Source organism: Amphiura filiformis, chromosome 10 (genome assembly GCF_039555335.1).
Source record: "Amphiura filiformis chromosome 10, Afil_fr2py, whole genome shotgun sequence".
NCBI classification, from domain to species: Eukaryota; Metazoa; Echinodermata; class Ophiuroidea; order Amphilepidida; family Amphiuridae; genus Amphiura; species Amphiura filiformis.
In genome coordinates, this window is record NC_092637.1 from 60821511 (window position 1) to 60887997 (window position 66487).

Consider the following 66487-nt stretch of genomic DNA (forward strand, 5'->3'; position numbering starts at 1 on the left):
ATTCTTCAAATTGCAGATACGACATACTGGGCTTGCGCAGTATAGGTGATCGGCAAATACTTCCTTATGTACTACACACATTTCAAGGTTTTGTAAATACGACATAATTGAATGAATTAATCTCTTACTAATTTAGCCTCTTTAAGGCATGGTTTTGGTGAATATATAGAGTAGAACATAACAAACTGATACACCAAATTTATCAAAAATGTTAAAAATGTCGAATACGTCGCTATGTGATGCGGCCGACGAATTGGTTTAATTTTTATATCAATATAGGACCAGCCCCATGAAATTGTCGCATCGTTGAACAAATGTTTCAAATAGACAAATCATATATCAAAATGTTCAGAAGATTCTGGAGAATCTTTTCTGCCATGTTGGCAAATCAGTAACCCATGTATTCTACTCCGTTTCCATGACAACGGTCACGCTATTTTTGTAATTTTGTACCAAAAAATGTCACATTTTAGCAAAATGCAAGTTGGAGTAGATTTGGTATGCAGAATAAATGACACATGGATATTTAATCAATAGATTGATTTCCTTTATTAATGATATTTAAAGTGGAAAGTTCACAAAGAGAGACTTTTGTCCCACTTTTGCTGGAATTGACCACCTACATATTTACCCTTCGGTATATAATTTCCTGGATCAGGAGACTGGGTTTCCTAAGCGGTTACAATATTTCCTTACGCTGTTCCACTAGAACTACACGCAAATTGTCAATTGTAATAGGATGAGATCCAATCAGGCCAAAGTCTGCAATGGTGAAATTGAGATACAGACACAAATAGGGAGCAAAAAATAATGAAATAGATAAGAAAATTGACATCCTAAAAGATCATAACTTTGCAACCAAGCATGCCAGAGATGTAAGAATTTCTGCAAAAGCACACTTGGTTATTGCGTGAGTTGGTGAGGATAATAACTCAGTTTTCACAATTGCCTCCTTTTATCTGGTTGGGTCAGTTTGCGTCACATTAATATTTATTATAATTTTGTATAAATATAGCAGATCAGGCGATGAGCATTCACAGCTTTTTGTGGTTTTATTGCCAATATAGTAGGCTATAGATCTACGCCTTGTAATGATTTAACATGAGCATGATATAAGTATTTTGTATAGAGCGTGTATTAGGCCAACAAGACTCGACACCATTCATCGAAGACCTAATTGATGTGCTGTATGGTAGCTTGAGCCTACGGCAGAATGAATACATCCACTGGTAGCATCAGTTCATTTATACGCATCACCATAGTATGCTTCCTCTTAAACCAGGTTCAAGGTAAAACGTTGTTTGTTTATCTATAAAATTTTAAACACGTAAGGCAGGTTAGGTAAGTTATTGTGTATTGGTCGAATCGTGATCTCTGGTTAGGCCAAAAATAGAAACAAGTTAGTTTCCAGTAGCTTTCTGGCGGCCAGTTTTTGCGCGCTGCTTTCTTTTTGTAATAATTTGTGTTAAAATATTAATAAAATCAGAAAAAAGGAAAGAAAAGAAAAGAAAGAAGCTAGAAATTATACCGGGAACGACTCTGTTACAATTTGTAAATTTCTGTTTTATTTTCTCAATAATTGTTAAAAGAATACGACAAAAAAACCAAAAAAAAAAACAGAACTGCGCATTTACTTTTTAGACATGCTACTGGAAACAAACTTGTCTGTTTTGGCCTTATTTTGAATAAGGCGAATTCAAATATCACATTCAAATATCACAGTTACAAGTTTGTAGGTCTTGTGGATCTTGAGTAATGATGTAAAAAATGTCGAAAAGGAGACATCTTCATAAAACGTCAGATACCTCAAGAACCACAATACATAATTAAAAAAAGTAATTTTTGAACGGGAATATTTTTGCATTCCGTGGTAACGTTTCATTAATCACTTAAGGGATCTAGAATGAGCGTTTTGAGCGTTTCGACAGTATTTTTTATGGAACATGAGAGCACCTCAGACGTATCAATTGCATTCTGAATACGAAGCATGTCTTTCTGATATCAAATAATTTTCATTTTTGAAAATCACGATATAATACAAATTTTATGACAAATTATAAAAATTTGATATTTTCAAATTTTGATATATAACAGTCCTCGAAGTAAATTTGATAAATCTAATGATATATTCTTAAAGTGTATGTAGCTGGGAGGAAAAGCCGACGATCAATTGAAAATTTTGACCTTTCATATTGAAGATATGGATTTTTTCCCCAAAGACCTAATTTTTTTTGGTGTTTTGGGGAAAAAATCCATATCTTCAATACAAAAGGTCAAAATTTTCAATTGATCGTCGGCTTTTCATCCCACCTACATACACTTTAAGTATAAATCATCAGATTTATAAAGTTTACTTTGAGTACTGTTAAATATCAAAATATCAATTTTAATCATTTGCCATAAAATGTGTATTACATTGCGAATTTCAAAAATCAAAATTATTTGATATCAGAAAGACATTCTTCGTATTCAGAATGCAATTCGATATGTCTGATGTGCTCTAATGTCCCACAATAAATACTGTCCAAACGTTCATACCCCACCCCTTAATCTGAATTTTTTTTTTGGAGTTGAATGACCATGACAACTCCGACACGCCTTGAGAAACGTAAATTTTTATTGGTTTCTGATCATGGCAAGACGGCTGCAGCGCTCGTGTCTACGCGATGTCCGCCAATCGCCATATGGATGGACAAGACGCCTAACATTGGACCCAAGATGCAATTTTGAACGTTCTTTCGATTTATTTCAAGCTAATTGCTAAGTAATTCGAAGAAAAAAGTTTACCGGATACGTTTTCAAGCGATACACTTAGCTTATCAAAATTTTGGAAATAAGCTTTTTCCGTGGATATCTGTTAGGCTAAACTATACCATAAAAGAGGCTGCTAAATTCACGAAATACCCCTTTAAAAAACCAGCGATTAAGACTTAAGGGTAGACGCGGCATTGTTGGTCGAAGCAGCCAAAATATCGATTTTCATTATCTTAATCAATATATCATTGAAAAATAACACTTTGATGTTTTGCAAAAGTCCATTCTACAAATCATACACTTTGAAAACTTGCTTGATTTATTGTTGTTAATGAGTTATGTACGTTACAAAAGTGATGTTGTTTCAGCCCTCTTTACAACATAACTCAAGAACCACAGGACCTACAAAAGTATATCTGTGATATTTGAATTCCTCAACACACTCGCTATAAAATGATCAATGCAATTTTGCCAAAGCTCACTACCATTCACAATATGCTGTGAACTACAAAATCGCAACAGTTTAAAGTAGTTGCTAAACCTTAATCACACATTGATGGGTCGAGTAACAATTCATCGCTCATTGTATCCTTACCATCAATATTGACAAGCAAGATTATGGCTAAGTTACACGGGGGTGAGATGATAGCAATGTTCTCCAATCATATATCCAGATTTTTCAGTTTGAAGATCAATGATAATGTTGAGAGTGATTGGGTTTATCATTTTCGTAAAAATATTAAAGTATGGACTGCATTCAGGACATGGGCTATACATTAAAGTCATGTCTTCCGTAGTTTATAGCACCAGCTATGGAATACATGATCTTAATCTCTGATTTCAAACCCCACTTCCGTGCCAAAAGAGGATAGTTGTTGCTTTCTAACTTCCAATACCAACCACAGTACCAAAGAGGAAATATTGAAAAGGTCACTTTGATATAATGAGCCCATTAGGAACGGTAAACAAGTTTATTATTACTTATTATTACCGGTATATGGTTTGTAATGGTTTGACATTGCCAATGATCTACAGGCTGAGCCATAAGGCAGTAAACTCTTCCATGGCGGTTTTGTACAAAATCCGCTGTAAACTAAAATATAATTAGAAAGAGTACAGTCTGAACGTTATAAAAAGAGTTGTTGTATTTGCTTATGGGTATTACTCAATTGAATAAAACCACCACTTTTAGTAGGGATAACCATCAAAATTTCATGTTGCCCCTATTGCTATAAAAGATTGTTTTCTGGATAGAACTCATCAACAGAAGTAATTTGGTGGTTAAATGGTCAAAATCGGTCAAAAACGTTTCGAATTATGAATTTTCAAAGTTTCCCATTCCGACGGTCATTGGAACGAAATAAAATGACAAAGTCCAAAAATAGCAATTATTGGCATAAGCATATATTTACCTTTATATATTTCTTTATTTTAACATATGCAAACATGAAACAAGCATATTGTGAAAGTATCAAAGGGGTTTCTTATGAAATGGCACTTTACTAGTCAATGGCATAAATTATTTCTTCAAACCGAGGCACTGAAATCATGCTTTTAGAAAACATTTGCCAAAAAATCATCCAAGATGGCCGATATGGCACAAAATCAATATTGCACTAAGTCCAGGTGAACTCTTTTTCACAACCAAAAATTTCAATGTTATTGGGTTTAATATGACCAATTAGTAGGTGTATGCAAACAAAATCTTAAGTGCCATTGAAGCTCATTGACCCATTCACAACAATAGCATCCACTTCACTCATATGTGACTTCTAACAAAAGGCGCTGGTTCCCGTAGTATTCCTCATTCAAACCAATTTAATGCATGACCTCGGTGTTACCTGCATGACTTTCGCGGGCTATTTTGAAACAGTTATGGTTGCACATTCAGGTACTTCTTTTGAAAGTCCTACACTAGGTATAGGCAGCAGCAAGTTGTAGATGGTATAGGCCTAAATATAAGAAAACGTTTAGGGTTGAGATCAGGTGAAAAATACATCGAATGAGCACGAAACGTCACATTTATGTTTAGAAAGGTGTCTTTTGGTTTCTGACCATGGCAAGACGGCTGCAGCGCTCGTGTCTACGCGATGTCCGCCAATCGCCATATGGATGGACAAGACGCCTAACATTGGACCCAAGATGCAATTTTGAACGTTCTTTCGATTTATTTCAAGCTAATTGCTAAGTAATTCGAAGAAAAAAGTTTACCGGATACGTTTTCAAGCGATACACTTAGCTTATCAAAATTTTGGAAATAAGCTTTTTCCGTGGATATCTGTTAGGCTAAACTATACCATAAAAGAGGCTGCTAAATTCACGAAATACCCCTTTAAATAACCAGCGATTAAGACTTAAGGGTAGACGCGGCATTGTTGGTCGAAGCAGCCAAAATATCGATTTTCATTATCTTAATCAATATATCATTGAAAAATAACACTTTGATGTTTTGCAAAAGTCCATTCTACAAATCATACACTTTGAAAACTGCTTGATTTATTGTTGTTAATGAGTTATGTACGTTACAAAAGTGATGTTGTTTCAGCCCTCTTTACAACATAACTCAAGAACCACAGGACCTACAAAAGTATATCTGTGATATTTGAATTCCTCAACACACTCGCTATAAAATGATCAATGCAATTTTTGCCAAAGCTCACTACCATTCACAATATGCTGTGAACTACAAAATCGCAACAGTTTAAAGTAGTTGCTAAACCTTAATCACACATTGATGGGTCGAGTAACAATTCATCGCTCATTGTATCCTTACCATCAATATTGACAAGCAAGATTATGGCTAAGTTACACGGGGGTGAGATGATAGCAATGTTCTCCAATCATATATCCAGATTTTTCAGTTTGAAGATCAATGATAATGTTGAGAGTGATTGGGTTTATCATTTTCGTAAAAATATTAAAGTATGGACTGCATTCAGGACATGGGCTATACATTAAAGTCATGTCTTCCGTAGTTTATAGCACCAGCTATGGAATACATGATCTTAATCTCTGATTTCAAACCCCACTTCCGTGCCAAAAGAGGATAGTTGTTGCTTTCTAACTTCCAATACCAACCACAGTACCAAAGAGGAAATATTGAAAAGGTCACTTTGATATAATGAGCCCATTAGGAACGGTAAACAAGTTTATTATTACTTATTATTACCGGTATATGGTTTGTAATGGTTTGACATTGCCAATGATCTACAGGCTGAGCCATAAGGCAGTAAACTCTTCCATGGCGTTTTTGTACAAAATCCGCTGTAAACTAAAATATAATTAGAAAGAGTACAGTCTGAACGTTATAAAAAGAGTTGTTGTATTTGCTTATGGGTATTACTCAATTGAATAAAACCACCACTTTTAGTAGGGATAACCATCAAAATTTCATGTTGCCCCTATTGCTATAAAAGATTGTTTTCTGGATAGAACTCATCAACAGAAGTAATTTGGTGGTTAAATGGTCAAAATCGGTCAAAAACGTTTCGAATTATGAATTTTCAAAGTTTCCCATTCCGACGGTCATTGGAACGAAATAAAATGACAAAGTCCAAAAATAGCAATTATTGGCATAAGCATATATTTACCTTTATATATTTCTTTATTTTAACATATGCAAACATGAAACAAGCATATTGTGAAAGTATCAAAGGGGTTTCTTATGAAATGGCACTTTACTAGTCAATGGCATAAATTATTTCTTCAAACCGAGGCACTGAAATCATGCTTTTAGAAAACATTTGCCAAAAAATCATCCAAGATGGCCGATATGGCACAAAATCAATATTGCACTAAGTCCAGGTGAACTCTTTTTTCACAACCAAAAATTTCAATGTTATTGGGTTTAATATGACCAATTAGTAGGTGTATGCAAACAAAATCTTAAGTGCCATTGAAGCTCATTGACCCATTCACAACAATAGCATCCACTTCACTCATTTGTGACTTCTAACAAAAGGCGCTGGTTCCCGTAGTATTCCTCATTCAAACCAATTTAATGCATGACCTCGGTGTTACCTGCATGACTTTCGCGGGCTATTTTGAAACAGTTATGGTTGCACATTCAGGTACTTCTTTTGAAAGTCCTACACTAGGTATAGGCAGCAGCAAGTTGTAGATGGTATAGGCCTAAATATAAGAAAACGTTTAGGGTTGAGATCAGGTGAAAAATACATCGAATGAGCACGAAACGTCACATTTATGTTTAGAAAGGTGTCGTCTTAACATGATTTGAAAGGAGTATGGAAATTCCAAAGGGAAGCTGGTGATTTAATTTGTAACTCAAGATCTACTTGTTCAATTTTTTAACCTTTTTACAGAGGGTATGATAGAGGTATTACTGGCAACTCTGCCAAATTACAGCTCAGTAGGCCAAGGGTTTCACCTGATCTTATTGATTTGAATATTTTGTGCCATTCTTGAGCAGTGCTGAACTCAGCCACTGGCAATTTAGCGCACTGTGGCGATGGAGCAATTTTGACTCGCACTTACAGGAAAACAAAACAAGTTATGTTGCTGTAATTTGCAGGATAGTTACAAAATATAATTGGCATTAACTTCCCTAATTTTTTACAGAAAAATATTGAAAAATAAAAGAATGAGCTCAATTTAGAAATCTGTGCAAGATGTGCACAGCTGAGCTCCCTGCATATCTATGGGAGTGTTCTAATCAAGTTGATGGTTCATTGGTCATCCCTACTTGTAGCTGAACAAGGTTTCACTTCCGATACACGTAGTCATGATCATTGGAGTATATTGACGGGAATGGCGCGACATTGAAATGCAAAATATGTTATGTGGTGTGGTTTTGTTCTTCGGCCCTTTCGTCTTCAGTTTCCCACAACTGATCGTATTACATATTAGGAAGCGATATTAGAATGTGAGCTTAGAAAGTTTAGAATCATTGGACAAGTGAGCTTCACTCGATTAAGGCATGCGTTGAAAATGTACACAAAGATCAGCTGGTCAAGGGGCAACCCCCTTCGCAACATTTCCAAAGCACGCTTTAGCAGAAGGATGAGAGTTCATAAGGGCAATGTCGGATCGATTTGTCACAATAAAGCTGGACATAAGATACATATTACTAACGCATGCGTGTTCGTCAACTATAGATTGAGCTACAAAAATGAGCGATTTTATTCAAATGAGTATGAATATCTGCCCTTTAAGATTAATATCGACTTGTAGAATGTACACTATTTATGGTTGCTTTAGATGTATCTATTAACAATGTTCGTATAACACTTATATCAATATATGGTCCAAATGATGACAAGCCAAACTTTTATCACGACATCAAAAGGGTAATAGAAGCATTTGATAATGCCCATTGTGTGTTATGTGGTGACTGGAATTTAGTTCAAGATCCAAAATTAGATACCTCGAATTATATTCGCATAAATAATCCAAAAGCGAGAAAAACTGTTTTAGAAATGAAAGAAGAACTTGGATTGATAGACCCGTGGCGACTTCAAAACCCAAACTCTCGCAGATATACCTGGCGTCAACCAACTCCATTAAAACAGTCCAGATTATATTTTTGTTTCTGATATCGGAAGAGCTTACAACATATTTAGTGAAATCTAAAATAGACCCTGGATATCGATCAGACCACTCTCTTGTTAGTCTTTCGCTAGACATGTCTCCTATTAAACGTGGGAAGGGTTTTTGGAAATTCAATAATACGCTATTAAAAGATATTGGTTATATAGATAGGATTAAGAAAAAAATTAGTGATGTTAAGAAACAATATGCAGTATCACCATATAACTTAAACAATATAAATCAAATCCCTGCAAGTGAGCTCGAGTTTACGATAAATGAACAACTGTTTCTTGAAGTATTGCTCATGGAGATAAGGGGGGAAACGATCAAATATGCATCAGAAAAAAGCAAAAAAAATAAAAATAGAGAAAAAATACTTGAAAGAGATATAGAAACTTTAGAAAAAGAGCTAGATGATTCAAACAACACAGAAGTTTTAGAAAATGTTGAAATTAAAAAGTCTGAATTAGAGGAGACGAGGAAGGAAAAAATGGAAGGAGTAATGTTACGATCTAAAGCAAGATGGATAGAACACGGAGAAAAACCATCTAAATATTTTGTGAACTTGGAAAAAAGAAACTGTGTAAATAAAGCAATCGTTCATTTGCAAAATTCAAACGGGGATGATATAAAAGATCAATACCAAATAATGGAAGAAACTTTTAAGTTTTACTCGAAACTGTATGAATGTAAAGACAACAATTTATGTTTGGAAGAATTCGACCAAAATCTTTCAAGATCAGATTTACCTCAATTAACTCAAGATCAATAAGCTCGAAGGCCATTTGACTTACGATGAACTTTTAACTGCCTTAAAGAAAATGTCAAACAATAAAAGTCCTGGGTCTGATGGGTTTACCACTGAATTTTTTTTCAAGACTTGGGAGGTTTTCTCTTACGTTCCCTGAACTATTCATATGAATCAGGGGAATTGTCAGTTACGCAGAGATTAGGGATTATTACCCTCCTTCCTAAAGGAAACAAACCAAAACAATTCTTAAAGAATTGGCGTCCTATTACTTTGTTAAATATAACCTATAAACTAGCTTCATCGTGTATTGCTGAAAGAATGAAACAAATCTTACCAAGCCTAATAAATGATGATCAAAAAGGTTTTATGAAAGGAAGGTATATTGGAGAAAATATAAGATTACTTATGATTTAATTTTATACACAAAATTACATGACAAACCAGGTATGCTTTTGCTTATAGATTTTGAAAAAGCGTTTGATTCCGTTTCTCATAAATTCATTTTTAAAACATTAGATTTTCTAAATATCGGTCCATCTTTTACAAAATGGATCAAACTTTTTTAACAAAAGTAAATCCTCAGTTTTAGTAAATGGAAATTCCTCAAAACAATTCGATTTAGGTAGAGGTTGCAGACAGGGGACCCTTTGTCCCCTTACATCTTTCTAATTTGTGCTGAAATGTTGGGCTGTCTCATACGAAAAAATACTAATATACGTATGTGGTATTACAGTTGAAAATATTAATTGTAAAATCACCCAATACGCTGATGACTCGACTGTGATCTTAAATGGAAGTAATGAGAGTTTAATACACACGTTAAAAACATTGGATTTGTTTGAACGTTTGTCAGGGCTGAAAATAAACGAAGATAAAACAAATGCTATGTATATTGGGTCACTTAGAGGTAGAAAACCAAACCCTGGCATTACAAATAAAAATCTAAAATGGGTTGAAGATGGAAAATTCTCTGCATTGGGAGTACAATTTTCAACCAATTTGGTTGAAATGGTTAATTTGAACTATGATAAGGTTATGGAGTCGGTGACAAAGGTAATGCATCATTGGTCTAAAAGAAACTTAACAGTTTTTGGAAGAATAACTATAGTCAAATCCCTACTGATACAAAAGTTTAACCATCTTGTTCTTTCAATTCCTAACCCGTCTAAAGAGTTTATAAAAGATTTACAAAAGAAAATCTATAATTTTATTTGGAAAGGTACAAGAGATAAAATAAGTAGAGATCAATTGTCAAACGATTATTCTGAAGGTGGATTAAGATTGGTTAAAGTAGATTTATTCTTTGAAGCACTGAAATGTACATGGATAAGACGAATTGTAAATGGAAGTATTGATGCTAAAGGATTGATGTTTTTTGCTATTTTAACTGGTATTCATATTAATGATCTTGAAAAGGGCGCAAATTATACACTAAAAGTAGCAAATAATTCCCAAAATGTTTTTGGAAAGAAGTTCTTTTAGCTTGGTCTAAGGTAAAGAAAAAGCACAATCCTAATACAATTGATGATGTTTTAAGATCATGTTTATGGGAAAACGAATGGTTTAAGATTGGTGGTAAAGAAATAAATTATAAAAAATGGCGTACAGCAGGTATTGACTTTGTCTCTGACCTTGTCCATGTTAACCAAAACCGTTTTCTCTTTCTTCATGAAATTGAAACAAATTATGGATTAAGGCTAAATTTTTTGGAATACAACAGTGTAATTTGCGCAATTAAGAGTAATTTCAAGCATCTATTTCAGGAAAACGCTACATTTATTGCAATTCCTAAGCCGTTTATCCCATTTCATTTCAGTTTTATTTTAAAAGATAAAAAAGGTTGCAGATCAATCTGCAAACAACTTATGTCGTCAAAGATACCAAAAGCAAAACAAAAATGGGAAGTAAAATTGAATAGTAGCTTTTCAGATGATGAATGGAAGATATACTCTTTGTTGCCATTTAAATGTACAATGGATACGAAATTACGATGGTTTCAGTATAGAATTTTAAATGGAATTCTTACCACAAATACATTTATGTTTAAAATTGGCAAAAGAAATGACAATATATGTACTTTTTGCAACGAGGAACCCGAAACGATAATTCATCTTTTATAAGATTGTAAAAAGGTTAAACCCATTTGGTCTCAGCTCGAAACCTGGTGTTTACAAAAACTCGGTATTCCTATCACTTTCAACCGAAATCATATTCTTTTCGGGACAGATTTAGGAAAAATAAATAGTGCTCTAAATTTAATTCTGATTTTAACTAAGTTTTATATATACAGAAAAAGATGCCAAAATTCAACCCTTTCTTTTATCCCTCTTCAGAAGGAAATAGAATATTATCATAAATTGGAAAGGTTCATTCTTTTAAAAGATTCAAAATACCGAATTTATCAAAATAAATGGCAGGTTTGGAAGGGACTTTTCTACTAAACATTTTGTTCTTATTGTGAAAGCTAGACCATTCAAATACTATATAAATATGTATGTGAGAGTGTGTGTACGCGCTGGTATTGTTTATGTATTGTTTAATATTAAAAAAAAAACCTGGTGTATAAAAATGAAATTTCTGTATTTATCTGAGTAAACTATGATTGTAAAATGTACACCGGAAAAAAAAAGAAATTAAAAAAAAAAAAATTTATAGTGAAGTAGCCTTCGGAGTACATTTTACAAAAGTCTTGTTTGTCTTAAAACCAGTTTACTGTGGCTGTCCAGATGATTGGATCACGTACGATGGACATTGCTACTACTTATCAACGGCATCTAGTTCATTTTCTGCAGCAAAAGCATCATGTAAATCAAAGGGCGCCGAGTTGACAAGTATACACAGTGATGACGAAAATAACTTCCTGTTGCGTAAGTATTGTCTTCTATACCATTTTTCACCTTAGCGAAGAAGTGAATGATTTTGTGCAATAATAATATCGAAAATAATACTTGTTGTCCATAAGAAGAAGGAAATGCATGGTACGATACGATATCGATATACGAATCATTAAAAACCTTTGCCCACTGACCTGACCCGAGACGTATAAAAGTCATATCCTAATCCGTAGTACCGTCTCTCGAATATTCTCCTTGGTGAAAGTTAAAACAGTGCAGGAATTAAGATCTCACCATTGTTTTTTTCTACGGATCATAAACCAATATACCGGTATTTGCTAGACTATTGTTACGGCATTACGGTCAAATCAGTTTATCGATTCTACTGAATATCACATGGGATATTCCAGAAAATAGGTGTACGCCCCTATAGATGAGTAACTTTTCAATAAAAGAAACGTCTTAATTTCCAAGTTAGCTTTCCGGAATTCTAGTTGCCAATGCTACTAGAAAAAAGTTTTGAAATGTAATTAAATGAATGAAAAATTACGGAATTACCCAAAATGAGCCTCTTAAATTGAGGATTTCTGATTTGGAATTATCTGCCGTTGGGAGATGTACCATTTGGGCACTTTGCAACAATTATATAACTGAATAAAAAGTCCGGAAATCCGAAGCCCTCTGTAGGGGGTGTGCATCAATTTTCTGGAATAGACCAGTATACAGGCTGTATCAAAATTATTGGAACCAATTAGTGTTTATCACAAATTTTCTGTTGCGTTATAATTTGAAAATGAGATGGATCGTATTTTGTTGCATGTTGACAAAATGAAGCTGGTTATGTAACACACGACCATTTAATTTCGGTACCCAAGACGTTTAACCTCTTTTTTATCTGTCTTATATGAAGAACAAATGGAGGCAAATAGAATCACAGTCATGTGGATCGGACTTCATGATATTACTACTGAAGGCAATTTTGAATGGATCGACGGGACCCCTGTAAGTGTCAATCACTTTCATAACATAAGCTCATAATGTTCGCGGATCGTGAGTCTAAACGAATAACGAACAGAAAGAGTGCTTTCCAGTCACCATAGGCCAACAGGTTTTATCAAAATGATGTGGATCATGTGCACACATCAGTTTTCTTTGACTTATGATGCTGATTGAATGCCCTGGATTGTTTGACATATTATTCAACATTGGACTCGCATTGGACCCTCTTCTGATCAGAACTTAAAGTTTTACGACTCTTTATAACAATAATCAATTAGGTAAATCTCATTGGTATTCTAAAAGCGGCTCATCAACCGTCGATAATACCAAACTCTCATTGTCTTATTTTCACGACAGTACAACTTTACTGATTGGATACACCAATCGACCGGTACTTCTGAGCCAAACAGCTGGAGAGGTGGTGAAGAAGATTGCGTTGACATGAAGAAAGGAGGCCCTTACGATATTGCCAGTGGGTCGTGGAACGACGAACACTGCACCGGTCGCTTCAAATACATGTGCAAAGCAGGTACACTATTGTAGATATAAAAATATGCTCATTTGCAGTAGCGTACAGGGTAAGGATAATGGGAGGGGGGGTCCTCTTGCTCTGTTTGATGATGGTCGCCGTAATATTATATATTTGCAGGCAATTTATTTTCGTCAAATTTGCTCCCGTGAAAGACGTCTTGCTCCCTTTCCCCTGGAAATGACTTTGGTGATCAATAGGAAATAAGGCCATTCTGCACTGGTTCATCTAATAGTGATTTTAAATGGAAGTAATTTCTAAGCTGGTGCATTTAAATTAACTTGCATAACTCATGAACTTGTGTTCAAACGTTGAATCATATAGGGTCCTTGTTCTTAAAGGTGGAAGATATTTCTCATTCGTTTAAATTTGAACACGCGTCACTGCTTATGTTTTCATTGTGGGTCATTAACAATCTGCATAGTATGTAGCGCCCTCGTCGGTTTAATATAATGCACAGTAAATCGATATCGTATGTTTCGTTTAAACAATAAAGAATAAGGTGGTATTATGCTTTATCTTAGCAAGACAATGCGAGACACAATTAATAATATTATATGCGAAGAACGGAAATACATGATGACTTATAGTGATTATTTTAACAATAACTTTAAGGTCTGCGAAAACTGTGCCCCCTTGTACTCATTATTTTTTTCTCCAATGCAGATATTCCATCGCCATCGTGTCTTGTAGGATGGAGAGAGTTCAACAATACATGTTATTGGTTTCAGCACGACTACGTTTATTACGTGAGCGCTAAGAGAGAATGCAATCTCCTAGACGCTCAGCTGGCTGTCATACACAGCCAAGAAGAACAGGACTTTTTAGCAGGTATGTTTGCATTCAATTGTGCAGAGGCCTGGTGGGCTTGGCATTATATGGTAGAGCACTTTAATTATATCGGTTAGGAAGAATGGAGCGGCCTGATGAAACGTTCAAGAGAGGACTCGGGAAGAATTTCCCCTGGACTCAGCTAGATTTTAATATTTCCTCAATGCGCACCTCGTAGGTTAAATATTCAGGGAACTCATTTTGTGATATGAGAAAATAAGACATTTGTTTAAGGCTGGCTTAACGTAAGGAAAGGCGTTTATTTTATCTCCACAATACAGCCAACGTACAGGTAGACCCGTATGACCAACAGCATTACTACCATATTGGCTTACATGACACAGAAAATGAAGGACGATTTCAGTGGGTAGATGGTACACCGGTATGTAGGCTTTTATTTATCATGTCATATAATTATGTGATGTGATCAAGCAAAATCAGTCGGAAGTTGGATATATTGATTTTCAGACATAGCCAAACAAAGACAATAATTTCTTTTGTTGAAATTGTTTTGGAAACACTTCAACTGTTCATATCTTTGGAAATAAATGTTCAATTTCAGTGAAGTTTTCTGCAAAATGTAGCTTTACAAGTGATTGATGGTAACATATAGAAAAGTAAAAATCATATATGTCCGACTTCAGACTGATTTTGCTTGATCAAACCACATATTTCATAGTTGAAGTAAACAGAAGAACAAATTCCAATAAAATTCTATATAGTAAAACCAGGAATGAGTAGGATTTAGAAATGATTTTTTAAAATCGATAATGTAGTAAAAATTTAATTGCAGCTGGTATATTTCAAAACTACTATGTTTTGGAAATTAATAATTAAATCTTAAATATGTTTTGCTAAATTTTGAGAATAAAGGCTCAACACATGCATTTGTAACTTGTTAAAACTTTAATATCAGTCTACGCAGTAATTTTAGTTTAAGTATTTTCTATTCTTATTTTTAACAAACTATTTAAAACTAACATAAAAATTGTAACATTCTAAATGCTGATACCTGTGCCAAGTCTGTCTAATTTGTGACTGCAATTTGATGACTTTTTGATGGTTTTTATTGCCAGTAATATGAAAATACATGTATGGCTATAATAAAGAATGTGAAGAAGAAATGATGACATTTCAGAATTTCAGAGAAAAAAAGGGTCATTCGGAGAGAAAATCACTCAGGCAAATAAGTGAGTCATAACAAGTGACTTGAAATACTCGACACTTGGGGCAAGCCGAATGGGAAGTGTATCCCATTGTCTTTAGCACATCTATATGACTTTGGGATAAAGAGACAACAGTAGCCAGCAGGTTTCCATGTTGTAAGTTCTTTCCAATGGTATTCAAGAATTACAGAAGCAGTACAAAATAGGAACATTTGAGAAAGAAGAGAGTGATGCAGCCACACGGGCCCAAATCAAATAAATAAATATCCCACCAGCTCGTAAAGAAAACACACTTTCAAACAATATCCAAAACCGGGATCTAAAGTTAACTTGTGAGGTCGTGGTAAACGATCTTATGTTACACACTGAACTTTCAAAATTTGGTGTCTTTAACCGCAGTGCTGGCAATATTGTACCTTATTGTATAGCTTTTGATCTCGAATCGATCAAGATCTTAGTTTTAAAAATAGCTAAAACTTCATGTTCATACAAACCACACATTCAACGCATGAATGTCTAGAAACTGTCACCATGATTATATGACTTAAATCTAACAGACGTGCCTCGTAACCCAATTTTAGTCCGCTTTACCACCTGAGCTAATGGGGTTGCGACACACATTTGCAGGTTTACTTGTTCGTAATATATATAACTTTGTGTATCGATGATTTGCTCAAAACCTTTTACCCTTTTGTGGACGGGGCTCTTCATGTTTGCATGTTTTTGTAGCGCTCGATAGTAAGCACATATGCTAACTATCGAGTTTTTACGGTAGGCATGTCCTTAACTCATCTTGTGTTTTATTTTTCTGCAGATCGACTTTACTGCCTGGGCACCTGGTGAGCCTAACAATGTCAAAAATGGTAATATCGATGAAGACTGTGCAGGGTTATCGCCTTTTAGAGGTGGAATATGGAACGACTACCCTTGTACTAGATTATATTCCTACATATGTGAAAAACCCTTAGGTATGCTATTGCATAATGACCTCATAAGCATTGACACTCGTTTAATGTTATGAAACCATCTAATCAACAGTCATGACAGTGCTAGCTGGAAATTGACCTCGAGTTGTGAAGTATAAGTGATAGGTTTGTCAATTTTTCTCAAAAGTACCGGTAGTAGTTAACCAATCTCAAATTGTGCATAAATCAGTACTTCATCATGAGAGACATTTGCGGTAAAATACGACAAAAATCAAGACTCTAGGTGATGTAGGTGCAGTGACACGCATCAAAGGATATTGCCGTTAGACGACCGATGGAGTGACACGCATTGACGACATCGGCCTGGTAGTAAATTCCAATTTTCAGCTCAAAATTAAAGGGGACATATCTGACAATAAAAGCTCATACTGCAGTTACTGTCCGTTTTCCTATACACAATACACAGTGCTCTCACCCATTGACGCGTGGCCTCTACAAATAGTGTATGTTAGAAGTATAGGCAATTGCCTAGTTAACGTCACTGTGTGAAAAATAACCGGCCATGTCTTAAATTTTTAGCTAATTTAGATGTTTGAAAATATTCGCACTTTGGTGTTTTAGTGTATGTTATAGGTAATAGGACATTGCCTTGTTAACGTCACTGCGTGAAAAATAACCGGCCAATATTTAAAGTACTCTTCTGAAATTCTAGAAAATATAGTTTTGTAACATGTCCTAAATTTTTAGCTAATTTAGGCGTTTAAAAATATTCGCACTTTGGTGTTTTAGGAAGGAAATGTAAACGGTAGATAACACCAAAAAATATGAAGAAATTATTTCGAAACCGTGTTACGGACCACAGCCATTATGTTTCTATTGTCTCATTTCGTGAACAAAGGGCCACTCAGTATTGTTACCTTGCGTTCGCTTTATTATCGTTCACCCAACTGAAACTATAATACCAGCTCATTGCTAATTGCACAGGTAAAACAGAAACATGTGTAGTGTGGATTTAACCAGAGAAGATCTGATGTAACATAGTTGAGCTGTTTTCAATGAGTGTTATCTTGGTTTAATAGCTTTTAATGGGGGTTAAGTCCTGCAAAGGTCGTGGTGAATTCTACTGTAGACATGACTGCATCATGTAGCATTTTATGGAAAAGAAATACTAATCTATTTTGTTATGGAAAGCAGTTCTTTCCCATTTTTTCTCAAAATTAGTAAATATGACTTTTTAGTCGCAATATTGCTTAGTATGCACATTCCTACATGATTTTATTTACATGATGTCATACATTTGTTAGCAAGATAAAAACAATGTTTTCTTTTCATGTTTGAGTAGAAATTACTAGGATTACTGAGACAGATGAACCGGATGTTATTGATTCTTCAGGAGATGGACCGGACATCATTGATACCTCAGAAGAAGATGGTAAATCAAATTATATCTGCACCGGGAATAACAATAAACAGCCCTATTATAGCTAATACAAACCAGGGGCTATTTTGGGGGTGAAAAGAAACTGCACGTTGGCAAATGGAATTTTTTACTTACTTTTACCTCAGTCCTAAACAAGTTACGTGTGGGCACGCGGCGTAGTTTCTGAGATTTTGAAAGTTGGCCATTAAGAATGTTCTTGAACAAATTGCACTCGAAAATATCAACGTAATAATACTAATGATGGTAATAATCGCGCCTTAATTTTCTTCACGCGGGTGTCGACTGCAGACGACATGTTTCAATTTTTTTTTTTAAATTCAAAAATTTCAGAATTATAAATTTTCATGACCATATTTGGAATCAGCATGAAAATTGCACTAAAATGAGTACAAACAAGCCTAGTATTGGTTCAGTAGTTCTTAAGATAGCTTTGGATATTTTGAGAAAACATTTCAAAACTTGAACTTTTTCCGTTGAAGCGCATGGCTACCACGCAGAGCATTTAGATTTGATGAACTGAGACAGTATACCTCAATTTTTTTTTATACATTAACACAATCGAGACAAATTGATCATTTGTGAGAAGCAACTGAGCTGACAACATCACTATGGTTAATCACGTCGGTATTTGGAGTATCCCATGTAAACTTAGAATAAGAGTGACAATTTTAGTTACTTTACTATTATCATGTTTCATAGGTTTTTTTGTGTTCATATTTTATGAGTCTCTATAAGAAAACGTTTAGATCCACTGTACTGAATTTTTTGTCGATCTTGTCCTGATATTGAGCCACAGAGCAGGGGCGTACATTGCGAAACGATATTGGGAGAAACCAAGCATTATTATATTACAATAGAGTCACTGATCATCTCCATATTTTGCCTTTGGTGAATAATAAGCCTATTATTAGAATGTTTGAATCTCGCGCGATTGTGTATTATATAGTAGGAAATGAGAAAAAGTGGAAATTTAACAAAACAAATGTTCTTCTGTGGATCGGTGTTTTAATAATAGAGCATGCAAAGGTTATTATTCAAAAACGTTAAAAATCAAAAAAATTACAGAAAAGTGATTATTACTGAAAATAAAGTACTCTTTAATTTCATTTTCGATATTGTGAAAACTGTTCAAAGTTTTTTTGAAAATATTTTTGATAGTAGGCCTAATTATGTTCCAACTTACACCCCCCCCCCCCCGCTTTAAAGTAAAATAATGGGCGTTTAATTGCAAATACAAATTTCAAGCCGCTCATCCTCGGCAGACACTGTCTGGCGCGCGATTTCTTGTCTGAGCACCCAACATACTGAAAGATAACCTTACAATGGCATGTCGTGCAATGCGCTGTAGTTCCATATAAAACTTAAAATTTAGGCAAATTGTGTACGAATTGGATAACAAATCCCGGGAGCAAATCAGAATAACGTTTGAAACTTGAATTTTGCGCTTTAAAAACTCTAATTAGGAATGACTGACAGCATATAGGCCTAACAAAATATCTTTCCAAAATAATTGCATAATCTGCCCCCCCCCCATATCCTCCAATCAAATCACACAAAAAATGAAATACGTGTTTTTGACCAGTTTAATTTGATTCAAAAACACAAGCTGGGAAAACGTAGAAAAGAAAAGAAAAGAAAAACGTGAGAAAAAGGCTTGGACGGGGTTCGAACCAGGGATACCCGTGACTTAAAAAAACAACGTTACGGCGCGCTAACTGATTGCGCCATGAGTTCAAATATATATATATGAGGTAAAAAGACAAACTTAATGAAAAAGAAGTCGAAATCGTTTATAAAACTAATTGATATATCTCATCTGTATTTTATTTGCATGATTAAAAACAGAAATCAAACTTTATCCATATTTAAGCAAACAAAATACAAAACAATAAAAAATAAAAAAAAGAAACAAAAAGGGGGGGCGTTGAAGCCGCCGCCGCGAGTCATTCACAGTAACATTTGTTATTGAAACAATGCGCCAAGTTTATGCACGATATATCATGGCCGACTGCCTTAGGATATTTCAACTTTTATATACTATCCTAAATTGATGTAATACAAATATTTGAAAATGCACGCATATTATGCTCAAATTTTAGGTTTTTAAAGAGCTACAGTGGCATTACACTTCCGGCCATTTGCCTCCCTGTGAGTAGAAACGAGATCAGACGGTGTCTGACACGATTTCAATTTTGATTTTCCATTTTTTAAAGCAAATTTCTTTTGAAAGTATCTTTTCTTTGCTTCTATGGGGGGATACTTTAATATCTCTCTTCTGTCAATACTTCAAGTTTTAATAATCATCAAAACAACAACTTGCGCGAGGGAGTTCGATATAGGCCTAGCTACATCAACAAAATGCACGACATGGTCATAATATTTTGTACCAGGTGTTGTCCAAGTTTCATCTAGTAATGTATCTTTCTCTAGGGAGGCTTGGCCTATGCTGAATACTTTATGCCAAATTTGCCTGACAATGTCTCCTATTGAATATCTTTATCATGCGGACCACTATCCACCATTGTGTCCACATAAGAGATAAATAATGCGAGGTATTCTCCAATATTATTTCCTAACGTACACGTCTCGAAAGATGATTATAGTCTCAAATTTCGAAGAAAAATATGATTTTGATTTTCCCCCATTTTCCCCTATTGTCATTTCATTGAACAGGCTGTCAAACTACTGTCACACCGGATGCATATAGATACCAATACGTGTGGCCTGCTATACCAGTAGGAGCGACGAGCTTTACATTTAGTGTTCGTGGAACCAACGATGTACATATCGCCTTATCACCGATCAATGGAGATGCACAGACTATGTATGAAATCGGTACGTTAAAAATCATTGGACTGTTTCTGCTACTTCGGTACAAAGATTGTAAAAATAAAGTTCAACTGCTATAAAGGACTGTAAATAGAATTAGACCGACACATTGTTATGTAAAATTCACATATGTGACCATCCATCTCAAACCGCTCGTAAAGTCGGCAAATTGTATTTCGAGTTATAGTGCAAAATAAACATTTATAAAGGTTGTATTCATATTAACCTAATGTTCGTCCGACATGTTTCTTATTTTAGTGTGAGTCAAACGCCAATCTTTAATCCTATTGTTGAAGAGGATAATAAGCTTATACTTATGTATAGAGTTAGCAAATAGCTCTAGTCTTTGTTTGCTTTGGCCTAATCCTGTTCAAGTGGTGGATTAACTAACAATCAACAATGAGAGGACATTCCTGAACCTCGTTGACTTGGAGATGATTTGAAGTGACCGCCAATTATGACAATTTGATATGTAATACCAGCGATGTGGAAAAGGAGAAATAATATAGCACCAAAATAATGTACCCTTTTACTGAAGGAGCAAAGTTTAACAAGCAATAACTCCGCTTCTGGATATTGTTTGAAGTTAAATGATATATCATTGTAAAGCTTATGATATATATTTTCTAAACACGGAAGAAAACAAAATTGACCAGGGGCCGACTTTACGAGCGTTTCGACCTGGACGGTCACATATTTGACAGAGATTATTCCTTTATCATCTTATTGTTTACCGCTATTATCGTTTTTCTTTACGACTTAAACAGCTGAATACAATAATATGTCCTTATTTGTGTCTGCAGTTATTGGAGGTTGGGCAAATCAGAATTCAGCTATTCGTCTTTGCAAACAATGCACAGCACAAACATATATCTCTACTCCAGGATTTTTGACGGCCACAGAATACCGTGAGTTTCGTGTTTCGTTTGAAAACGACTTGGTGGAAGTCAGCCGAATTGGTGACGCACCTTTTATGAGCTTCCAAAACACCGACAGCATTGACGTCAAGTATGTTGGAATATCAACCGGCTGGGGAAGCGAAGGTAGCTGGAAGTTTTGTGGGGACTGGAGCTTTGAACAAGGTAAGTCGTGATAATACTTTGACTATGCATGTAGCTGGGATGGTCATATGAAAAGTGATTCATTTGTGGCCAGGATGTGTATGCATTTTCTCAGCACATACTAAATTTGCACGGAAAATGTATTCAGCAGTCATGATGTTCGTAAAACCAAATAATAATGATAAACAATCGCATGAGTTAGGGAGCAAACCCAAAAAACAGGCAAAAAAGAAGACACACAAGGCAATTCTGGTGAAATGCTTCCAAAATATGGAACGGGCTACCCCTGTAAACCCGTCTGGGGCCATTCTGGCCCCACATCGGTTACGTAATTGCACAACCCGAGCCCGGGGTCCCAAGGTTTTTCCCCACGACTGACCAAAATTGGGGAGAATGGGAGCATCCGTTGGCTTAGCCAAAAACAATTAACTATGCCAGAGGCGTTGCAAGAAAAAAATTGTTTGAATTTTCTAGCAAAATTAATGTTTGACTGATTACCACAAAGTAACTTTTTTACATAGAATTTTGCGACTCGATCAGACTTACCTTATGGAGGCACCTTATGGAGGCATGTCCTGGTCATTTGTCGGGCTAAAACGAATAACATGGACAATCTTAAAAGCACGGATGTTAAATTCTCACGGCACGGATTTTTAGTCTCACTGCACAAACGTGCCAGGAGGCTCGTTAAAATAGCCCTGATATAAACTCGATTTTAACAAAACAAACGTGCGCTGGTTTTTAGAACTTGCCAACAAGATGCAAACTTCACACATTTTGAAGAGCAAAACTGCTTGATAACGTATTACTAAAAGCCTTCTTAAATTTGTCAAAATCAGAATCATCAACGTTCTGACTTATTGTAGGAAGCAGTTAAAGTAATAAAGTTTCAAAGTACTTTGTGTGTAGATACGAATCGCCTAGGCATCTGACCTTATTATGGCTAATTGGCTATGGGTAGGGGGCATGTCCTATGAACACAGTCGGTTTTCTACACAACCGTAACAATATTATCACGACTGTGTATCGTTTTCTACAAAGTTCCTCCTTCTTTCACTCACTAGAATTATTACATAATTATTTTGACAGATCTAGACATAACGAGACCACAACCATGACCGACCGTGACCAGTTTGTCAATTTCTTCACTTGCACATATGCATTGACATTAGCCAATGCCTATGGGATTAGTACATATTTGAGGTCAAAGGTCATTAACTGGTGACTTCCTGTCTAAGACTGAATATCTTCAAAATGCCTCTTTTGCAACAAAAACATAGCACAGTAACGCCACTTGCATATTATAGGTTTTAATTAGCAATTGTTTACGGCTGCTGATAGAGTTTGGGTCAAAAGTCATGAAGGGATGATTGAATATCTTCAAAAGACATATATACAAATAACATAGCTTTTACATAATCCATTCAAAATTGCCTGTGAACGGGGTGTTCACATATTTGGGTCATCGAAAGGTGTTTTCTGGTCTTAAACTAAATATATTTTGGTGAAATGTCTCTTCTGCCTTAAATAACAGCATAGTGGCGACAATTATACATTTCAATTGACATTACCCAGTGTCTACATTTATGAGACAATAATTATGGAGTTAAACTAAAAAACAAAAAACTAAAAAAACAACAAATATGATAATAAAGCAACCTTTGGAGTTTTTGGCACAAAAAGTTTTTATTTTTTTATTTCAGTACATAATCGCTGTCCAGATGGCTGGCCCACGTATGATGGACATTGCTACTACGTATCAACGGCAATTAAATCATTTTCTCAGGCAACAAGATTATGTAAATCTATGGGCGCCGAATTGACAAGTATCCGTGGTGCTGACGAAAATAACTTCGTTTTACGTAAGTATATCTTCTAGTCAAACTTTGGGTTAACAACAAACAAACAACCAAAATTCCACTACAGTATCTCGTCTTTATTTGTTGATTTGTACATTATAGCTATAAATAACTGAGAAAATACATGGTGTCCCAGAAAAAATTACCGGGCGAATAAATTTTGTCGTAAGTCGAGAAATAGACATCAGAAACCAAACATCTAAACATCAGCGTGTAGCCCATCTTATTCTGCATCTGATACGTCAATTTTACTGGAATCAGTTGACTGATTACGAAGAAATGAGCGAATACATAACGCATGGGTCAATTCACTTCATTCCAAGTTTGAAAAAAGATCATTCAACAAAATGCGCACTAGTGGTTAACTGTCAATGGGCTTCATATTGTGAAATCGCTTTCATTCTTTTTAAACAATCGGTTTCTTGTAAAACATTTGATTAGGTTTTGTTCAAATTTGAAAACCTGCACGATATTGAAAATGAAAACTTGGTAAGATGGTGCTCGGTACTTAATTTGTAAATATATTTTTTCGTTATATTTAAATCTTTTAAAACTTCAACATAAATGTTGCATGGTATCAATAATCACACGTTTAAGCTGTAAGCACTTGATCATAATGTCATTCTTGGCTCAAATGTTCTTTGGAAAGTTAAAATATAACATATTTGCACAGCATAAAGAATTAAAGTTGGAAAGCTTCCAATTGCAGAAGCCAAAGTTTTCTCGGACTAACTGTTGTTCATCTTCAATGAAAGCATGGATGACATAACCCCGTCGGATTATAAAATAGATAATGTGGACTAAAGTTTGATGAGACATACAAACTTTAGGAACCGGTGAGCGAGTATGAAAAAAGCGCCTGTTGATCAAACTTGGAATGAACTGCATTGATGCACGCATTATGTAATCGTTCGTTTCTTCGCAACCAGTCAACCGAATCAAATAAAATGTTCGTATGTGATGCACAACAGAATAGGCTATGCGCTACATTTTAAATATTTTGATTCTGATGTCTATTTCTCGACTTACGTTCAATTTGATTCGCTCGGTAATTTTTTCTGGGACACCCTGTACGTTTTACTACTAAGTTAGGTAACAATCGATACGTCGAGGCAGTAGCGTCCCCATGTGACACGCGCGATCAAAGGCGGTGCATCTGTATATAGCGCGCGATGCGGCGCGAAGTGATTGCTTCCAACAGACACACCGCCTTGATTGCCCGTGCATCACACGCGTACGGAACTATCTCGAGGAGGCCAAATGGACTGTGGAGGGATGAGTGTCTGTCTCTATATCCCATCGTTTTTCTTCCAAAGGAAATGGCCGAGTCCCGAATGTAACTCATGGGTTTTGGGTATGAAATTTGTTCATCTAAATTTTAATATAATTCAATGCACAAATGTTTGTTTTTTTATGTAGATTTTAATTTATGGGTGCCCTTTATGAATGTAAAGTTAAACGCTAAGATTCTCGGCCAATTTCATGCACGGCTTCCGGTAGATACAGCTTCCAAGAGAAGCCGGCTGAAAAACTGCATAGAGAGTTTTTTTGTTTTTAATTCATACCCGTCTAACAAGGAGACAACTCCGGCGGTTTTTTTTTGGACGCATACCTCGACAGATTATTAAATTTCTTCGGTGCCAAGATATTGCTGATTTACATAGTTATATTACCTGGACCGTACTTTATAACATATAAATATTCATTCTGTTATCTTAGTGACATGCCCTTTATGACATGACACATCTCGTTTTCGTAATGATTCACTGAAGAAAAATTAAGGCAGTTAACTTTTGTTTATCTGTCTTATTTACAGAACAAATGCCTGCAAATGGGATCACAACGATGTGGATCGGACTTCATGATATTACTTCTGAAGGCAACTTTGAATGGATCGATGGGACCCCTGTAAGTGGCAACAAAACCATAGCATTAGCTCAATTAAGCTCGTAGAGCGACTCCAAAGGAATAACGAGCAAGAAGAGTGAGCGATCAAAGAGTACCTTCGATCCAGCTACTATACAAGCTGTATCAAAATATAGTAATATGCACTTGGCAGTTTTCTTAGACTTCTGGTGCTGATTGAATGTCTTTTTCATGTTTTCATGTTTTTATTATAGAAATTTAAGATTGGAACCACATTGGACCCTCTTTAAATGATCAAAACTTATAGTTTTATGATCCATTCTAAATTTAATCTAAAAACATTTATCTACAAAATCTAACAATCCATAACAATAATCGATAATAACTATCATTATTTTCTTCTCTTGAAAGTACAACTTTACTGATTGGATACACCAATCGACCGGTACTTCTGAGCCAAACAGCTGGAGAGGAGTCGAGGAAGATTGCGTTGACATGAAGAGAGGAGGCTCGCACGATATTGCCAGTGGGTCATGGAACGACGAAGACTGCTCTGGTCGCTTCCGGTACATGTGTAAAACAGGTACACCACGGATACTAAAATGTTCCTCTCTGTCATAACGCTGTTCTTTGATATGATACTAAAATCATGAATGGAATTTGAAGGCTTTAAAAGGTCAATTTTCAGCTAACACTGCTTAATGTATGGAACTGCAAGCTGTATCAAAATGATTGTTCTCCGACTGTTTTTAATTATATTTTCGTGAGATCATTTTAGCTGATAGTGGTACATGACGTAATAATTTAGAAGCTATTTCAAATCTGTGATCAAATCATTCTCAGGATCATTCTACAAAAAGTGAAAGATCTTTCTGTTGTTTAATTTGTTTACCACGGTGAAATCTGTACAGATTAAATTTATTATCATTAACGGAATTGCTACTTAACTAATAGTTAACCCTAATACTGCCAAGTCTAACAACATCTAACAAAGAAAACCACTGCGCATGCATCCCACGTGATCATGGTGATGCCATGACGCAATCACTCTAAGGTTGTGTTTACATTACACAATCACCCTAAGGCTGTGTTCACATTCCTTTTTCATTTCTTCTTAACCTTCCGATAGCAAAAAACCATTGGGTTAAGGTAGCCCTGTCTGGTGCTAGACCTTTGATATGATGACACGAGTTCGGGCATTGGTGCTTATAGTTTGCTCTCGTTGAAATTCTCTTGAGCGGAGAACTTACTGCTAATTGCCCCGGTCCAACCCGATAATGGTTTTGTGGGTTTGCATAATGCACTGTAAATCTATCATTGATTTTTTTATGCAGACTTGACATTTAGTATCGAATATTTATTCTATGAAGAACCAAGACTAATCTGAATAGTCTGCATATATAATACCGCACGGGTTAAATATTTAACTGGAGTAGGGGGTGATCTCGAACCAAAGTTTTAAATACTTGTGAAAATCATTGTAGTGATTTGGTGTGAGTGGGAAAATGACCTTTATTTCGTTCAATTCGGGCATTTTACCCCCTGGACATGGCTTCTGAAGTTTTCCCGTTTTTGCCCATTTTAGTGCATTAATGTACAGTATTGTTAGGCTTATATATGTTTAATAGCTAATTAAAGTTTATGGGTGGCTTCAAAACTCAACCGCTTGTTGACCGGCAGTTAGCATGGTTAGTGGCAATTGAACCACTTTCCATATTGTTTAGAACAATACAAACCGGATCTAACCGGGTAGAACCGGGCGGAACTGGCGAGCAACCGGCAGATGTGTTTTGAAGCTCCTCCTATAAAGTATGTGATTTAACTTATGATAATTGTTTTCAGTGCTCTCAGACTAATGAATAACAAGAATCACTGATGTTACTGATGGAATATTCAGAAATATTTTCATGGTAGGGGTTGGTTGGATTCTGAATTTTAATCTCTTAATTGTAAAGTTTAGCTGAAATGCGGCGGGAAACATTTTGACTCCCTAATCCAACCCCTTCCACAAGAGTATTATTAAACATTTCCTAATTGGAGAACATCAGTGTAGGTAATCATTGGTAGTGGGGAAATATGTCATGATTTTGCACAAAAAAATGTTAACAAAAATGTCCAGCCGGGGTGGATGCAACTTGTACATCAGCCTGGGTAACCACCCACTCTACTCCGGTCGCGAAGGTGGCCCCCCTATAAGGTCGGAAACGAATGATATATTCCTGACAAGAGGCCATGAAAATATGTAAAATTGTTGATCAGTGACCTGGGATGGTCAATTGTAGGCCTACCTTGAAGATTTACATGAAAATTGTTCAGTTATTTTCAGCCATTTTTTTAAATTTTATCTTTGACTTTCCCCATGTTCCATATGAAGGTTATACCGTCGCAACCAATTATCAACCAATGTTGTGCCACTCTTCAGCACCGGTATTCTCCACCTGTAGGCCTAGGTACATCTTTTGCTTTTGAACACCTGGTAAAGTAGATGGATGTATACTACTGACTACTAAAATCAATGGAACTTTGACATCTTGGGGTCATTTCATTTCTTTTTTGTTGATTGGAAGAAATTTTTGCCACATTATATGAAGTCAAATTTTTTCATATTTTCATCAAAATGTAGTCAATTTGATTTTGCCAGGTGTCAATCTAGACTGGAATGGAGTTATTAATTTGCATGATTTCCTTGATTACCATGATTACAGCAAATGTCATCCATAAACAAATCATCCCGCAAATCATACATCCGCCACTTATTCATATTTGCCTAAATTCTTCAAGCATAATAAACAACCCCATCTCTTTTTCTGAAAATAGCCACATCTCTTGTAGGCCATCACAAGAAAGTCGTGAATGCAATTAAAGCCGATCTTTTATATTTGTAGCCCAATGTTGTCACAATATAGCACCCAGTTTTGGTTCTTGGGCTCAAAATATTGCAATATTAAGATTGTTTGTTTCAAATATGGAACATAAACTACCCAATTCTAATCTATACATTTTACACCTACACAAATTCGGGCACATTATTTATGGTAGAGACTTGATCCAAGACACCAAAATTAAGAGTATATTCCTTATAAGGGGTGGTGTACCCCGGGGTGGTCAATTCCCAAAATGGTCTGCCAAAAATCGCTTGCCCACCCCACCCCCTTTGGCTGTGCCCAAAAAACTTTTCCCACCTTTTGACGTGCCAAAAAACCTTTGCCCCCCCTTTAACATGCCCAAAACAAAAGATTCTTTGCCCCCCCCCCCCTTACACATACATGATTTTGGGGAACCCTAAGTTTAAAAGCTTAGATTGTCTTATCATATAATGCGAGCACAGTGAGCAGGAAATGTTGCATATTTGAACATTTTTCCTACACCTTTTAGAACAAAATATAGCAACGGTGCCCAATAGGTCTTTGCCAAAATCGCTTGCCCCTCCCCTTCTTTCTTCGACCGGCCAAAAATCGCTTGTCCCGGGTACCCCCATTCAACCTGCCAAAAATGCTCCCATTTTTTTGTCCTGCCAAAAAATAATTGCCACCCCCCACGCACACACCCCCACACAATTGACCCTGGGGTACACATACATATTGCACCACCCTTTATTCTGTGTGGTGGAAAAAAAGCATTGCCTACCACCTTCCATGCGTATATTGGTGCAACCCACAAATATGACATCTACGTTGTGATGTCAAGTGGGGTGTTGGATATTTCCGATCTTGATATCAAAAGAATGAAAATACTTTCCGATATACATTGATACCATTTTGTAAAAGATTCAATGACAAGTGATGTTACAAAAATAAAATGGAAATAATATGCTTAACCTTATTGTAATTGGTCTTATATGGCCTATGCTGAAACATGCAAAAAAAGCTCGATATCTTCAGATCCCATGTCCAGGGGGTAAAATAACCGAATCGGATGAAACAAAAGGCATTTTCCCACTAACACAATGCCACTACAACTATTTCCACAAGTTTTGAAAAAATACCTCACAAAGTGGTTCAGAGATCACCCCCCAATTTGGAGTGTCAGGAGATGGTTTTAAATAATTATTAACATGCGTTTTCATGCTTTCCATGAGTTTACATTATGGCACTTCGAGTTATTCCATACTTAATGTCAAGCCTGTAATATGAAGAAAGGTGGTCTATATAATGCTTTGCCCTATCTAGGACATCGTACGCGAGGATCATAAATTATGAAAAAAATTAGGTAAATGGTGCCTCTGTACGCCGATCTTATTTATATGCAATTCTAGTTTCCTTGTTTTATTTCCAATGTAGAAATTCCAACGTGCCTTGAAGGATGGAAAGAGTTCAACAATACATGTTATTTGTTTGAGCACAATATCGACTACGTTTCGTACGTGAACGCTAAGAGAAAATGCGATCATCTAGACGCGCAGCTAGCTGTTATACACAGCCAAGAAGAACAGGACTTTTTAGCAGGTATGTTTGCATCACGCTGCAAAGCACCATTCAACAATACTCGGCCCACATAAGGCGAAACGGCGTAGAGGGAAGACATTTTTTTTTTGCTTGGGTTATACTTTGGCCATTAATGTACAGTGTGTGTTGTTTAGCCCTGTGGTTTAGCACGCAATGATTGCAATCGCTGAATTTGATAATTGGTTACTGGAACTTTTCTGATATCTATTAGTAACCGCGCAATGAAGTGCGTTGCGTCATCACGGTGTGACCTTTTTTACGGACGCCAGCGATCAATCGATAATTGGTTCAGCATTCGACTTCCAAACGCAAAATGCCGCACCGGCAGGAGCGATCAAATTTTAAACTTTCAAATAGCATAACCTTTTCTTCAGGGAAAAAGATCTGTACGTCAGTAGGCTTAATATGGCACGATGTAAGCGTCTCGGTAATTCGTATACTTGCGCGCAGGACACGCAAATTCATAAAAAAAGTTCATGAGATCTTCATTAATTTGAGACTACGGGGCAGTTCTCTTAACGATAGCTTTTAATTTTGTCATGAAAATAGTGTTTATGGATTTCAAAAAGTAGCGAATGAGAATAAAATATAGGAGTTGCAGTTTTTAGTATCTCTATTGTGAGAAAATAGGCATGTCCAATATTTTATCACAGTGTTAAATATTACTTGCCTATTTTCTATGGCACTCTAGAGGATATTAAAAGCAAATGTAGGGCTTGTTGGTTCTACAGGTCTCTTAATTTGCATTGCCTAAGACGAAATTTGAGTGCCTGAGACGAAAAGGCCAATTAAGAGAGGACATAGTTTATATGGGCATTGGGCTTAGAATTAGCTGGATGTTAGCATTTTCTTAGATTCTCAAATGAGCCACCGTGCTTTCTCATCTTTAATTCAAGGGACTCAATCTTTGAAGTGAAAAAGTAATTTTTGTCGAGGCCGGGGTAACGTAATAATATTCGTCTGTTCTACCACCATAATGCAGGTAACATACACGTAGACCCAAATGACAACTGGCATTACTACTATATTGGCCTGCATGACACAGAAATTGAAGGACAGTTTGAATGGGTAGATGGCACCCCGGTATGTTGTATTTTAATTCGTCGTAGAAGTAGTAATGTAAGCTGGAGAAGTAATCATGTAACAGGATTAATTACCATAGCAATGGGTTTACACCATATTTGAATGTATTGCCCTACACTAAGCAGGATGTATTTCTATGGCGCTCCATAAAACATGACAACATATTATATACAAAAGCAAATCAAGCAAATATACAAAGGAACAATTAAAGCAAAAATACAAAAAAATACAGCAATACTAAGCTGGATAACGATGAGATTTGAACATGCGCTGGAACCCAGACACCGACTCCAGCTCCACCTTTCTGACCTCGGTAGGGACCTTATTCCATAGTTTTGGAGCACATATGGCAAATAAAGTTTCCCCAGCTTTTCTAAAAGATAAAAAAAACCCAAAGGCGGGTGAGATCAGACAATGTCAGACGAGGAGCGGAGCCAAGATCTCAGACAAAGCGCAGCATCACTATTCAAGAGATGAATTAAATCAAATGCATTTTAATGCAAATAATTTGACACGAACCCTTTGTTTAACTGGAAGCCAGTGAAGCTTATCAAGCAAGCTGGCAGAGGGCTAGTCCCGTCCACAGCAAAATACAAGCCGCGCAGCTTTGTTTTGGAGGCGCTGCAAGAGCGTTACGGTAATGTTTAATTATGTTATATCACTACTACTACGGTCAATTTGCAGGATCAGGCCGAAATGAAATGACTTGATATCAATAAGAACACGACGTCATAAAAAAAGAAAAAGAAAATGTTATGATGTTGTACAGCCTCTGGCCGGCATCAGCAAGCTCAGTACGTCGACCTAAAATAGTCTGGCCTGTGTTTTATTCAATAAACAGCTCGATTTCATCGCCTGGAATCCTGGAGAGCCTAACAATGCTGCTGGTCATGTTGGTGAAGATTGTGTAGGACTATGGCCTTGGAGAGGTGGAACATGGAATGACTTCCCCTGTAGTAAATTATGTTCCTACATATGTGAAAAACCTTTAGGTATGTTACCTCTATGCACTATAACCTCATGTATACGTATTGATATAATTTAATGACCTCTATTTAACAGTGTTAGCTGCAAAATTGACACGAGGTTGTGAATTAATTATAATGGCATTCAATGGTGATTCATATAATGGCTTTCAAATGAAGACCTGAGCGCAAGAAGTCCACTTGGCCCCTCAACGTGTATACACTAAAGTTACGTATAGTTCCTTAGGGTTTTATAATGTTTAAAACATGTTCCAGGGTGAAAACATCATGAAAGGTTGTGAATGATTATTTTGGCCCCTCAACATGTATAAATTAAAACTCTACCAAACTATACGAGACTATACGCAACTTTAGTGTATACATGTTGAGGGGCAAAGTGGACTTACGGTCTTCTTGCACTCAGGTCTTCAAATGTGATTACGGGCCCATAAAACTTTCAAGTATTATATACTGAAACGAAACTGACTGCGTGATCTTTGTTATCTAATGCATGATCTGCACCACAATTCAAATACAGTAATATAAAGAGCGAATCATTATTTTTATTATTTTTATTTTTGCCTCCACCAAAATTATACTGGACACCTTTTGCACCCTAGTCAAAGACTTTGACCATTCGGTCTCACTGCTCTCTTTCTTTTTGTTTTGCGTAGAACTTACTAGGACAACTGAGGCAGTAACTCGTGTACCAGATGAATCGGACACCGCTGAAACGTCAGGAGAAGAAGAAGGTAAAGATAAACCCGGGAGGTAAACAGATAATATAGCGCTATCCTTCGCAGCTTATAGTGTTTTATATTATATTTTAAAAGTAAGAATCTCAGATTAATAAGTAAACAGATTGGAATTTTCCACGCCTGTGCCCTCTAAGCCATAAGCGTACTCGAATTCAGCTGACGCCGGTACAGCGTTCAGACCTGGCGACATCGCGCGAAGTTTCTTTTGTGTACGCTCGCGCTATTTGCGCTATTTTTGAGTTTGCTCACGCGGTACCTGACTTAGTGTCGATCCCCATGGACAACATGCCAAGTTTCCACGGTATGGTTAGAATCATCTAACAATCTGCAATTTGCAGGATGCTGCGAATCATTTTCTTTCTTTTAGCGCAATAGCGCGAGCGTACACAACATAAACTTTGCGCGTAAGATGAGCGATGTCGCCAGGTCTGAATACTGTACCGGCGTCGACTGAATTCATGTACATGCATGGAATATTCCTATTAACTGCGTGATCTTTGTTATCTACTGCATGATCGGCACCACAATTCAAATACAGTAATATAAAGAGCGAATCATTATTTTTATTATTTTTATTTTTGCCTCCACCAAAAATTATACTGGACACCTTTTGCACCCTAGTCAAAGACTTTGACCATTTGGTCTCACTGCTCTCTTTCTTTTTGTTTTGCGTAGAACTTACTAGGACAACTGAGGCAGTAACTCGTGTACCAGATGAATCGGACACCGCTGAAACGTCAGGAGAAGAAGAAGGTAAAGATAAACCCGGGAGGTAAACAGATAATATAGCGCTATCCTTCGCAGCTTATAGTGTTTTATATTATATTTTAAAAGTAAGAATCTCAGATTAATAAGTAAACAGATTGGAATTTTCCATGCCTGTGCCCTCTAAACGTACTCGAATTCAGCTGATGCCGGTACAGCGTTCAGACCTGGCGACATCGCGCGAAGTTTCTTTTGTGTACGCTCGCGCTATTTGCGCTATTATTGAGTTTGCTCACGCGGTACCTGACTTAGTGTCGATCCCCATGGACAACATGCCAAGTTTCCACGGGATGGTTAGAATCATCTAACAATCTGCAATTTACAGGATGCTGCGAATCATTTTCTTTCTTTTAGCACAATAGCGCGAGCGTACACAAAAGAAACTTTGCGCGTAAGATGAGCGATGTCGCCAGGTCTGAATACTGTACCGGCGTCGACTGAATTCATGTACATGCATGGAATATTCCTATTAACTATGGTAAAAATGTTCAATGTATTTACGGAAGCTTACACAGTTGCTATAATTCTGTAAATAACATGAGACTTACAAAAAGTGAACTCGAATCCATGTCCAGACTAGAACGATACATCACTGTTTTATTTTTATGTGCGATTACTTCAATTTTAATTGCAGAATTTGTAACAACTACCCCATCCACATTCTTTCCCACACAAGCATTTGATGAGCGTTGTCCTTTAGACTGGGCTCCATATCATGGTTATTGTTACTTCATATCTCCGGCTGAGAAATCATTTACAGATGCACAAAAGTCATGTTTATCAATGGATGCCGAGCTGACAAGTATACACAGTGTTGGAGAAAATGACTTTCTTTTAAGTAAGTAAACATAAAAGCGAATTCATAACCCTAGAACTACGAAAGACGGTCCGCTTATGTTTTCATTCTTCATAAAAAGGAACGCGAGTGTTTCCGCGCAAAAGACCTATTATCGTAGGTCCATCCTTTGCGCTCAATTAAGTGATAAAGGCTTTTACCCAGCATCTAACCCGGCAACAGGATTGGCCATCAAAGAGGAGGGGGGGTAGATCTGTCAAATATTTATAAATAATAAGATTTTTATATGTGGTGAAATATTTAATATTAAAATCATATTGCTTGACGACGCGTTTGCGTATTCGCTCGGGCAGCTAAAGAAAACCATGCAGATGACGCGAACTCATCGTTAAATTACTTCCTCAAGGAATAAGCAGACAAATTAAGTTCAACCCAAACACGCATGAAACGCGCTTGAATATCAAGATGAGGAATTTTACTTTAATTTGCCAAATTAAATCAAAAGCATCCGATTCTGGGTACACAATTCGACCAAAAGGTGGAATGAATTGTTATTTTGTAAAGCGAATCTAGACAATACAATAAACGGAATTTATATAGCGCCTTAGCATAAGTATGAACAAAGCGCTTACAAAGCGCCTAGACCTGACAACACTGGGGTGATATGCTTTGACAATAATGACTTTATCTTTATTGAAGGACAAATGAGAAGGAACGGACTACATAAAATGTGGATTGGATTCCATGATACTACAAGAGAAGGACACTTTGAATGGCTCGACGGAACACAAGTAAGTAAACATACTGTACGATTTGCATTAAAATAGATTTGTATATTTATTCCCCAAATATTTCAAGTTTTCACTATCTGATATCTCGGGATGAAGAAAAAGGTGAAACATAAAAATCCGCCTTTTATTCCAGCGCTTATGTCTTTCACTGTATGTATCAGTGCGCCCAGGACGGTCTGCGGAACATCTCGCATTCCCAATTTTTGGCAGGCCGATGGCAGTTTGTATTGGGTGCGATGCTTGTTTATATGTATTCGTTTTGATCAACCTTTTTCTTTATTCTAATACTAATTCAAAAAAATCCTGATTAATGCTCATAAGTTGCCGTAACTGGTTTAAGTCACAAATGATCATAATAACCTAGAAATAGTACACATTTTATTTCTTCGTTTGATATTTTCGTAATTATTACAAAAAAAACAGAGCATCCAAATCTATTAAGGTAACCAACTTCAGATGTTATATCTTAATAGAATGTTATCATCTTTAACGCTCAAATAATACTTTTAATTCCATTTAATTCTCAATTCCTCTCATTAGTCTACGATGCATTATTTTTATTCTTTTAAAACTATAGTTCAATTTTTCTGATTGGATACACCATTCGACCGGTACTTCTGAGCCAAACAATATCGGTGGAGGTGAGGATTGTGGAAACATGAAGAGAGGCGGAACATATGACATCAAGAGTGGCTCCTGGAATGATTCAAAATGCTGCGGGTTTTTTCCATACGCATGCAAAAAAGGTAAAAATGATCTTACTTACTTAATAGTCTCCTTATGGCACCTGAGAGATTGCGGAGAGGCGTTCACTGCAAACGCCATACGGGTTACGGATTTCTGCATTTTGCGGTAGAACGTCATAGTCCCGTTCACATCCAAACTAGCCTTCTACACAGCCAGTTTGTGTCGGTCCTAACGCTCGTCGTTCCTAGTATGTTCGTGATAGCCGCATAGAGTCGGAACCAAGACTACGTGTAAACGCAATTGCAATCATGATGGCGCTATGCTGAGACAAATAATCTAAAGGTAATAGCAGGGCTATGACACTCACCTCATTTGCATGGCAAAATTACCCGTCTCCTCTGCAGCCAATTTGGTTTCGCTCCATCGAAATCAAGCTGGTCACGGAGGAGACTACCCTCATTTGTGTATGGAGAGCCCTTTTTGGAGTCTATAATGACTTAGGCTACGCTCTCAGCTAGAGTCCGACGCTGCATTGTACTAGAAATACCTTTTTTGAGAAATCGCTATAGAGCCAATCGGGAACACGTATTCGTTTTGAAAATATAGCATTAAAATTAGTATCACCCTTGTGGCCCCGTGCAGTGGAAAACCTTAATTCTTTCATTAAAAGGAAATGAAAATTAAAAAACACGGATCTACCTGTGCACCTATAAAATGGGCACAGCAATTTGTCTCAAATATGAATGGATTTTAAGAAACATACGGGATATGATGAACATTGACCTGACGCCATGATAGTAGGATCTATTAGTCGTTTTATATACAATGTATATACCGTATTGTCATAATACCAATATTTGTCATTATATATGATGAGTAATATTTAGCAACGTAAATGTGCAGTTCATATGCACAAACGAATACTGATCTTTATGATATTCAGGTTTTGTACATCACATATAACATGTCACATAGGAGGTCATACGTGTTGACCTTCATCTATTGTATTTGTTCATCTGTGTATGGAGAGGATTAACGCCATTAAAACTCCATCAATATTAGGGCGTAGTTCAGTGAACTCACCGGATTGCTGTTCCAAGTACTTTGATAATACAGATAATATGTATTAATGGGTCGAGGCGATTGCATTGAAAACCCTAATAAATTATTCATAACAGTTACGTAATCAATCGATAGTGCGGACACTTTTCATTTGCAAACCACCAAAATTCGTGATCTTTTAGCGTTGGAAAAGAAACCACGTGAATAGAGTGCCCTCTCAAGAATATCAACTCTCTGGTAATAGGAAGCACCCACTGATTCACCTTGGGTGCATCGAACCAGAGAAGATTATCTTCTTTCATCGAACTACTTTCCTCGGTATTGATATGCAAATACGACTGGCTGTATCTATAATGCTCTAAGCATTCAGTCCAGATTAGCGATACTTGAGTTTTGCGGGCTATTGGAAAATGAGTATAGGCCTATGTTCACAAGTGTATGCTATTTGTCTAAATAATCTAAACAGAGTTTGGTGTTGGATGCCTAGGAAGTCTTGGTGTATATTATTTGAATAACAAGAAACAAACTCCATTATCATATAAATAATAACCTGTTTACTTTCAAAAGCAAAATGAAAACAGATACTCTAATATGCCTAGTTCGATTACTACCCAGCAAACACAAATATATTACAGAAAATGTTAAATGTCGGGTTAAAGGTTATGTGAGGGTCAAGGGCATTAAAAAAGTTTTAATAACATTCAAAAAACCCTTTGTTCTAAACTTGCTGATAAACGTTCTAACACAATAGACACTTAAATATGTTTGCCAAATGATATTTTACTATAGCATTTCGAATTTTGGCTTAAAATGTTGTTGTATTATTTTTTCAGTAGAACGCGAGTTTTCATGATTTTTATATAAACATACATCGATATGTTATCAAAACGTTTTAACTAAAACCAAAAACACATGCATTATCATCTTTTAAAAACATTTTGGAGTTTGCTGAATAGTATCCATAAGCAAAACACTTGGACAGCTGTTGAATGCACAACGAAAAAGCAAGGCGAAAAATAGCGTTGCACGAACTTCTGTTCCCCGTCCCAAACAGACAATTATACCGCATTTATGCCGTAACACGACACAATCTTGCCTAAAACGCCTCTTCGCAAGCTGATTTTTGGACGGCATTTTCCACACACAAATGAATAGGCAATCTGCCCGTTCGAATTCGCGTCGAAAAAAATCGAAATTTGTTCACTTCTTCTTGTCTATACGAGATCAAATTTTAACCCCCAAAATGGATTTTATTACATGTCGGACTCTACTTGTTCTATTAGGATACTTTGATTCGTTTCATAACATGATAAACATAACATTTTTCTGCATTTTATAATGCGTTTTTTTGTCATTTTGGAACGTCAATTTTTGCTACCAACCGCAACGTAATCGCCTTATGGTAATTCCACGATTGACCAATTCACAATAGATTTCAACCTCTAGAGGGCATAATAACCGATTTTCGACTAATGTAGCTTGCCGTTCTCGTTCCCGTGTCACGTTTCACGTAAATTTCGCAATCTCTCTATTATGTAAGTGTGGCCGTCGTTAAATTAGGAAATTCAGGAAACAAAATAGGTTAACGTTTTGATGCCGGTTTTTAAGTACTCCTGTTGCAACGTTTGGAACTACAAAAATGTTACTGCACCCATTTAACTAATTACGCAAGAGCTGTATTCCGCCATTATATATGAGGACCTGAGCACAAGCAGACCGTAAGGCCCCTCAACATGTAATGTATACACTAAAGTTACGTATTGTTTCTTAGGGTTTTATAATGTTTAATTCATGTTCCAGGGTGAAAACGTCATGAAAGGTTGCGAAAGATTTGTTTTGGCCCCTGAACATGTATAAACCATTACCAAATTATACGAAACTATACGCAACTTTAGTGTATACATGTTGAGGGGCCAAGTGGACTTACGGTCTTCTTGCGCTCAGGTCTTCATATGAACGGTTACGTAAAAATTGGTTGCAGGGTTTATGATCAAATGAATTCGCCTTACTGTCATGCAATTTTAAGCAGAATCATGCTGCTCGGTACGGTAGGAGCTCTCAGAATGTCTCATCTATAAAAAAAAATGAATGTTTTCTCACCTTATATTTTCGTCATATACCAGATCAACCCCTTTTAATGACCATGATTTTAAATTAACTTTTAATATATCCACTAATCCAATTACCAGGCATCACATCAAGTTGTCCAAATGACATAGTCACAAGAGCTGCACCCGAACTATCATCTACGTCCGTGACTTGGAAAGAGCCGTTCATTCGTGATTATCTAAATAAGCCAACGCGATCAAGATCACATGAACCAGGACAACAGTTTCCTATTGGAGCGGCAACAGTAGAGTACAACTTCACTGATCCAATCGACCATACTCGTATTGCGTCATGTACCTTCACCATTGTTGTAAACGATACCACGCCACCCGCCATAACCGGATGTCCAGATGATATGGTACTTCATACTAAACTTGATACTTCAGGAGTGATCGTTAGTTGGATCGAACCGTCTGCATCGGACTTCAGTAAACTAGTAAGATCGAGGACGCATATACCTGGGACAGTGTTTCCTTTTGGGTCGACAAGTGTTGAATACGTATTTACAGACTCCTACGGAAATTCTGCTGTCTGTGGTTTCACTGTAACGGTGGATCAAGGTTAGTCATTTTAGCCGTTCGAAAAGATAAAATTGGCGTATTAAATAAAAAAATACAATATGTTTTACTTAATTTGTCATAGATTTAGAGCGTCATGTGATGTCATTAGTACTGGAACATAATATAACATGTTCATTTTTGTATCTGGTTGTAAAGACAGATTGAGAAAAAAATCTAGGTATGACTAGTACTAGAGCTTCTATTATCCATTCGTTTCATTATGACTTTTGAGGGCGATATTATTGATTTTGTGTGCAGTGCAAATGACCATGGTCGCTACTAGCGCTTTAGGCACATCGTAGGTTATATAGGTACGGTTTATAGTGATATGGTATTCATCAGTATGCTAAAATCACATTGCCAGTGTTTACCATGGTCGCTACTCGCGCTGGGCGAATTGCTTTAGGTACATCATAGGTTATATAGGTACGGTTTATAGTAATATGGTATTCATCAATATGCTGAAATCACAATGATTTATTTGACATTTCTTATTCAGTGAGCCTGTCAGCCAGCCTATCAAGCAGTCAACGTGATCATGGGCACAAAGGCTTCGTCGCTACCATCGCGATATTATCCATTGCTGTGATAGCGCTTCTGGTAGCTTGGCTCGCAATGGTTTCGTACTTTCGGTATGTTTGAGTTTGAATGTTATAAAGTAATAATTTAATATTTATCGAGAAAGTACAAATTTAAACAAAGTTCTCACGACTTACATTGTGGAGGTTGGTGGTCTGCGACCAGCATCCACTGGTCTTCAATGCCGACTGATGTTGGTTTTATTGGTAGCGGGAGATTTGGTCATCTGACCGGAAGTAGCAACTGATGTTGACCTCTAATCTTGGTTTCAATAATATACTAGAACCATTTATTGATTAACCTAAAACAAAGGAACGTAACACCAATTACGAGTATAAGGTCAGAAATGGAAGCACTATATGCGCAGAGTGCAATTGTCATGCTCAAACTGCAGTTGCAGAGCGCAGGTGTTGCACGACACCTGCTCTCTGCGCATGACATAGTCATAGTATATCCACTCCGCACCTCATATTAAACGCATTAAAAGTTCCAGACCGTCAAACGATAAATGTCCATTCCCGGCCATAAGTAACAGAATATAAGTACCAACATTATGACCAATAAGCAAAAGTTTTGGAATTCCATTTTTAATAGCATTTGTTTTTCGTTTTTTACAGGAAACGCAACGTAAATGGTGATATCCAGCTGAAATGCCTCACAGAGAAGGACGAGAACATCTGAGACAATACGTTGTATATCGAGTGGATTTTTGGAAACCATATTTACTGTACAAAACTAGTTAAGAAACATTAAGAATGTTATTTCATATGTAAAATTGTAAATAAAAACACTGAGGGGAGTGTTTTCGAACAGCCTATAACTTTTATCAGAGATGGCCTTGGCATAATAAAATTTACCTCAAACCTCGGGGTTTTGTAAGAGTATAATTATGAAGAGCTTGTTCTCATTATAGAACAGTAAAAGAGGGATTTTTACTCTCATGTGACAGAGGTAGATCACTTGTTAGTATTGAAGATTCTGCACGTACGAAATGAACGCTCGGACAAAGCAGAACATGTACATAATTTGTCCGATATCCAGTTATTTTAAAGACAATAATATGCCGAATTAGAAGAAATTTTGACTTCAACACTACTTAAAATTTGATCCGGGAGCGCTTTCACAGTACCAACTGCGTCCTCAGCCGGATGTCATGGCTCTGATGATTTATGGCTTAACAACCTTGGATGACGTCACACTAGAAGAAGATGACGTCAAAGGTGTTTTCCTCGTCCCCTGGTGGTCTTTGGTGAGAAGGTTGTCTCAAACGGGATCTAAGTCCAGTCCAGTGTCTCTGTTCAAGTTTGGTCCTTTTTCCTGATGTGAATGGCTTCTAGGACTCTTCTGGAAAATCCTTTGGCTTCTTTTTCCAGCACATTCACGTCGGTGCTGTGACCTATAATATTGCGCGATTGGTTGCGGACATTATAACACCTTTGATAGGAAAAAACTGAACATCATTAATTACCGACAGATTTTGTTTGATACACCTTTGACCTATGACATGAAGGTAACGTCTTTGTGGCTATCCCTCAAACCTCATAAACAACATAAAAAGGCGCTCAAGAAACAGACAGAAGAACAATGAGAAGAAGTGGTGGACGATGAACACAAAGGCGTTACCTTCATGCCATATGTCAAAGGTTTATCAGACAAAATCTGTCGGTTTCTTAACCGTGCAGGGTCAAAACATACTACTCTGGGTCGGCCAAATTAAGAGACATTCTAAGCTACTCAAAATATACTCTTGCACCATGTGTGTACTCTATACCTTGCAGTTGTGGTGAGCAATACATAGGCCAACCCAAACGACCCCTAAAGGTCAAAATATCTGAACACCGAAGAGCTACAAAACAAAAGAAAGAAGAATGCTCGGCATTAGCTGAACATGTTTGTAAAGAAGGCCATGAACCTCTGTAGGATGAAACCACAAAACCAGCACAAGTTTCCACTTGGGGATGAGGTAAAATAATCGGTTTTGTCAAATCATCAACATATTTCCAAAATTTTGTTCTGGGCACACTACTTGATACAGCATTATTAATTATAATCTGAAAGCCTATTGGGCCTAATTTTGTACCTTGTGGGATACCACCATTTATAGTTTTGTCATCAGAAAGAACATGTTTATAACAAACACACTGTTGTCTATTGCTGACAAAGTCAGACAACCATGGCACAATAGACTCACGGACTCCCACATGGATAAATTTCTCCATAAGCAGAGTATGGTCGGGCAAATCAAATGCTTTTGAGAAATCCGTGCGTACCACTGTGCCAACATTGCTTGCCTTATCAGCGCCTTGATAAAGAAAGTGAAGCAATTAAATAATGTGAGGCGAACACACCCTTGACATTGCCAAACTGTTGGTGGTCAATTGTATCTTCCAAAACCCACTTGATTATAAAACCCTCCCCGATTTTTGCAAAGCAGTCAGTAGGTGAGACAGGACGTAGCTTCTCAATGCTTGGTGGGTTTGTTCCATAGAGAAGGGACTACTCCCTCAATGAGGGAGGTGTTAAACACCTCTGTTAAGGGAACACTCAGCTCATAGGCAAATTCTAACCTTGGAGGGATGCCAACAGCCCTACCTTTCTAAGCTCACCATACACGTCCGAAAGAATAACTGAGGTGGTGAGTTGGAAACAGGTAAATAAGATGGAAGCTTTGTGTTATCCAGGGGATAGATGTTGGAAGATATATTCACAATTCACAGTTCATTGATCAGAATTCTGAATACCTGGGACATGTATGGTGTGCTCAGACTTTGTGTCATTAGTCATGACTTTAATTTGTTGGGGCCATTTACGCGGGTCCTTACGTTGTAAATACCGGAGTTAGCGTGATAGTCAATTTTAGCTTGAGCAATTTCACGTTGAACTTTATTGCGTCAAGTTGACGTCATTGAGTTTTGTATTCAGCCAAAAAGGCTGCTTGACGTTCCCAAATCAATTTTTTCAATGGGGGGTAGCACCTTTTATCATTGTCATGGTTCTTTACTGTGAACTGTGGAAAGAATATCTCCATTGAACTGCTAAGATGATTATAAAAAGCATCCACGTTTTCCCGAATATTGCTGGCGTCAAACACGTTAGACCAGTTTTGATCTTGGATCCAAGTGCAAAACTTCCTGATTTGGGAATCTTTAAAGGTGCGGACAAATCTGTCAATATTTTTATGCTTGCGAGTGGAAGGATTAGGCTTCCAAACAATGTATATGTGGTCACTCTTACCCAAAGGTGACATAGGTAATGGATCTGAATAAAATGTACCAAAGTCAGTCATAATCAAGTCCAGTATAGCTTGTTCATGAGTAGGAAAATTTATAAATCGTTTTAGATTGTAATATCTTGTTATAAGATTAATGTTTATTCTATTGAAATCACCTAAGATGGCGAAACTGATATCCGAGTATCTAACATGTAACAAGTCCATTAATTCAAGGTGTCAACGAAGACGATTTTGATTGGTGGAATCGGTGGTGGTATACACTGCATCAAGTGCTATAGCAGAAACATCACTCGATAACATTTGAGGTTCAAGCAAGACCCAAACACACTCAAGTTCATCAGGTACTGTAAAGTCTGTAATATGTATGGCAGATAAAATGTATGATCTAACATAATACCGCAACGCCACCTCCTTTACTTATATCACGACATTTGGAGAACATATTGTAACCACTAATTGATGACATTGTGCAAGGTAATTCTGGGTAAAACCAATACTCTACGTCCTATGGGTCACGGTTGACCATTTGTGACCCTGTTGATGAAGGTATTCCAGCAGCTTCTGTCTTGAGCCAGACGGTGGGCTGCGACGAGAGAAAGGCCTGTTAATTGTAACGTGACCTTGCATAATTATCTTCTCAATGTTGTCACCATCTCTTCTAGAAATGTGGCTAAAATACGCCAGTTTAAAACGATCTATTTTTTTGGCACATCGAAGCATGCTCTCAAATTTGGTTTCTTACAAATTCATTGGTCTTATGATCTTTCCACGATATTCTCAGCATCTTCCGCCAGCACCACATTTCAAAAGCCAAGATCTTTTTCTTATCTGTCATTCCAACCGCCCACGTTTCACAACCATTACTCCGACATCAATATTCTCAAGTTTTACCATGGTTTCCATCTCATCTTCTTAACCAAGGATCATGCTTTGGTCAGCATTACAACAGGAAAATCATATTTGCGGGGAATTGACGTGTAATAGGTGTAAAAATTCTTGGTCTACAAACGGTAGACAATAGAGTCAAATCAGTATGAACCACAGAAACAACACCCCAGGTCTATGACAGCGTTACTGTCAGAAACGAAATCTTGAAACTGATATGCAGTTATAGGTCTATGATATGAAACATGAACAAGAATCTTACGATGAATATGGAGCCCTGCCGGCGACTTTTCTGTATGCCAAGTTCTTACTTCCTATTTGTATACTGAACTTCTTGACGATGGCTCTTCCGAAATTGTTCATGAGATTCCGAGATTGTTCTTGTTATTTCCACTCTGTGAGGACGTAAGGTTTAGACTTATCAAGAATGACCCGACAGATGGAAGTGCTTTGATGACTAGTTCTCTGTCTGAGATGGTGCTTCCATTTTCCCTCTTCAAGGCTACAATAATTGTGATTTCCCAGTAGCAAGTCCTTGTTTTGCTTTTTTGTAACTTTTTTCAAAAGTTTTCTGGGTCATTTTTGTGTTGTGTGCATAAATTTCATTGGTCTTTTGCTTCTTTATGGGTTTTCATAATTCTGTGTACTCAATATGTTGGATATTAATTGTGTCCTTCAATGCTGTGTTTTTGCTCTGCTGTCTAGAAGACATAATCTAGGATTGTGTTTGTAAGTCTCTTACAGACGTCACTTGCAGCTAGGTCTTCTGCTTCATCCTTCAAACTAGTTTTGCAGCTTCATCTGGAATTCCTTTTTGTTCTGTTGTAGCTTTTCCAGATTGCCTTGCATCTTTCTCTTTTGCACGAGTTTGTATCTTTCCAATGTCTTCTGTCTTGGACACTGAAAATGTAATTTAAATGACACTAAACCAGCGAAATGTGGTCGATGACCAAATATTACAGATGCACATACTGAGTTAGTTACTCACCCTTTGGGCAGTGGGGTAGCGTCATAGGGGCACATACCCCACAATTAATTTGAAAATTTAGGAAAAACTGCCGAAAAACGGTTTGTGACACCCCCTCTAATCAGGCCCGTTGCCCCAATCATGGTCGATGCCGCACCTCCTACGCCACTGCCTTTTTATTTTATAGCGTCACATTTATAATGCAGTCACAATATTTCTTTACGCTGTTCCATTAAGGGGTGGGGTATGAACGTTTGGACAGTATTTATTGTGGGACATTAGAGCTCATCAGACATATCGAATAGCATTCTGAATACGAAGAATGTCCTTCTGATATCAAATAATTTTGATTTTTTGAAAATCGCGATGTAATACACATTTTATGGCAAATGAATAAAAATTGATATTTTTGATATTTAACAGTACTCGAAGTAAACTTTATAAATCTGATGATTTATACTTAAAGTGTATGTAGGTGGGATAAAAAGCCGACGATCAATTGAAAATTTAGACCTTTCGTATTGAAGATATGGATTTTTTTCCCAAAACACCAAAAAAAAAAAAAAAAAAGGATCTTTTTGGGAAAAAATCCATATCTTCAATATGAAATGTCAAAATTTTCAATTGATCGTCGGCTTTTCCTCCCAGCTACATACACTTTAAGAATATGTCATTAGATTTATAAAATTTACTTCGAGGACTGTCATATATCAAAAATGTGAAAAATATCAAATTTTTATAATTTGTCATATTATATTGTGAATTTCAAAAAATGAAAATTATTTGAAATCAAAAAGACATTCTTCGTATTCAGAATGCAATTCGATATGTCTGATGTGCTCTCATGACACACAAAAAATACTGTCGAAACGCTCAAAACGCTCATTCCAGATCCCTTAAAGCTATTATGTGGCTACGATTTCTGTACTCGCAGATTGTCAATCAGGCCAGTGACAGCAATTGTGGAATTTAGCTTTCTATATTATATTATCAGCATAATACATACTTATTGACCGTATGTAATAATAATTATTATACCCTGGAACAGGAGACTGGGTTTCCTAAGCGGTCACAATATTTCCTTACGCTGTTCCATTAAAAGCTAATATGTGCCTACGATTTCCGTCATTTTACACGCAAATAGCCTATTGTAATAGGATGAGATCCAATCAGGCCAAAGTCTGCAATTGTGAAATTGAGATACAGGCAAAAATAGGGAGCAAAAAATAATAAAATAGTTAAGAAAGTTGGCACCCTAAAAGATCATAACTTTGCAACCAAGCATGCTAGAGATATAAGGATTTCTGCAAAAGCACACTTGGTTATTGCGCGAGTTGGTGAGGATAATAAGTCAATTCTCAAAAGTGCCTCCTTTTATCTGGTTGGATCTGTTTGTGTTATATCAACATTAACACAAACTTTTGTATAAATATAGTAGATCAGGCGATGAGCATTCACATAATCTTGTGGTATTTATTGCCAACAATATAGTAGGCTATAGGTCTACGCCTTGTAATGATTTTACCCCGGGCATAATATTGCAAGTATTTTGTATAGAGCGTGTATTAAGCCTACAAGACTCGACACCAATCATCGAAGACCTAATTGCAGTGCAGTATAGAAGCTTGAGCCTACTGCAGAATGAATACATCCACTGGTAGCATCAGTTCATTTATACGCATCATCATAGTATGCTTCCTCTTAAACCAGGCTCAAGGTAAAACGTCGTTTGTATATCATTAATACTCTTATACACTTAAGGCCAGTTACTGGAAACACACTTGAAGACCTGAACGCCAGAAGACCGTATTAAAGTCCACTTGGCCCATCAACATGTATACACTACTAAAGTTACGTATAGTTTCTAAGGGTTTTATAATGTTGAATACAGGTTCCAGGGTGAAAACATCATGAAAGGTTGTGAAAGATTTATTTTGGCCCCTGAACATGTATAAAACATTACCAAACTATAGGAAACTATGCGCATCTTTAGTGTATACATGTTGAGGGGCCAAATGGACTTACGGTCTTAATTTTGCGCTCAGGTCGTCACTTGTCAATTTTGGCCTTATTTTGAAGCGGTATGACGACGAATTCAAATATCACAGTTACAAATTTATAGGTCTAGCGGATCTTGAGTAATGATGTAAAAAGTGTCGAAACGAAACATCTTTATAAAGTGACAGATATTTCAAGAACCACAATACATAATTAAGAAAAACATATGAAAAGGTTTGACTATAAATGCATCTCCGCATAGTGTCCACCTCGACACACCCGAGTACACAAACATTTCCAGCACAGCGAGAATGAGCGAGTCTCGTCACCACACAGTCTGTGTTCCACGATTGAGTGCATAGCATTTTAAGAGCTGTGTGAGATCTAGTGGAAGTAGGTTTTTGCCCAAACCTCAAATGTTCTCTTCATGCAATTAGAATTTGTTTTATATCGAACGAAAGCTAACACTTCCCCCTAAAACACTCATAGTCAACAGATGATGCAATTTAATTTTTATAGCAACGCGAGTGTGAAAAATCTGTTGAAAACGACCTATTCAGGCAGACCTTTTGACCAAAATGTAGATTTTAAAAGTCAAAACCTCAAGTGTTCCTTACAATAATTTTTTTTAAATTTTATGTCATTAAATGTCAAGAGCACACTTATATTATCCATATACTAGCGTCATTAGAATGAGCAAGAAAATTTGCTAGAAAATTTGGACATGCATATCGCGTTTCCAATCGAAATACACAGGAAGACCACCCGCCGGACCAAAGGTCACTTGTCCAGACTTCCTGTCTAGAAGCTGTAATGTCAGCGCCCATCTGGTCACGTGGACATTAAATTAAGTGCCTTTATTTAAATACCCTAAGACGACTGACAAGCCAGGGGTGAAATGGTAGTTATGTTTGTTGTCCAATCATTTATCCAGAACTTACAACTTAGAGAGTGACTGAGTCTATCATTTTCGTAAAAAAATAATAAGTATGGACTGCATTCAGGATATGGGCTATATATTACAGTAATGTCTGCCGTAGTTTATGACTTTAATATCAGATGTCAAACTCCCACTTCCGTGTTTATGATGTAAACAGCACCAAATCGACAGAGTGCCAAAGAGCATAGCTGTTTCTTTCTACCTGCCACACCACCAGAGAGGAAATATTGAAAAGGTCATGTTGATATAATGAGACCATTAGGATGGGTAAACAAGTTTATTATTACTTATTATTACCGGTTTATGGTTCGTAATTGTGTAGGCATTGCCAAGAATAGATATTGTTACAGGCAATGATCTACAGGCTGAGTTAGGGTGGTGCAATAATTATGTGTACCCCAGGGTGGTGAATTCTCAAAATGGTCTGCCAAAATCGCTTCCCCCATTTGGCCGTGCCAAAAATCTTTGCCCCCTTTGACGTGCCAAAAACCTTTCCCCCTTTTGACGTGCCAAAAATCTTTGCCCCCCTTATACAAGCAAGATTTTGGGGAAACCAAATTTAAAACCTTGAATTGTCTTATCATGAGCAGGAAATTTTGCATATTTGAACGTGTTCCTAACGTTTTCCTACACCTTTTTATGGTGTTATATAGAAATGGTGCCCAAAATATCTGTGCCAAAAATCGCTTGCCCTCCCCCCTTTCGACCTGCCAAAAATTGCTTGACCCCCCTTTAGACCTGCCAAAAATGCTTGCCCCCTTTTGGCCTGCCAAAAAATCTTTTCCCCCTATAATTCACCACCCCGGGGTACACATAATTATTGCACCACCCCTTAAAAGGAAGTTAACTCTTGTTTGGTGTTTTTGTACAAAATCTACAAGAATCCGCTGTAAATTCACTTCCCATGCACGTAATCATGATCATCAGTTACCATACGGTGTTAAATAAAAGGCACTAAATTTAATGCCCACGCGACCCATGGGCGCCGCCATACCAAGACCACCAAGTGATCAGTAGATGTGCTACAATGCTAAGAGATAGGAATTTTCAGACAAATATCATCAAAATTGCTGAAAATGTAATAGGCAAATTTATTATACATTGGGGGATTCTGTATATTTAGTATGATTTTAAGAACTAAATTTTGAAAGTTTTTACCGACGGCAAAAAAGTTATCGACGGAAACTCTTACAATAATACTTCAAAGTTACAAAAAAATGACAAATTTGTTAGAAAATTTGGACATGCACCCCGCGTTTCCAATTGAAATACACAGGAAGACCACCTGCTGTGCCAAAGGTCACTTTTCCAGACATCCTGTCTAGACGCTGTAATGTCAGCGCCCATCTGATCACGTGGGCATTAAATTAAGTGCCTTTATTTAAATACCCTATCATGGGAGTATATTTACGGTAATGGCGCGATATTGAAATGCAAGATATGTTGTGTGGTGTGGTTTTGTTCTTCGTCTCTTTTGTCTTCAGTGTCCCACAACTGATCGTATTCCAAGTACAAGTTAGGAAGCAATATAAGAATATGAACAAGTTTAGAATCATGGGACAAATGAGCCTCACTCGATTAAGTCATGCGAAAATGTACACAAAGATCAGCAGGTCAAGGCGCAACCCCCTTCGCAACATTTCCAAAGCACGCTTTAGCAGAAGGATGAGAGTTCATAAGGGCAATATCGGATCGATTTGTCACAATAAAGCTGGAGATAAGATACATATTACTAACGCATGCGTGTTCGTCAACTATAGATTGAGCTACAAAAATGAGCGATTTTATTCAAATGAGCCTATTTCTCCTTTGAGATTAATATCAACTTGTAGAATGTACATTATTTATGTTAAAGTAGCTTTTGTAGTAACATGTTTGTCTTAAAACCAGTTTACTGTAGCTGTCCATATGATTGGACCACGTACGATGGACATTGCTACTACATACCCACGACAACTAAGTCATTTTCTACGGCAAAAGCATCATGTAAATCAATGGGCGCCGAGTTGACAAGTATCCACAGTGAGGACGAAAACAACTTCCTGTTGCGTATCCAGTTCAAAAGGTATCCAGTTCAATTTCCGGTGGAGGCAAAAAAAAAAAATAATAATAATGATTCGCTCTTTACATTACTGTATTTTGTTTTGCGTAGAATTTACTGGGGCAACTGATACAGTAACTCGTGTACCAGATGAATCGGACACCGCTGAAACGTCAGGAGAAGAAGAAGGTAAAGATAAACCCAGGAGGTAAACAGATTTTATAACGCCGACTTTATAAACTCGAGTTTGTAACATACATGTGCGCTATCATTCGCAGCTTGTAAACATGATGTTTGCATGACATACTACACTGAAACTAAGATGGTTTGTTATTATCCTGTAGTTTTCAATGAATACCAAATAGTATTTTATATTATATTTTAAAAGTTAAAATCTCAGATTAATAAGTAAACAGATTGGAATTTTCCATGCCTGTGCCCTCTAAGCGTACTTGAATTCAGCTGACGCCGGTACAGCGTACAGACCTGGCGACATCGCGCGAAGTTTCTTTTGTGTACGCTTGCGCTATTTGCGCTATTTTTGAGTTTGCTCACGCGGTACCTGACTTCGCGTCGATCCCCATGGGCAACATGCAAAGTTTCCACGGTATGGTTAGAAGGGAGCACACCACTAAATCACTGCGCCATTTGTGCAACCCTACTGAGTTCCGGTAAAATACAGAAAGTTTTTGAGGTATTATGGGCTGCTCTTTGGACTAATAATCAGAAAGAGTAGCGAATTAAAGCTGAAATAAAAGTGTAAAGCATGTGCATGAATTTTAATCACTAAAAAAGTCGCATTTTTATAATTAACGAGAAAATAGGTCCGCGTATTAAAAAATGGGCAGAAACAGGTTTACAGTCTTGAGTGCATGTCAAAAACAGTGAGGGCGCTGTTTAGTGGCTCCTACCGGGAAAACGAGGTGGAAGACTACCCATACATTGAAACATATGTTAAACTATCATCGATTTGCAATCGACTGGTTATCATTTAATTTCTCAAAAAGCGCCGAAAAGGCATCAAAACGAGCAAAGAAAACTGGTGTTTTTACACGTATTTCAATGGGGCGATTATTTAGTGGTGTGCGCCCTTCGAAGGGCCTAGGAGTAAAACCGTGTTTTTCAGAGATTCAGCCAAAATTGAAATCGGCTTTTGATTAAATTGCAGTTTTTTAAAAATTTAAATAGATAGTTTATATGTTAGTGAATATATTTAATGTGTTTTAGATGCAAGTCGCGCTAAGAATATTCCCTCAGAGGCCTTCAAAGTTCAAGAAATTGCCACAAATTGTGTGAAAACGAGATTTCTTGAATTTTAAGCAATTTTGGCTTAAGGTGACAAATCGGTGCGTGCCTTCTAAAGCTGCCAAATCTTGGTTTTATATGGGCGGGGGGGGGGTGAATATATTTAATGCGTTTTAGATGCAAATTGCGCTAAGATTATTCCCTCAGAGGCCTTCAAAGTTCAAGAAATTGCCACAAATTGTGTGAAAACGAGATTTCTTGAATTTTAAGCAATTTTGGCTTAAGGTGACAAATCGGTGCGTGCCTTCTAAAGCTGCCAAATCTTGGTTTTATATGGGCGGGGGGGGGGGGTGATTGTTATAAATCATTGACAGTAGACCCTTGCAATTGTGAAACGTAATTTACTCTCATTTAAAACCGAATTTTATCAGATAGACGGTCAAAATCTATCTTGAGAATTGGAATTTAATGCAAATATAGAAGAGTAAGCATGAATGGTCAAAATGTTGAAAATTTGCCTTTTTCGGAATCCACCATATAACTTTGAAAGGGCATTTCTCTTGATGTGAATGTCACCGAGCAATTCAATTTTGAGCGTTTTACTCAAAACATTATATATTTGAAGAAAAAGATAAAAGAATTAAATTTTATGAACATCAGAAACCCTTGAAGGGCCTAGGAGTAAAACCGTGTTTTTCAGAGATTCAACCAAAATTGAAATCGGCTTTTGATTAAATTGCAGTTTTTTAAAAATTTAAATAGATAGTTTATATGTTAGTGAATATATTTAATGCGTTTTAGATGCAAGTCGCGCTAAGATTATTCCCTCAGAGGCCTTTAAAGTTCAAGAAATTGCCACAAATTGTGTGAAAACGAGATTTCTTGAATTTTAAGCAATTTTGGCTTAAGGTGACAAATCGGTGCGTGCCTTCTAAAGCTGCCAAATCTTGGTTTTATATGGGGGGGTGATTGTTATAAATCATTGACAGTAGACCCTTGCAATTGTGAAACGTAATTTACTCTCATTTAAAACCGAATTTTATCAGGTAGACGGTCAAAATCTATCTAGAGAATTGGAATTTAATGCAAATATAGAAGAGTAAGCATGAATGGTCAAAATGTTGAAAATGTGCCTTTTTCGGAATCCACCATGTAACTTTGAAAGGGCATTTCTCTTGATGTGAATGTCACAGAGCAATTCAATTTTGAGCGTTTTACTCAAAACATTGTATATTTGAAGAAAAAGATAAAAGAATTAAATTTTATGAACATCAGAAACCCTTGAAGGGAGCACACTACTAAATCACTGCGCCATTTGTGCAACCCTACTGAGTTCCGGTAAAATACAGAAAGTTTTTGAGGTATTATGGGCTGCTCTTTGGACTAATAATCAGAAAGAGTAGCGAATTAAAGCTGAAATAAAAGTGTAAAGCATGTGCATGAATTTTAATCACTAAAAAGTCGCATTTTATAATTAACGAGAAAATAGGTCCGCGTATTAAAAAATGGGCAGAAACAGGTTTACCGTCTTGAGAGCATGTCAAAAACAGTGAGGGCGCTGTTTAGTGGCTCCTACCGGGAAAACGAGGTGGAAGACTACTCATACATTGAAACATATGTTAAACTTTCATCGATTTGCAATCGACTGGTTATCATTAAATTTCTCAAAAAGCGCCGAAAAGGCCTCAAAACGAGCAAAGAAAACTGGTGTTTTTAAACGTATTTCAATGGGGCGATTATTTAGTGGTGTGCGCCCTAGAATTATCTAACAGTCTGCAATTTGCAGGATGCTGTGAATCGTTTTCTTTTTTTAGCGCAATAGCGCGTGCGTACACAAAAGAAACTTAGCGCGTAAGATTAACGATGTCGACAGGTCTGAATACTGTACCGGCGTCAACTGAATTCATGTACGCTTAGAGAGTACAGGCATGGAATATTCCTATTAACTATGGTAAAAATGCAAACAAGGGAAGAGGCCTACGCATCATACACTGGAACATGGAAACATTCAAACATTACAAACTAGCGCACGAGATCAAATTAATGATGCTTAATCGTATTCTTAATATATCAATATACAGGGAAAGAAGAATTACGCATCGCACACTAGCACAATTAAACATGAATTTACAAATGGAAACATAACATGCATAGGCAGATATACCAGAGTAAAAACTCCGGACATACCTGCCTGTGCGGGGACTCGAACCCCAGACCTCTCGCTTGTTAATTGATCTCGTGCACTGGTATGTAATGTGTTGTTTGTACTGTTTACCCCGCATGACTGCTCATATCCATAAGTACCAGACTTGAGTCCTGTTTATCAGGGACAGTCTGTGTAGCTCAGTGGTAAGAGCGCTCGCCTGACAAGCGAGAGGTCTGGGGTTCGAGTCCCCGCACAGGCAGGTATGTCCGGAGTTTTTACTCTGGTATATCTGCCTATGCATGTTATGTTTCCATTTGTAAATTCATGTTTAATTGTGCTAGTGTGCGATGCGTAATTCTTCTATGGTAAAAATGTTCAATGTATTTACGGAAGCTTATACAGTTGTTATAATTCTGTAAAAACCATGAGACCTATATACAAAAAGTGAACTCGAATCCATGTCCAGACTCGAACGATACATCACTGCTATATTTTTATGTGCGATTACTTCAATTTTAATTGCAGAATTTGCAACGACCACTCCATCCACATTCTTCCTCACACAAGCATTTGATGAGAGTTGCCCGTCAGACTGGGCTCCGTACCATGGTTATTGTTACTTCATATCTCCGGCTGAGAAATCATTTACAGATGCACAAAAGTCATGTTTATCTAAGGACGCCGAGCTGACAAGTATACACAGCACTGGAGAAAATGACTTTCTTTTAGGTAAGTAAGCATAAAAGCCAATTCACACATATTGTTTAACACAGGGGTTGATGTACATAGACCGCTCGATCACATGTTCAAAAAAGTTCAAAAAAAAAGATAACTAAGTCGAAGCCAACCAATTTGCATGTACTATATGAAAGATATTTGTACAAGGATTATTTGGCGACTTCAAAATTTGAAGAAAAATATCGCCTTCGGCTTAAAAATCCGGTAAAACTGGAAAATTTATGAAAATTCAGCTCAAAATCCAAGATGGCGGCAGTAAAGTGAAAATTGTCAGAAGAAGAAAACTAAATCGAAGCCAAGCCATTAACATGTCTCACATGATAGGTAATTGCATACAGATTAATTGGGGACTTTAAAAAATGCACAAAATGGCAAAAATCCAAAATCGCGGATATACGAATAAATGATCATCGCCAACACCTGTGTTAAAAGCCAGTCTTCCCTAAAAAATCATATTGGATACATAAAACAGCAACAACTCACATATACAATAAGAGCGTGCACATCGCCCTCGTTCAGCTTAAAAAATCCCTGACATTTTGCCTCTCTGAGCCTTACTTACAAATGATAAGCTTTAGAGGTGCGTAAAATTGTGCATTTTTTTTAAAGTACCAAATGGTTACATAATAAAAAAACAAGAAAAAAGTTGGAATCTTCATGGCGCACAAAATCAGCAAATCAAATGTTTTGAAATCAAATGAAAAGCGACCTCGTGCAAACTTCAAAGCATCATAACAGGCTGCGCCATCGAGATCCCAAGTCCGAACAAGTTTGAAATTAAAGACCTCAATGGCAAGTTTCATTTATCAGCAAAATGTTTTTTGAATTTTGTTGGCGCACATAGTTAACAGAGGTCAAAGGTCAATGTTTCCCATTTTCGCACATTTTTACACGTATTTCTGCGCGCCATCGTCACCTCACTCTCAGGAGGCATCTCATCAAAAAGAGGTAATTACCTGCAAGAACTGAAAGAAATAGCTTTGGATCTCTTGATCTTCGTATTTGTATGATTTTTTTGACAATTGTCAATTTGACCTCGAACAATGACGCGTAGCACAATGTGGGCTCTTTTTCTGCATAACAAAATTATGCGCCAACAAGATTCCAATTTTGTTTTTCATCATCTTGCTTCATGGGTGACTAGTACAAAAACAAGCAACATCTACTTGGGAACATGTGGGGGCACTAATACATTATAATAGAGGTCATTATACTACTTTGCTATTTGGACACTGTTCTTGCTATCTGGACACTATGATATCACTTGCCAAGTAGGTAATAAAATGAGCTAAACCCATCCCAAAAAGAAAGTATCAAGTTTGATTTTGGTCCATATATCAAAGATGGGGTCTTAAATCAAGTATGTTACAGATAAATGTATTTCGCACAGTTTGATACCTCATTTGTCCACATAAATGACACATTGACCTTTTGAATGCACCTACTCAGGATTTTTTAAAGTTGATGTTTTTTCCTGCTTCGCAAGATTCTTCATAAAGGTGCACAATAACAGAGACGGACTAAAACTATTTGCCTAACTACCTCGCCGCCTCACTGACTGACATACCAGCATCTAACATGCCATTTAACCGCCATCTCGCATTTTTAGACAACTTGGGGGGGGGGGGTAATCTTAAGGAACCAATGTTTCTCTAAACAGTATGACTTTGACTTGGAAGGCATTTGATGATAAGAATTTAAACCCAGCATGCTTTAATTTCATGTATTGATTATTGCTGTGATTTGTTTTTTCACCTTGAAATATCAAAACAAAATGAATATTGAGTAGCATTGATTTGGACAAATGAGGTATCAAACTGTGCGGAATCAATTTATCTACTGTGCGGAATCAATGGACCAAATTCAAACTGGATACTTTCTTTTTGAGATGGGTTTACTTCAAAACCTCAAAGTTTGATAGCTGATATGGTGCTAAATGATATTTGTGACGTGTCATGTCAAAAGGAGACACTTTTGGGCAGGTTATCAATTTTGAGGTTTTTATATATCTTAAATATAGAGATATTTTGCTCCACAATGTCGTTTTCCCAAATGAAATCGGACATTCCTAAGCGAAGATATTGAGTTCGTAAGTTATGGTATTATAAAATTGGAAATTGAGATATCAGCCTTTAAAAATATTATTGACAATGTTGAGAGTAGGAATTACCTAGAAAAATGTCTCAAAAAATACAAGATGCCAGTTATATTCTGGTCTAAAACTATCAGACAATATTTTAAACATTAATAACATTACAAATTTGCAACAAACCCAAATTGTGAAAAAATCTCCCCCGGGCAGATTTTTGGCTGTTTCTCCATTTGCGATCCTGCCCAAAAGTGTCTCCTTTTGACATGACACGTCACATTTTATCACCAAAGTCAGGCCTGTTATCACGTGGGCGTACTAATATAATAGAGGTCATTATACTACTTTCTGTCAAAATGTGGAATTGTGACTTTTTAAAGTCAAGCGAGACCTGATAATATTAGGTGATATGCTTTGACAATATTATCAGAGCAAGTTGTTCCGTCGTCGTGCTCCACTGATTATTATTATTATTATTATTATTATTATTATTATTATTATTATTATTATTATTATTATTATTATTATTATTATTATTATTATTAATTATTAAATTATTAAAAACCAACCTTTAATGAAGATCAAATGGGAAGAAACAAATTGCATACGATGTGGATTGGACTCCATGATACTACAAGAGAAGTGGACTTTGAATGGGTCGACGGAACACGAGTAAGTAAACACGGAAACAAGCATTAAATCAATAATATGCGATTTTCATTGAAATAGATATGCTTTTATTCCCAAATATTTTAAGTTTTCACTATATGTCCTCTTTTACTTTCGGGATGAAAAATGTGGTGAAACATGACACCCTGGACACCCTGTATATGAAATATTGCTTGATATTTGGTAAAGTTGTGAAAATACTTATCATATCCGTAAACCTAGGGTGGCTCCAAATATTATACTCAGGCAATCATTAAACCTAGAGTTCTGCTTGGATACATCATACGGCAGGTACTTCTTAGCCAAACTGAAATGTATGAGGTGAAGATGAACTATTTTTTAATACTTACCTAGAACAGCCAGCGCACATAAACGTTGAAAAAAGTGCATCTGGCCGGATTCGAACCGGCGACCTTCGTATTACTGGCATGACGATCTGTCAATTGAGCCACAGAATCACACTGGAGAAGAGCGGACGATTTTAGTCTGTAGGTATTATGTTCGAATAGAGTTAGTCGCATTCCTAGCTGAATGCATCAGAACTGTATATTTTTAAAGAAATACACAAAGTCACATAGGGATGACAATTATATACTCAGTTCTTTGGGTTGATACGATGCACAAATTTTTAATCTTTGCCCAGAGCAGCCAGCGCGCATAAACGTTGAAAAAAGTGTATAATTTTCAGGAGGAGAAGTTGTTGTATTTAGATGTGTTAGAATGTGTCGATCGTATACAACGCTTAAATTTTCAGGAGCAGAAGTTGTTGTATTTAGATGTGTTAGAATGTGATCGTATACAGCGCTTAAATAATACATACATAAGATTCCCAGTCCTTCTCATTAGTTTTGTATTCTTTTTAAACTACAGAATAATTTTTTTGATTGGATACATCATTTTACCGGTACTTCTGAGCCAAATAGTTACGGTGGAGTTGAGGATTGTGGAAACATGAAGAGAGGGCAAAGACATAGAATCGCATGGGGCTCCTGGAATGACGCAAACTGTTGTGGTTATTTTCCATACGCATGTAAAAAAGGTACTCACTTAGAATCTTACTCATTGTGGTATTTTTTGGTTAGATTCTTTCCATGCCGGAGAATGGATAACACCAATCCCCGACTCCAATCCAGTATCAACAGTCTCCTTACGGCACTAGTATGTCATTATTTTGTAAAAGTGGCCGTCTTAGAATTTAAAAAATTCAGTAAACAAACATAGACAAACCAAAATAGTAATAGAAACTACAAAGTAATAGAAACGTTTTGATACCGGTTTAGAACCACAACTATGTTACTGCGCCCATTAAATTATTACGCGCGAGATTTATTCCGGCATTATCTGTGAACTGTTATGTAAAAACAATTACTTCGGTTGCGAGGTTTAGTGGACAATGAATTCGCCTTACTGTATTTGGTATGACATTCGTCCTGCTCGGTAGGATCTCTCAGAGTGTCCCATCTATCAATGTTTTCTCACTTAATATTTTCGTGATATACCAGACAACCCATTTTAATGACCATGATTTTAAATTAACTGTTAATACATCCATTATTTCAATTACCAGGCGTCACATCAAGTTGCCCAAATGATATAGTCACAAGAGCTGCACCTGAACTATCATCTACGTCCGTGACTTGGAAAGAGCCGTTTATTCGTGATTATCTAAATAAGACAAAGCGATCAAGATCACATGAACCAGGACAACAGTTTCCTATTGGAGCGACAACAGTTCAGTACAACTTCACGGATGCAATCGAACATAATCTTATTGCTTCATGTACCTTCACCATTGTTGTAAATGATACCATGCCACCCGCCATAACCGGATGCCCAAGTGACATGGTTCTTAATACTGAACTTGATACTTCAGGAGTGATCGTTAGTTGGATCGAGCCGTCTGCATCGGACTTCAGTAAATTAGTAAGATCGAGGACGCATATACCTGGGACAGTGTTTTCTTTTGGATCGACAAGTGTTGAATACGTATTTACAGACTCCTACGGAAATTCTGCTATCTGTGGTTTTACTGTAACGGTGGATCAAGGTTAGTCATTTTAACAGTTAGAAAAGATAAAATGGGCGTAATAAATAAATAAATAATTACAATATGTTTTACTTAATTTGTCAAAGATTAAGAGCCCAACATATCTACATACGATACTGGCGTGTGGAGCTTAATTAGTAACACGATCTTTTTTGTATCTGGTTGTAAAGATATTAATATGTGCAGTGCAAATTACCGTGGTTGCTACCTGCGGTCGGCGAATTGCTTTAGGTTATATAGGTACGGTTTATAGTGGTATGGTATTCATCAATATGCTGAAATCACAACGATATATTTGACATTCTTATTCAGTGAGCCTGTCAGCCAGCCTTACAAGCAGTCAACATGATAATGGGCGCAGAGGCTTCGTCGCTACCATCGCGATATTATCCATTGCCGTGATAGCTCTTCTGGTAGCTTGGCTCGCAACAGTTTTGTACTTTCGGTATGTTTGAGTTTGAATGTTATAAAGTAATAATTTAATATTTATATCGAGAAAGTACAAATTCAAACAAAGTTCTCACGACTTGCATTGTGGAGGTTGGTGGCCTGCGACCAGCATCCACTGGTCTTCAATGCCGACTGATGCTGGTTTTGTTGGTAGCGGGAGATTCGGTCATCTGACCGGAAGTAGCAACTGATGTTGACCTCTAATATTGCTTTCAATAATATACTAGAACCATTTATTGATTAACCTAAAACAAAGGAAGGTAACACCAATTACGAGTATAAGGTCAAAAATGAAAGCACTATATGCGCAGAGTGCAATTGTCATGCTCAAACTGCAGTTGCAGAGCGCAGGTGTTGCACGACACCTGCTCCCTGCGCATGACATAGTCATAGTATATCCACTCCGCACCTCACATTAAACTTGTTAAATGTTTCAGACCGTAAAACGATAAATGTCCGTTCCCGGCCATGAGTAACATAATATAAGTACCAACATTATGACCAATAAGCAAAAGTTTTAGGACAAGAGTTGGAATTCCATTTTTCATAGCATTTGTTTTTCGTTCTTACAGGAAACGCAACGTAAATGGTGATATCCAGCTGAAATACCTCACAGAGAAGGACGAGAACATCTAGGACAATACGTTGAATATCGAGAGAGGTTATGAAAACCATGTTTACTGTACAAAAACTAGTTTAGAGGAAAGAAAGAAACACGTTTCAATTAAGAATTTTATTTCATATGTAAAATTGTAAATAAAAACCCTGAGGGGAGTGTTTTCGAACAGCCTATAACTTTTATCAGATGGTTTTGGCCTACTAAGATTTGCCCCAAACCTAGGGGCTGCGTAAGAGTAATATGAAGAGCTTGTTCTCATTATAGAATTCTAAAAGAGAGATTCATTTCTGTGAATGTAGCTCACCACTGTGTCAATGAGTAGCTAAAACGATTCTTACAAAACGGTTTTGTTTAATTGAAAATGTTCATTTTTGCTGAATCATGAAATGGTATCAGCCTATTAGTGTATGTTACTTGCTTACCTACTAACTTACTTACTGAGCAAACTTTGCCACGAAAATATGTCCCACCAAGTAGTGTCAAATGAAAGAGTAAAAGTAAAGAATATAATAAAAACTATTTCCCCACCATGGTTCAGCTATGGTGCGGTAACTATTTATATTTGTCCCGGATCATAAACGTTGGCGTTACCACGTTCATATTTGAGAGGTTCCTGTACCCATACGCCATGATCGGTCGCCTGTCTAATTATTCAAATAATGACGGATGTATATAGATCACTTATTGAGCCAGTATTGAAGATTCCGAACGTACAATATGAATGCGCTGACAAGGCCGAACATGCACATAATGTGTCCAATTTTGTGCCTATTTTTGCAGTTTTCTCCAAAATTATAGTGCCTTGGGGACAAGTAAGATATGCATACTGTAGGGGCAAGGACTACCACTACGCAACAGTTGTGGAGTTACAGTCAAAAATGAGGAAAACCAATATTTGATCAATAAATCAATAACTACTTGCTTTGAGTTGCTGAATTTTCAGTACAGTAGTTGTAGTCCTTGCCCCTATAATATACATATCTAACTTGTCACCAATGTGTTATACTTTTTTAGAAAAATGCAAAAATAAGCACAAAATTTGTCAGAAGTGTAGTACCCCCTTAAAGACAATAATACGTACATTGAACATACCAAGGAAAGTCTAACTATTCCTGATCCATTTTTTTGTTTCTGTTTGTAAGATATCGTTATAATAGAAAGTAAACACATAGAAGAGTAATTATAATGTCGTCATTTTCAGGCCTCGCCCTTCGTCAGGTGACAAAACAGAAAATATGAAAAATATGTTTATAATATTATAAAAACAAAATACATAATGGTTAAAATAACGTTGCAACCCAGCGAAAAATATATATATATCAAATTTAAAGGGAACGCTGAAGATAATTATAATTAAAATTTTAAACTGTTGAAGGTAGCATTAAGTCCATTAGTGAAGAGCTGCATTTGGTGACTGATTCAGGATACCCTCGTTGATGGAAGAAGGATGTCCTTTGATTGGCCTTGCTATCAAAGTCAGTGTCATCATCACAAAGGCGGCGTAAGCGTAGCAGGTGTGAGTACGGGATGCTATTCTTGCAGACAGGAGGATGGCAGGACATTGGAGGTAACTATGTGAATCTGTAGGTTTGTAGTATACAGATGTGGAAAGATGGTCTTTGTCGATTGATATGTGAATGTCCAAGAAGGGTAGGATGGTGGTGGATATCTCCATAGATATCTGTATGGCCGGATGGAAGTTGTTCAAATAGTATATTAATTCAACTAAGTCTTGACTGGAGCATGATGAAGCGTCCACGCAGTCGTCAATATATTTGTGGAAGAATTCTGGTTTAGTGAATTTATAGCTGTGAAAGAGGTGTTGTTCATAAAAAGGCAGGTGAAGCTACATCCACAACTAGGGTTGGTAGCGCCCCTACCACCCCCACCCGAGAATATCTTAGACGCGGGGTGTGGGAATGGCATCGGTTCAATATTTTTTAAGTGAGGCCGATTTGGCGCATCGCACCCTAGTGGTAGCGCCCGGGACACGTCCCCCCCTAGTTAATTAGGCCACTGCGGAGAGCGGGGAGACCATCTTTGATGGGTATGGATGTGTAGAGATACTTAACGTCCATGGTGAACATGTGGTGTTGATCACTGCTAAATCTGAATTCTTTGAATATCTTAAAGTGCTTCTGGTGAGTCTTTGATGTAAGTAGGTAAGGATTTGACGATGGGCTGAATTTGGTCAAAATTCAGATGGGATCAATATTTTTGATCAATGATAATATTTCTATGCAATTTAAGGGCCTTTTAATGCTCAAAATGTATTAACTACCAGGTAACCCCCTGCATAATGCCATACCCCTATTTGGTCCTACCACACTCATAGAAATTGTTCGTTGGCATTACTCAGTAAGTTGATTTAAGTCGTTGCGTCAACTTTCCGAATAATGCCAACGCGTACAATTTTGAGTAACGCTGACTCGATATCATTATGTTGGTCGCACTCATTTGCACTTACTTTATTGAGTTGTTACAACTCAGAAAATGAAACTAGCCTAGGTTAGCATAATTTTCTAGAGGTGTGCTATAGTATACAAAATTTTGCACTGATTACAAAAATAAATATTTGAATACTGCTGATTGTGCAGAAAATGACCCAATTACGTGAATTAAGTAACAAAGTACCAAATTGGAATAACTCAAAAGTACCAGTACCAGTAACTTAGTATGAACGAGTTACATCAACTTACATGTTGAGTTACAATAACTCAACTAATTGGTTTTTTGAACCTTGTTTATTTTTCTAAGTTCCCTGAACTTGAATTCAGAAGTTGGCATTACTTAAAAGTTGACGCAACGACTTACATCAACTTGTTAAGTAATGCCAACAAAGTTGATTAGTTGACGGAACTTTTGAGCTTTTTCAGCATTTTTAAGTTCGGATAACTAAAATGAATTTTGTTTTGGCAACTTTTACACTATTTTTGAGTTGTCCAAACTTACTCCTTTTGAATTGCGCCAACAAGACGAACAAGTCATTTCTATGAGTGCACAGAAGTTGCATAAATTTCAAAAACTTTGACGGACCGGTACATGAGTTACATAAAATATAGAGAAGGTTTTTTCTTGGTATTTGAAAGGGTGGAATTTGGAGTTATTAGAAAGGGTTATAATCTGTTTCAATGTTTATAGTATCACTTTCAAAATGGACAAAAAGAGTGGCAAAATCTAAATAAATATATTTATATCTATAATCTAAATAAATATCTAAAATAAACTATATATAAAAGTTCAAAGTACACACTTTCAGATGAGAAAAATAAACTTCTATATATCTTTTTGTACCTCATTTACCGGTCCGTCAAAGTTTGTAAAATGCGACTTCTGTAGCCGGACGAAATAGGGGGAGGTGTCTGTCTTTATGCACATGGGGGGGGGGGGCTACATAATTATGTTTTGTTTTTTGACTGAATCGTAAATTTTGGCAGGCAGTTGGCACATTTTGAGCATTGAAATACCCTTAAATAGCATAGAAATATTATCATTTAAATTATATGTAAATATCCTATGTTATTTATTGTTGCTCATGACTAGCTGGTTATTAGATATTGCCTTTCAAAAAGGGTTCTTTGTAATGTGGCCTGCTATTGACCAAATTCAGCTCAATATGCTCAAGGTCACGACATTTGAACTTCAAAGGGAATTAGATATTTTTGATGACCTCACATAAAGGGTACAAAAGGTACCCACGACCAATGGTAGAACATCATCCAAGAGGTCGGGTGTGCAGTCATTCTGTTTTAAGCTAACATGGAATGATCCGTTCGCGATTTTGGGCGCCATTTGGACTCAGATACACTTTTGTTGTGGCCTTTGGATTTATTTTGATCATCATGGTTCAATGACCATACAAGCACCTTTGAAGTTTTAATACTATGACCATAACGACACAGGGACTCATTATATCATTTCATCATACAGTCATGGACAAATGTTTTTGATTTCTTGCCATCAATGACCCGTCAGCCATGCAAAATGGATCACGGGTGTCTGGCAAGGTCTTAGATACCATTCCATATCACATAATACGTAATGTAGGACAATGGCTTCTTATGCATGACCAATGATCCATCGGGCATCTTTTTTGCAGTTATTTTAGCGATATGATTCATAAGGTTACATTGCCTTTTGCATTACTGTGTGAAGAAACCAGCTTTACTTTGTTGCATCTGTCTGTTGTATGCGATATTTCTGATCATCGGGTGCGAGTTGAGGGCGGATTTATACGCCCGCGTCATTGATTTACGTAATCGCGGCAACAAACAAGAGGATATTGGTGCCGTTTTGGAATTACATAAGGTGCAGTTTCTAAAATTTTGAAGAGACGTCGAGAGATCGGAACTACTACACCTAGACCAAGGTCAGGTCGGCTCCGAAAACAACCGCTAGGGAAGACCGATCTCTCCTGAGACTTTGCCGCACGAAGCCCGTATCTCGGCTAAGAACAGAATGTGGCCCTGATTTGGTAAAATGATCTAACTTGAAATTAAAATTGCTGTTTCAAGAAAAAGAGCTTTTAAGTTTGAACACTTGACGTTTTTCTTTTTGAATAAAATAAATTATTAAACAGATCTAATGTCTAAGAAAATATAAAAATCTCATTATTTGGTGGCATGGTGGTGACCTGAGGATGTCACCAATGGAAAGAGCGCCCTCACATTACCCAAGATATGGATTTATCTTAAAATGTCCAAATTTCAAGTTAGATCGTTTTACCAAATCAGGGCCGAATGGCTGAGGACCTTAAACGCACCTGTTACCAGGAAACTTGTGAACAATAGAATGCATTGGTGCATGTTTTCGCACAAGACGACAAAATAATAAGAAAGCCGATACTTCTGCAAAAACATCGGCATGCGCGCTTGCTTTGTATCCTGCTTAGAGCTCAGGGAGATGGTAGTGGAATCACAGTATGGGGAGCATTTCACAGTAGGTCGAAATCACACCTCTACATGCTATAAGGACACATGAACCAGGACCAATACCTGCGCGTTCTTGATACAGTTATGCTTCTGTTTGCAAGAAGATATTTCGGGAACAATTTTGTGATTATAGGAGATATCTTGCGTGTTGATGATACACTTAAATACAGAACACGCATGACAAGCGATGAGATGAGATCGTAGAACTTATGAAGTTATGCCTCATATCTACATACTTCAAATGGCAAGGGAAATTTTATGAACAAAAAGAGGGGTCAGGCAATGGGTTCACGACGGCGAACCCGCTAAAAACCCACTAATAATTAATAATTTTGTGATCCAATATGACAACACCACGGCCGACAGAGCCCTACGCGCGAGCGAATTCCTTGAAAATGGGAATGTAGAACACCTGGGCTGGTCGGCTTTGAGTCCGGATATAAACACTATTGAGAACTTAAGTGCAGAAGTATCCCGCAGGTTAGGTAACATGGACAGCCAACCAATTACGCACTTAGACACGCCCTCATTGCTTGCTGGCGAGATATTCCAAAAGGAATCTTGGCAAACCTGGTCGAGGGAATGTCACGTCGCGTACATAACCTTGAGCTGGCAAGGGGTGTTCACACCAAATATAGAGTTGTGTTTTCTCAAGCATAGATAATCTATGTCTCAAGCAAGAGACTGAACATGTCACAGCGAGAGTTTAAATTTTGTTTAAACATAAAGTTTGCTAGTGTCTTTAATCTCATTTTGTGATACAAAGATACCACCAAAACGTGTTGCGAGTTTGTGATCCTTCCAATGTAATGCGCTTCCTCGGGTAATTATTTGTTTAATTGACAAACTGTGTGGTGTAAACATCAAAGGACATTTGTATCTTTCAATTAAATTCAACTGAGCACTTCTCCATAACAATAAACCTTTTCCTAATATGATTGAAAACTGCATTTGATACAAAAATAAAAAATATTCCAAACTTTTGTCCATGACTGTATTTTTCAAAGGTAGTCATAATTGAGTTGTCATATTGGGTCAACGATGAGTAGTAAATTATCTATTTTTTGTTGTGTGCATGTGTTTTGAGACGATATCTGTATATAAGTTGAAGGTAAAACGAAATAGTTCCATAAGATTTTAAGACTGTAAACATGATGTTTGAGGGATTTTAGTAGATTTTGGGGGATTTTGGCCGCCATCTTGGATTTAAGAAAAATTGACGTGGCCCCTCGGCTTATTTTACTTCTTTCATCCAAAGTAACATCAGGAGGATGTGAGTTCATAGAGGCAATGTCGGGGATTATAGGTCACAATCGATGTTGAGAGATGAGGTCCGAATAACAGCCATACTCTACTGGCGTAGCGTCATACGGGCACTGAGGTTGGGGGGGGTCATGCCCCAATCAATTTGAAGATTTAGGAAATCCCATAGGAAAATTGCCGAAAACGGCTTATGACGCCCCCTCCAATCAGGCCCGTTGTCCCAGTGATGGCCGG

General features: G+C 36.9%; 2 protein-coding genes and 1 non-coding gene across 3 annotated transcripts; all 3 read left to right on the forward strand.

Moving 5' to 3' along the window:
- The first annotated feature begins 1021 nt into the window (after positions 1-1021).
- Positions 1022-60616, forward strand: LOC140163107 (C-type mannose receptor 2-like). The gene is made up of 23 exons (XM_072186483.1): positions 1022-1289; positions 11761-11919; positions 12797-12888; positions 13243-13414; positions 14081-14245; positions 14527-14627; positions 16226-16379; positions 17680-17769; positions 20452-20613; positions 21411-21689; positions 23372-23530; positions 25344-25435; positions 25805-25976; positions 29674-29838; positions 30821-30921; positions 31763-31913; positions 50168-50245; positions 53973-54176; positions 56855-56946; positions 57814-57982; positions 58511-58990; positions 59303-59435; positions 60013-60616. Exons 1-23 carry the CDS (start codon positions 1214-1216, stop codon positions 60074-60076), a joined length of 3510 nt encoding a protein of 1169 aa, XP_072042584.1. The 5' UTR covers positions 1022-1213; the 3' UTR covers positions 60077-60616.
- LOC140163287 (uncharacterized) lies at positions 32025-43274 on the forward strand. The gene is made up of 9 exons (XM_072186685.1): positions 32025-32037; positions 32561-32638; positions 33320-33397; positions 34044-34247; positions 34905-34996; positions 35574-35742; positions 38935-39414; positions 39914-40046; positions 40611-43274. The coding sequence occupies exons 1-9, from the start codon at positions 32025-32027 to the stop codon at positions 40672-40674; spliced, it is 1311 nt and encodes a 436-aa protein (XP_072042786.1). The 3' UTR covers positions 40675-43274.
- Trnav-gac (transfer RNA valine (anticodon GAC)) lies at positions 53634-53706 on the forward strand. Its single transcript has one exon. It is a non-coding gene; the product is annotated as a tRNA-Val (tRNA).
- Positions 60617-66487: the final 5871 nt, after the last annotated feature.

Coding starts and splice junctions, on each gene's coding strand:
- LOC140163107 (XM_072186483.1), top strand. CDS start 1,214: ATGAATACATCCACTGGTAGCATCAGTTCATTTATACGCATCACCATA. Junction 20,614..21,410: donor ACAGACTATGTATGAAATCG/GTACGTTAAAAA, acceptor TTGTGTCTGCAG/TTATTGGAGGTTGGGCAAAT. Junction 30,922..31,762: donor AATGGGTAGATGGCACCCCG/GTATGTTGTATT, acceptor TTCAATAAACAG/CTCGATTTCATCGCCTGGAA.
- LOC140163287 (XM_072186685.1), top strand. Junction 32,639..33,319: donor AACGTCAGGAGAAGAAGAAG/GTAAAGATAAAC, acceptor TGTTTTGCGTAG/AACTTACTAGGACAACTGAG. Junction 34,997..35,573: donor AATGGCTCGACGGAACACAA/GTAAGTAAACAT, acceptor TTAAAACTATAG/TTCAATTTTTCTGATTGGAT.